A 72,089-nucleotide genomic window follows, 5' to 3' on the forward strand; every position below is an offset into this window, starting at 1 on the left:
AAAAGAAGGAAATAAATGAAATTATTCACAAAACATAAATAGGTCCACAGACATAGAAAACAAATTTATGGTTACAAAAGGGGAAAAGAAGGGAGGGATAAATTTGGAATTTAAGATTAAAAGATACATACTACTATATATAAAATAGATAAATAACAGGGACCTACCATATAGCACAGGGAACTGTGTTCAATATCTTGTAATAATCTATAATGGAAAAGAATCTGAAAAAGAATGCATATATATATATGTGTATAACTGAATCACTTTGCTGTACACCTGAAACATTGTAAATCAACTATACTTTAATAAAAATTAAGAAAAAAGAAGTTTGATGTCTAGCAGGTAACTGGATCTTTTATTTAGCAAAGAAGGCTACACACATAGCAGGGTACTGGGAAATACTACTTCTAGTACTGCTGCTGCAGCTATGAATATAATCTGCTTCACACTCAAGAGCACTGTAAGAATTAATGAGTGCGAAGTGCTATTGTGAAGGAGTGAAACCTCCAGAGCCTGGTCTATGCCTGTGAAATGGGCTGACACTAAATAATCCAAAGGTCCCCTAAGCAGGGTGCCATAAGTATTAACATATGTATTACAGTGCATTAACAGTAGGGGCAATTAAAGTAACTCTGACCTAAACATAACAATGGCTAAATCATCCCTACTAGGCAGAGCAGAAAATTGTACACAGCTTTTGGGTATGGGGCAGTGAATAAGATCACAGCACCTCAGTGATAGTGAGGCAGGGGCAGCACTAAACGAAAGCTGTGGGATTCACAAGATACCCTGGCTCATTTCCAGGGAACACTTCCCCTGCAATTAAACATCGAGAGGACATTCATGCACCCTGCGCTAACTCAGTGCTGTGGTGTTTATTTATCCCTTTGAAGACACATATAGGAAAAAAGAACACTATTATCACACGTGGACATAGGGGCAACATCTCAGCTGAATAATAAACTCTATCTTTTCCTTTACATTGCACGTCTCCAGCTTTGAGGGTCTCCCTGCTGCTCGCATAAGAGAGCGCAGAGAGATGTCACCACCGGTGCTGTCTCGAGCATCATTCATGGGGATTACAGCATGACTTTACGGGGTAGCAGCACAAGTGGTTATATCGGGCATTCATTAGAGGAAAGAAAACTTCTGTGAGAACCGACAGAGCACATTGTAGTCTTAAGAGCTCCTTATTCAATGGCCTGTACTAATCATTGCTGGGGAAAAATAATCTTTTTATTTTTTGCTCAAATAATAAGAACTCCTGAGCCACTCTTCGGTTATCAAAGGCTTACTATGTGGTCTTTGTTCTCTTTGGCCACTGTGTCTGCTCCCAAAGACGCCTGTGATTTTGAAGTTACCCTCACCTTCTCCTACTTGAGCTTTCTCTTTCCCCGTCTCTCCTCTGTTAAACAGGAGCTTTGTGTGAGCAAGTTGCTATGGATGTTGCTGCTGCTTCAATGAAAAGTGTTATGAATAAAGCCACATTTTCCTAAAGGCTTCAAAAAACAAAACAGCTGGTTGGTTTAACAACCATCCTTTCCAAGAGTTTTCTGCGTGATTAGGAATATAAGAATGCTGCTTATAATCTGAGAACTCCCCTCTTTCCTTCAGAAAATAGAACAAAACAAAACAAAACTTTTTTGCTGCTTCCTGAAAAATAGCTACTTGATAAGAAATAAGTACAAATTGTGAGACTATTTCTCAAAGCCTGGCTCTGTTTGGGGTTCTGAGGCCATAGTACCAGGCTATATCTTCACTCATGGATTTCAACTTTCCATGTGTTGCAGTGGGAATCTGGCCTATAGGACACAGTTACACATGCTTATAAATTACAGTCCTCTGTTCTGTTCTCACACTGGTAGAGGACAGATTCTTAAAGGTACAGAGGTTAAGCAGTGGAGTCATTAACATCAAGATGGTTAATTCTCAGAATTACCTTCTGCATTATGAAAATTTATAAATACTCTGTTTTACAATGTGACTTATAATGTGACTTTTTCTGTTACTGTTTTAGTTTTGGTTTCGTTTGGCTTTGATTTTTAACAGTAATTTGCTGGGGATTCTGTCTGGTTAGGAAATAATCTTTGGGAAAAACGATGTATGAAACCCTTCTATTTCAAAACATAAGTTATAAATAAGATTTATTTGTGTTGAAAAACATCAGAATTACTTAACAAATAATCCTTTTACTTGCACATTTCCTCCTTTTTCTATCCAGATTCCATCAACCCAGGCCTGGCTTATGTGACCTATGTGACCCTGTTAAAATGCTTAAATGTTAAAAAATGATTAAAGAGGATAGTCAAGGTGATAAAAACAAATTTTACCTAACATTTCATGAAGCAGTCAGTCTCTATTCCCAAGGGTCCAGAGAATTGCAAAATGGGGCGGAAGGCAGGAAGCTTTTATAGGATAAAGAATAAGGAACAAAGAAGAGAGAAATAGAAAATGAATAAGGAACAGGAAATATGTAACGGAGCCCATATGCAATGGCTTATTCTTCTCCTGCTCCTGAGTTGACTCTGTACCACTTATTTCCTATCTCAAAGACCTCATCTTTCCAGTTGCTCAAGGAGACACATAAGAATGTTCATCCTCTTCCCTTTCCCTCCTGCATCACATCTAGTGGCTCCTGGATTTCTCTTTTCACAGTTCGTGACTGATTTCAGAATAAAATAAATTCTCTGTAATATGGCGTGAAAGATCTTCCTGATCTGACCCCTAATTATTTTCCAAATTCATTCTCTGTTGTCTTTACTGTTTCCCACCCCCCAAATCACTTTTAAACTACTTACAGTTCCTCAAATGAAATGTCCTCTTTCTCATTTTCATAGTTCCCCACATTCTACTCTTCTTCCGTAACACAAACACATTGTATTTGCCTTCCTAGTAACATTTATCACAAAGCATTGCTGTTGTTTATTTATGTGGTTTTTCCAATAGGTTTTGAACTTCTTGAAGGCAGACACCATGTTTCAGTTTTTTGTATCCCCTATAACTAGCAGAGAATTTAGTATAAGATATATATTAAATATAATACATGGATATAAGCACGTGCCCCATATTTTAAAAGTTCCAGTGACCTCGCATTGTTTTCAGTATAAAGTACACACTCTTCAGCAACTCTCCTGTATCATCTTTTCCCACTTTTCTATTTATGTTTCAACAATAAGGAAGTACTTCTGGCTAGTCATTGTCTCATACTGATTTACGTCTCTTTGCTTCTGTATACGATGTTACTCATGCCCAGAACAGCTTCCCCTCCCCATTTTCTGCCCAGTGAACTTCTACTCATTCTCAAAAATTTAACTCAAGCATCAGCTTTCTTTGGAAGTCGCTGTGCTCTCTCTCCTTTCCCTTTCCTACAGTTTAGGCTCCCTCTCCTTTAGCATCTTAGAGCTTCTTTCTCCATTATTGTACTTTTCATATTATATTATACCTTTTGCTTTTATTGTCTTGCTCTTCAGAGAAAGGAAACAGATCCTTTTTACGTCCTCAGTATGTAACAAGACACATGGTGGGGGGCTCAATAAATATTGAAAAAGGGGAAACATTATATATCTAGAACTAAGTCCTAGATATCTGTCCTGCTTTTCTGAATAATTTACATTGCATCATGACACTTTCCATGAAAAGAGTTCCCTCCGAGATAGATCACACAGTATTTCAATGATGCAATCATTGCGTAACACATTATTAGTTCTGTATTAGATAGGAAACAGATTAAGAGGCTGTAAGAAAGACACTAAAATATAAAGTAAAGTTAAAGCTTCTGGCTCTCTCTTGTAACATTCTAGAGATACTTGGCTTTAGGCTGCTGTTATTTCCCCACACGCCCCCCACCACCAACAACAACCAGTTCTCCAATTATCTGACACCAACCTGGTGTCCTACAATTCAATTCAGTTCTGACTCTGACTAACCAGAATTAGTGTCAGACTCCACAGATTAAGGGCTTAATCCCACAAGACTGTCCTCACTTCAGATGCCAATCTCAAGTAATAGGTCTGCAGGTTACCCACACTTCTGTTTGACATGGTTTTAAATTTGGGGGTTCCCATAAGCTCTTCTCCATGCTTGATAATTTGCTGGAACTACTCACAGAACTCTGAAAAATGCTATACACTCTGTTATAGTTTATTACAAAGGCTATAAATGAACAGCCAGATGAAGAGTGAAAGAACAACCTAACTAACCAATAAGTGTACTCTATATATTAAACAACTCAAGAAATAAATATTTTTATATCCTATGTTCAATTTTCATAAATGTCTGCCTTTATCCTCGCTTTGAGATTCTCAATTATTACTTTTTATACTATCAGTGTATCTTCCTCTAGAAGGCTTCTCTTTCTAATTTACGGATTATAGTATCTGTAAGTTTTTCCACCAGGTAATTGAACTTACTAAGGCTGTGTGTGAAATAGAATTAAATAGGCTCTCGGAGATAACCTAAGGGACATTTTTATGATGTAAAGTAAGCATACATTTTAGTGCCTTGTCCTTGCAAATCTTTTTTTATTATTCAAGTATATTTTTGTTTATTTCCTATGTTTATAGATAGCTTCAGCAAATAAGTATCTCTGGAGAAGTTAGTTAGGAAGTTTCATTTACTCATACACATAGAGATAATTACCAAAAACTTAATAAAGTTTTGAAATGTGAAGTATAAAGGGAATTTTTAAAAACAGTAAGTATCACAACATGTTGAATTGAATGAAAAGTTATTTTACTCTCTGAAAAACACAAAGAAAACAGAAACCTCATTAGAGTTTATTGGTAAAAGTATGCATGATAAGGTCATCCTCTGGTTTATAGACTGCAGGAAATTAGAGGATTCCCAAGTAACTATGTGGCATGTACTAAGAGACACCTTTTTGAAGTCACTTCCTCTGATGCTGTCTGAGTAAGAAGAATCTCTCTCCTTCTATATCTTTTTTTAAATCCCCTGGTCTGTATTCTGGCCAGAGCTAAGCCATTTTTTATCCTTAGTCTGCTTTATTGCAATTGGGAAGCAAAACAGTGATAGTGACACTATTAGGGAAGACAGGAAATTTTGGAAGCAGCTAAAATTGAAGTGCAGTAGGATGTGTGTGTGTGTGTGTGTGTGTGTGTGTGTGTGTGTGTGTGTGTGGTTTGATGTTGCATTTATAGCTGTTGCCTGCCCAGCCCCCAACATCTCCCAGACATCCAAGAAGCCAGAGATCCTGGTTATTGAACATGAACAATTGTATGACAATTGGGTAATGAAAGTATCAGTTGGCTTAATTGCTGCTTTTTCTAACTTGCTGAGATAACCATAAATAAAGGCAGTGGCCCTGATTGGATAAGATAAAACCACATCTTTCTTCAGAATTTTTTGGTGGAAGTCAGTATATCTGAGTATGAAGGTGCTAAGCTTCTTAGGATGGAAAAAATGATGGAACAGCCTGTCACCTCTGTGTCATTCATTTCACCCCATTTCCCCAAACAAATACCTCCAGTCATGAACAGCAGCAACTCTTTAGATGGTGATTGAATTCTAAACACTCATCACACAAGGAATAGTCTACAGATTTAAGGATATCAAATTCCTAATTTGATTTCTATGTGTGGCTGAATAATCTTAGCAAAGGGCTAGTGGAACCTTTTTTCTTTTTTTTTAATCATTTTGTAAAATCTTGAAAATGGATGATTAACAACATAATGATTATTAAAAATATTCAGAGATCCTAATACCCATAGTCTTCTTTTTTATCTGCCAGGAGAGCACGAAGTGTTGTCCCTTGGCCCCCTTCAAAGATTTTCTTCCTTGTTTTTTACACAACGTAAAGTCCCCTTCCTTCTCTCACTACAGCTGTTATATAATAGAGAAATGACACAGAGGTGTTAGTCTGTGAGGTTAAAACTAGAGCCAGGAGACAAAATAAAGCATATAATGCAGAAAACAAAAAGGTTAGTCCATTGTGCCTCAGCAATATCTGTCGTCTATGGATAAAGAACTGGAATTCTCTACATCTACCATAAGTGACCAGAGCAAGAGCAAGTTTTGTGTTGTACTTCCTATTACATACCACATACTGTGTTTGTTTATTATGAATGCTAATGAACCAACCAAAACTATAAAAAGAGGCCAAAGGAATAAGGAAAAAATAAGATTTGAGTCATAAAAATGCAGTATTTTTTTTCCTTTTCATAGAATCTTAGGCAAAGGCATTTCTTAGTAGACCTAGCGTCTTGAAATAAAAAGAAATACTAATGAAATGCAAAAAAACCCCAGAAAAAATCAAACTTAATTTTATGTTCTGTATTCACACTTTATTTAACAAACTTTCTTATGGAGTAATTTATTATTGTATGTATCATTGAAATGTTAAAAAAAGATAAATCAAGCTCTCTCTTTTTCTCTCTAAACATCTACCTCTGTATCTGTATATCTCTATCTATATCTCCAGCCATAGCCAATGTGAACTTTTTTTTGCGTGCTGAATACACCTTCTGGCTCTTAGAGTTCCACACCCCAGAGTATGCAGTGCAGTCATTTTTGTTTATTCTACTCTAAGCTCTTCTGCCATTTATTTTGTGTTCTCATGAATAATTTTGGACTCATATAAGCATGTTAGTGGTGGTAATGTACCTCCCAAAAGAAACAAAGGGAAAGTACCATGCAAGCTCAAGACTTGAAGCAACTTCAAGGAGAGGGTCAAGGAAGCAGAGTGTGAATGCGAGTGTGAAGGTAGGGAATGACATTGTAAAGGATGTCATAACAACCTCTGTGGCAAGGAAGGACTGACCCACAATCACATGAGCTGGAGCTGGAAGACACTAAGGCCTGAGGCAAATCACATCTTTAAGGAATATGAGAACCACAATCATCACCACTCTAAAATTCAATAATGCAAATCCTTAAAATTTTTGCACTAAGAAATTTGTATTTGTGCTCGTCCAACTCAATATGTTCCTGTATTAGTCTACCTGGGCTGCCATAACAAAATACCATAAACTAGGTGACTTAAACAACAGAAATTTATTTGCTCACAGTTCTGGAGGCCAGAAGTCCTACATCAGTGTTCTAGCATGGCTGGGTTCTGGTGAGGGCTATCTTTCTGACTCACAAACATCCTCCTTACCGTGTCCTTACATCATGGAGATAGAGTGAGGTCTCTGGTTTCTCTTCTTAGGGCACAAATCCTGTCAGGGCCCCATCCTTATGACCTTTTCAAATCTTAATTACTTCCTTACACCAAGTACTGTCACACTGAAAGCTAGAGCTTCAAAATATGAATTTTGGGGGGACAAGTTTCCGTCCACAGCAATGACATTTCTAGAAATTTTTCTTGCACTCTCCAACAATGTGTGCATATGCAACTGTACTGGCATATTCTTTAATAGCCAGACTGCCAAGAGTACAATAAGCAGAAACAAAATCCAAGCAGGACTTCCTTATCTAAACATAATTGGCAATGTTCAACTCTTTTTCACATTTCATCACTCTGGAATAACTTTTCTCCTTCTACCTTCCATCTCTTAAAATCCTTTGTGATTATGTTGGACCCACTAAGATAATTGGGGGAAATCTCCCAATTTAAAGTCATCTGATAAGAAGCATTAATTTCATCTGCAACCTTAACTTCCCTATCCATGTAACATAACACTGTCACAGGTTCCAGGGATTAGAATGTAGACATCTTCGGAGGACCATTCTTCTTTTTGTTCCTGCCTACCACCATAGTCATATAATTATATTAGAACACGTAATTTCTTGTACCTGTAATCTGACAAGGTAAAGGACAAGTAAATTAAATAATTAAGTTTGGAACCGGGATTTCACCTAAATACTATGATTCTCCTGGGCATTTTAATTTCTGGCTTCCTAAAAACGGGCCTTTTAACATTGGATAATACTCAAATCAGATTATGGATATAAATTAAAGTGCATTTAATCAACGGTACACAATTCAATTGTCCTCCAGTCCTCTTTAGCATTCAGTCAGCTGACACTCGCAAATTTTCAAACAGTTTAATAAAGAGAAACACATAAACTTTGCTATAGGGAATACACTGAATTTGAAATTAAGATTTAACGTATGCCAATTTCAAACTATAAAAGATTTTAGAAAGTATGAACAAAGAATTGCCCACATTTACAATGGATTTGGAAATATAAAATTGTTTTATTACTGTCAACGCACAATATCAGTTTTACAAACAATTAGTATTTCAACTATGTTTCATACAGGGAGAACATTAAAAAAATAACATAATGTTAATTTGATGATCTTGGAAAATGCTCAAATGTCAGTTACTTGAAACAATAATGCACTCTTTCCAAGTAGTATGGAAAGTAATATGAAAGATATTAAAGTAATATCTTTAATTAAGATATTTACTAAGTGCTTATTTTATACAAAATTTGGAAGAATACAGACTCCTACAATTTACATATCTGGTAGAGGAGAGAATAAAAATAAAATTATATAAAATATTACCTTTATATCACCTTATGTTTTACTTTAATACAAATAATATAAAATATAACTTTTTTTTATTTTTGTAAACCAATGCAATTTGGTCAATTGGACTAGCGTCTTCTTGAGAGAACAGGACAGGTAGTGAAAAAACTCTATTTTTGTTTCAGTTATTTTAGTTGAATCAACATAGCTGATTGTTCGCTTTGAGTTCTGTACACAAACTTACAGTGATCAAAAGTCAGAGTAAAAAATTAAAGCACCGAAAGAGTCAGCACATGCTCGCTACACACACACACACACACACACACACACACACACACACAACTTGTTCTTTTTATGCATCATGTTAAAAGAACCAAGATAATAAAGCCATGTTGTGCATATATTTCATATTTCTCCTGCCATATACAAATACCAAATAAATACTTGCCAAATGAATGAGCGAACAGTTGTCCTCAATGAATTTATTCAACATATTAAAGTCTTTAAGGTTGCAAAGAAGAGACAGACTCATTCAAAATTGAAATTTATTGAAAAAGAAAATGGGAATTTAGGAATAGAAAATTTCATCTTTTAACTATATGGCCACTCTGGGTCCTAGGATTTCTCACCCTGGATATAGCAGAGCTTCCATGGAGTACTAGAGCATTATTTCAGTACCTTGTAAGCTATGTCCTGATTTTCTTAACTGAAGATTTTTCTTTATTTCTTTAATACTTATCATGGAAAATTTTAATACACAAAACTAGTTCAGTGGCCCCATATATTCATCACACAGCTGCAACAGTCATCATTTCATTGCCACTCTTCTTTAATTTCTGTTACCTCTACTTGCCCTTACCTCACTGCATTATTTTGAAGCAACTCCCAGACATCATGTCATTTCATCTATACATATTTATAGATGTGCCACATTTTTAAGTTGACAGGTTGGATGTGATGTTTTGAAAGTGCCACATTAAATCAGTATATTGCCAATTTCTTTCTACTGGGTTCTCTTTTATAATGGAATTACAGGAATACATTATACGCTGTATGTATGAGTCCTTTGTTTTTATGTGTTTGTGTCTATATTTAAACAATATGTTCTCCCACTCTGTGTCTTTTGAGTTACTTCATGGTGTATTTGGAGAAGTAGAATTTCTCATTTTTATTGTAGGCTGTTTAACATCTTTATTGGAGTATAATTGCTTTACAATCCTGTGTTAGTTTCTGCTGTATAACAAAGTGAATCAGCTGTACGTATACATATATCCCCAAATACCCTTGCTCTTATACCGTCTCCCTCCCATCCTCCCTATCCCACCCCTCTAGGTGGTCACAAAGGACAGAGCTGATCTCCCTGTGCTATGCAGCTGCTTCCCACTAGCTATCTGTTTTACATTTGGTAGTGTTTATATGTCCATGCCACTCTCTTACTTTGTCCCAGCTTACCCTTCCCCGTCCCCGTGTCCTCAAGTCCGTTCTCTACGTCTGCGTCTTTATTCCTGTCCTGCCCCTAGGATCTTGAGAACTTTTTTTTTGTTTGTTTTTTTAGATTCCACATATATGTGTTAGCATACGGTATTTGTTTTTCTCTTTCTGACTACACTCTGTATGACAGACTCTACGTCCATCCACCTCACTACAAATAACTCAATTTCATTTCTTTTTATGGCTGAGGAATATTCCATTGTATATATGTGCCACATCTTCTTTATCCATTCCTCTGTCGTTGGACACTTAGGTTGCTTCCATGCCCTGGCTATTGTAAATAGAGCTTGCAATGAACATTGTGGTACATGACTCTTTTTGAATTATGGTTTTCTCAGGGTATATGCCCAGTAGTGGGATTGCTGGGTTGTATGGTAGTTCTATTTTTAGTTTTTTAAGGAACCTCCAAAGTGTTCTCCATAGTGGCTGTATCAGTTTACATTCCCACCAACAGGGCAAACAGTGACAGCTTTACTTCTTTTCTGATTTGGATTCCTTTTAATTCTTTTTCTTGTCTGATGCTGTGGCTCAAACTTCCAAAACTATGTTGAATAATAGTGGTGAGAGTGGACAACCTTGTCTTGCTCCTGATCTTAGAGGAAATAGTTTCAGTTTTTCCCTATTGAGAATGATATTGGCTGTGGGTTTGTCATACATGGCCTTTAATATGTTGAAGTAAGTTCCCTCTATGCCTACTTTCTGGACAATTTTTATCATAAATGGATGTTGAATTTCGTTGAAAGCTTTTCCTGCATCTATTGAGATGATAATATGGTTTTTCTCCTTCAGTTTGGTAATATGGGATATCACATTGATTGATTTGCCTATATTGAAGAATCCTTGCATTCCTGGGATAAACCCCTCTTGATCATGGTGTATGATCCTTTTAATGTGCTGTTGGATTCTGTTTGCTAGTATTTTGTTGAGGATTTTTGCATCTATGTTCATCAGTGATTTTGGCCTGTAGTTTTCTTTCTTTGTGACATCTTTTTCTGGTTTTTCTATGAGGGTGATGATGGGCTCCTAGAGTGAGTTTGGGAGTGTTCCTCCCTCTGCTATATTTTGGAAGAGTTTGAGAAGGATAGGTGGTAGCTCTTTCTAAATGTTTGATAGAATTTGCCTGTGAAGCCATCTGGTCATGGGCTTTTGTTTGTTGGAAGATTTTAAATCACAGTCTCAATTTCAGTGCTTGTGATTGGTCTGTTCATATTTTCTAATTCTTCCTGGTTCAGTCTCAGAAGGTTGTGCTTTTCTAAGAATTTGTCCGTTTCTTCCAGGTTTCTATTTTATTGGCCTAAAGTTGCTTGTAATAATCTCTCATGATCCTTTGTATTTCTGCAGTGTCAATTGTTACTTCTCCTTTTTCATTTCTAATTCTGTTGATTTGTCTTCTCCCACTTTTTCTTGATGAGTCTGGCTAATGGTTTATCAATTTTGTTTGTCTTCTCAGAGAACCAGCTTTTAGTTTTATTGCTCTTTGCTATTGTTTCCTTCATTTCTTTTTCGTTTATTTCTCATCTGATCTTTATGATTTCTTTCCTTCTGCTAATTTTGGGATTTTCATTTTCTTCTTTATCTAATTGCTTTAGGTGTAAGGTTAAGTTGTTTATTTGAGATGTTTCTTGTTTCTTGAGTTAGGGTTTTATTGCTATAAACTTCCCTCTTAGAACTACTTTTGCTGCATCCTATTAAGGTTTGGGTTGTTGTGTTTTCATTGTCATTTATTTCTAGGTATTTTTCGATTTCCTCTTTGATTTCTTCAGTGATCTCTTGGTTATTTAGTAGTGTATTGTTTAGCCTCCATGTCTTTGTATTTTTTACAGATTTTTTCCTGTAATTGATATCTAGGCTCATAGCATTGTGGTTGGAAAAGATACTTGATGCAATTTCAATTTTCTTAAATTTACCAAGGCTTGATTTGTGACCCAAGATATGATCTATCCTCAAGAATGTTCCATGAGTACTTGAGAAGAAAGTGTATTCTGTTGTTTTTTGTCTTATCAATTTTTGACCTTTATGTATTTAGTAATTTTTATGTCCAGTGGAAGAAAGTTTCACCTACACCAAGGTCATGGATATGTTACTGTATGTTGCTATGGTCTGAATGCTTGTGTCCCCCCAAAACTCATATGTTAAAATCCTGATGCTCCATATGATGGTATTAAAAGGTGGTGTTTCTGGGAGGTGCTTAGGTCATAAGCATTGAGGTCTCATGAATGGGATTAGTGCTCATGTAGAAGAGACCCCTCAGAGCTCCCTATCCCCTTCCACCACGTGAGGACACAGCAAGAAGTCAGCAGTCTGCAACCTTGGAAGAGGGCCACTGCCAGAACCTGAACATGCTGACACCCTGATATAGTTCTTCCAGCCTTTAGACCTGTGAGAAATAAATTTCTGTTCCTTATAAGCTACCCAGTCTGTGACATTATGTTATAGCAGCCCAAGCAGACTAAGACATACGTTGTTTTCTTTTTTAAAAAATTTTATTTATTTATTTGTTATTTTTGGCTGTGTTGGGTCTTCATTGCTGTGCACAGGCTTTCTCTAGTTGCGGCGAACGGGGCTACTCTTTGTTGTGGTACGTGGGCTTCTCTTGTTATGGAGCATGAGCTCTAGGTCTGTGGGCTTCAGCAGTTGTGGCACGCGGGCTTCAGTAGTTGTGGCTCGTGGGCTCTAGAGCACAGGCTCAGTAGTTGTGGCACACAGTCTTTGTTGTTCCGCGGCATGTGGGATCTTCCCGGATCAGGGCTCAAACGTGTGTCCCCTGCTTTGGCAGGCGGATTCTTAAGCACTGTGCCACCATTGAAGCCTGACATATATTTTTTTATAAAAACTTTAGTTTTTAACTTTCACATTTATCTTCAGTCTAACTGAAATTTAAATTTGTGTACTATGAAAGGCAGGGGCCAAGTTTCACTTTTTTAATGTGGGCATTTAATTGTTCCAGCACCATGTATTAACTACAGCATCCTCCTTCGCAATGCAATGGTACCGTTGTCTTTTATTAAGTGGACTATGTGTGTATGGGTCTTCATCAGCACTATGGTATTGTAAAATTGTAAGTTCTCTGGAAATTTTCTTCTAGTTCGTTTTGGCTTGGTCCTTTGCCTTTCCATATACATTTTAGAATATACTTGTCAAATTCCACTAGAAATTAAAAAGCAAAAGGCTGCTGGGACTTCCCTGGCAGTCCAGTGGTTGGGACTTTGCCTTCCAATGCAGGTGGTGGGGGTTCAATCCCTGGTCAGGGAGGTAGGATCCCACATGCCTCATGGCCAAAAAACCAAGGCATAAAACAGGAGCAATATTGTGACAAATTCATTGGAGACTTTAAAAATGTTCCACATCAAAAAATCTTTAAAGAAAAAAAGATATCTTTACAATAGTGAATCTTCTAATCCAAGAATATAGTATATCTCTCCATTTATTTAATTACTCTCAATAATGTTTTGTACTATTTTTATAGAGATTTCCTCTGAAGAAATTTAACATCATTCATTAGTTTACCCCCTCCTATTTTTTATTATTTTATTTCTTTGTAAATGGTATGAGTTTTAAATTTAATTTCCTATTTGCTGTTGGTAGATAGAAATGCAATTGATATTTGGTATTACATTTGTACCTTGTGACCTTGCTAAATTTATTTATTAATTCTAATATATGTGGACTCTTGAATTTTATATTTTACAAATGATAGTTCTATTTTTTTCTCCAAAGCCATGTATTTTTAATTTATTTTCCTTGCTTTACTGCATTGGTTAGAATGTCTAGTGTGGGGTTGAATAAAAGTAATACTAGCGTCTTAATCTTGTTCTCAATCTCAATAAGAAAGCTCTCCATATCCACTTCTAAGTTTGATGGTGTTTTTGGGTTTTTGTAGATGCTTTTTATCATAATAAAAAATTATTCTACCCCTAGTTTTATTATGAATGGATTATTGACATGATCAATGATGACTGTCCTTCTTTCTGTTAATGTGGTGAGTTGTATTGATTTTCTAATGTGGAACCAACTTAGCATTCTTGAAATAAGCCCAATTTGGTCAAGGTAGAACTATTTTTCGTAAAAAAGGATGTGGTTTCCTAGTTGTTTATTTAGAATCTTTGCATCTATGTTTATAATGCATACTGTCCAGTAATGATTTTTTCCTTACATTTTAGTGACTTTTTCAACTTTTGATATCAAGTTTATGCTGGCCTCATAAAATGAATTAGAAAGTCTGCCTTTTTTCTTAATTTCTTGGGTCATTTTGTATATTATTGGGATTTTTTTTCAGTAAAGTCTTTGGAAGAACATTAGGAAAATTATCTAAGCCTAAAGTTTTCTTTGTGGAAAGATCTATAAATTAAGGATCAAATTACTTTAATAGATATAAGATTATTTACATTTTCTATTTCTATTGGATTCAGTTTTGCTAAGTTGTATTTTCCCAGTTCACCTCCATTTTCAAATTTACTTGCACACATCTTGTTTATAATATCTATTTATTAATATTTTATTAAGTTTAAGATCTCTTGCTGTTGCCTTTTTCATTGCTGATACTAGAAATGTATTTCCACTTTTTTATTTATTATTGATCAATCTTAATAGAAATGTTTAATTTTTATTAGTTTTGTCAAAAGACCCAAATTTGCTGTTTTCTTTTTATATAAATAATATTTCTATTTAATTTTGTACCTGTTCTTTGTATTTTTATTATCTGTATTTTACTCTGGGTTTAGTTTGATGTTCCTTTGTTAATTCCTTGAGATGGAATTTTAGGTCATTAAATATCAGATTTTTTAGTTTTCTAATCTATGCATTTTGTATTATAGATTTCTCTTTAAGCATATCTTTCACTGTATCCCATATTTTTTTCATTATCACATTTATTTCAAATTAAATTCTAATTTCCTTTGTGATATCTACTCTTATTCATGTTTCATTTTAGAATAATATTGTTTAGCTTCCAACATTTGGGTGTTGTTTAGACTTTTCTTTATTTAAATTGATTTCTAGCATAATTCCTTTCTGGTCAAAAAAAATGCTTTGAAATAATTTAAAACTTTGAAAATTGGGGGGCCTTACTTTAGGGTTCAACATATCATCATATTGATAAATATTGCATATGCACTTGAAGAAAATGTCTTTTTAGGTCATTAGTGGGTTTAGTGTTCTTTATATGACAGGTTAATTTTATTAATTTAGTTTAGATCTTCTATCTTCCTGATGTTTTTGTTTGTATACACCATCAGCTATGAAGAAAGGTTTGTTTTAAAGTCTCATATGCAACGTGGATTTTCTGTTCCTTTTTTTAGTTCTGTCAATTTTTGCTTCATGTACTTTGAAGCTCTGATATGGGAACATGGATTGTACATTGTGATATCTTTCTTTTGGGTTGACCCTTTTATTATCATAAAATATATCTCTTTATTTCTTATAAGTCTTTTGCATTTAAAGTCAAATTTGTCTGTTTTTGGTATAGTTTCACCAATTTTATTTTGTTTACTGTGTATATGATATATCTTTCTGTACTTCTAATTCCAACCTTTCTTATATTTTTATTTCAGATGTGTTCTTATATTTAAGGTGGATCTCTGGTAAGCAGAATATACTTCAATTATTTTATGAAATTATTGATACGTTTAGGTTTATATTTACAGTCTCATGATTTGTTTTCTGTTTGCCTCATCTTTTTCATAGTCCCTTTTCTTCTTCATTTTGCCTGCTTTTGAATTAAACTACTTTTATTATGTGGCTTTTTCCTTTAAAGGGAAAGTTAAGTGACACTCCTTTACTCTTCTCAATAGTGTGTATTCTAAAGAATATAAAATGTATTTTTGAGGCAGAATAATAAAATCTAAGATAAATTATATATTTTTTAAGTGAATATAAAATATGAAGTCTAATATAAAATATTACTTTTCCCACTTTCATTGAAATGTTCAACTGTTAAGTTTCTATAGGTTGCTTCACACTTTTGTTGAAGCAAAACTCTTTGTTCACTTCACTATAGAGTTTCTTTTAAGCATTTTGCAGATTGCACTCTGTGTTGTCATTTAATATGTTCTGCTATCCCCTGTGTTACTTTTCAATTAGTAATTGAATCTAGAGGCTTGATCTACTACAGTCTTGATATTTCTTTATCAGGTACACTTCATAAATGGTGTTGTGTACTTCCATTAGATGGTATGTAGTGTATAATTACCTCTTTTTTAATGATATAAGTGGCCATTGGAGTAATTTCAAACATGATAATATGTAGAATACCTAAAAAAAATTAATGGGAAACTTACCTCAAATAATATGAGAATAAAAATATGATGTTATAAAAATCCCATATATAAAAATTGAGAGCTTTCACATATACATACAAATATAAATTCAGTGATATAATGGAAGAAAAGATTCCATTGCTATAGCAATAAATAAATGGATAGAAAAATAAGTAAATATAAAATACCTAGATGAAATTTAACAAAACACAGAATTGACTTGAATGAATGGAATGGCATATTGCTTCTTGAGTAAGGAATCTCGATATTATAAAGAAGTCAATATCCCTATGATAAAATATAAAATTAAAGCAATTGCAGTGTAAACCCCATCAGTTTCCCCCTTCTCCTTTGTCTCCCTAAATTTAATAAATTGATTGTAAAGTTTGGTTGGAAAACCAAACTAGAATGAATAGCCAGGAAAAAAAAAAACTGAAAAATAAAAGCAGTGGTTTGTGGGGATGAGGGAATTGAGGGGTGGATTGTCTCTGCAGATTTTAGAACATATTGTGAAACCTCTGCAAATAAAATAGAATTGTATTAGCTCATGAATAGAAAGATAAATTAATAGAGGAGGAAAAAAGCCCATTTGAATATGGACATTTAATATTTGATAAAGGTGACAAATTAGGGGGGAAAAGATGGAAGTTTTAATAAGTGATACTGTTCCAACTGAATAACTTTATGGAAAACAATAAAATTGAAACCTGATCTTAAATCACCTGTGTGTGTGTGTGTGTGTGTGTGTGTGTGTGTGTGTGTGTTTGTTTAGTGATTAGATCTGTTGGCCATCATCCAACATGTTCTACTATATGAACTGTCATGTCCAGCTCTCCCTGATGTAGCCAGCCAGTTTTTGTCCAATCTTATTGAGTCTGTCTAGCTCTGGTACTGATTCCTACCTGAGTCTATTAGAGCAGATGTATATATGTTTACATCCAGTTATCAATTTACATTTCACTGTAAAATATGTACAAAAAATATTTTAAGTCACTTTCTTTAAAAGGCATCTACATTTATTATAGCCACAATAGCTTCAACATTTTATTATAGTCAAGTACAGTGTAATGAAATTATACGATTATTAATGTATATTATACATAATGCACATATTCAAAAGCAGTAGTGTGACTGATTATTCAAAAAACTAAGTGTTCATTGTTTCAGACTTTCTATTTCTCAACTAAATGATTTCCTCTGAAGTCTTTTGCAACTGACTTTCCTTTGCATAGTTCATTTGGCTTGGAATGTGATGAAAGTATTCTGACTTCTTGGTAAGCTCTTGGAACAATTCTCTATTGCTATGGGAAGGTATCCAAAATTTATGGATCAGTAATCTAATCCAGACTGGCAACTCCTATGGAATGAACTGAATTTCCCTTTTACTGTGTTCACCCTCTCACGTGGAGCACCTGGTCACAAGCCCTATTCATCACCTCAGCCCAGTTCTCAAAATCACCTTCACAAGCCATGTTCCTTCCTTTTATGTAGCATCCAAGTTTCCATGCCTGTGCTAATAAATTGGATGACATGAATGATTGTGTAAATGCCATGTCTGACAGTTTGTAGTTCAATGTATTCCTTCTGTACCATAGATTTTAGGCTTTCTGAGTAGATAAGACTCAATATAGAATGTCATTTTATGCCACAGGAAGTGGTAAGTCCCATCCCTAATATGATCATGTATATATAGAGAGGAGTCTTGGTTGGGAACAAACAGTGTAATAAATTCCAAAAGAGGTGTAACATTGGGAAGAATAGCATAAATGTTCTTTCAGTCATTCAGGAAAATATATTGAGAAAAACGTAGAGGGTGTGATAGTACCAGATAAAAACTGAACTTTTGAGATCATAGGAAGATTTTCAGGGTAATGGAAAGAGTCACAATGGTACTTAGATTCTAGTCTCAGCTTTTTCAGTTTTGTGACTTTGAACAATACTTCAGTTTAAGATCCCTGTCTATATCATTGAAGGATTGGTGCAAGTAACCATTAATAGCCTTTCAAAGTTTGACTTTGGTGAATCTGAACCTTGATACCTTGATATCTATACTTTGAGACATAGATAGGACTGGATTTTCAAGTGACTAAACCTAACTACTTTGACTTGAGGTACATGGAGACTCCCTTTGAAGAAAACATCTACCTACTCTATGCTCTGGATCTGAAAATAAATGTATGGCACCTCTTTTTCATCATGAAAGCTTTTTAGTTATCAGGAGAAATGATTTCTTAGGGCTTACCAACCTATGAATCTTGACTTCTTAGAATAAATGTTATTCTCTATGAATAGAGTACAAGAAAGGGACACAGATGGAGGAGGAAAGTACTTTAAAAAGAAGAAAAAGAAACCTTACTTTGAAACCAACCTTCAGTCAACTTTTTTGATAAATAGCAGTTAACCTCCAGTGAATTTTGAATAGGCTTTGCCCTTTGGTTCCCACAGGTATGCTAAACAGAAGCCCAGGAAGGAAAAAATCCACTTGATTAAAAATTGTCTATGAGAGGAGATATGACAGAAACATCATCCTTTTTAGATTTCTGATCTTCAGAGATAATTGTATTATATAAAGCTCATAAGATGTTCAGATCAATACCAGACATTGATAGAAGATATACATGCTGTGGTGAAGGAATATATGTGTTAATATATACAAATATATCTTACAGAAGTATAAAACAAATGGATCAATGAACAGCCCATTGTGATGTAATATTTGTGTATCCATCTATCCTGACATTCCTACATAAGTATCAACAAAGTTATGCAAAAAAAAGCTGTAAAATGCTGAACACATACCCATTTATTACATGTAATGTAATAAATTCCAAAGGAGGCATAACTTTAAGAAAATAGTATACATGATCCTCCAATAATTCTAGAACATTTACTGATGAAGCGGCAGAGGTTGGGATTATATAACGTAAAAGCTTCAAAGTTCTGGGGTCCAAGGAAAATTCTCAGCATAGTAGAGAATGTTCTTAAAAACTGATCCCACAAGGAGCACATAGCATTTGACCTCTTGAAATTAGCGCCAGTCTCACAACAGATGTGAACTGAAAGTGGGGACAATAAATACGTAAATAAGGGCCCTAGCCAACTCCAACTGCAGGGGGATCATTTTTACAGGCAGAAAGTAATTATCCTGCTGGAAGTTAGCCAGAACACCAGAGAGAGTGAACATCCTTATCCCATCTCAAAATTCTGTGGGATTTTTAATGAACACAAATGGTCATGACCTTGAGTTTTATGCTCCATCCACAAAAAGAACTTCTTAACAGTAATGCCTGTGTGTTTCGTCCGTCAACTCAAGCTGCAGGGCACTGATTCAGAACCAAAGATTAAGTCTGTGAATGCTGGGAAGATAATGAGGACCCCTACAAAAATTACTCTGTTCAATTAAATGACTAATTTTACAAAATAGTAACAGTAATGTTTGGCTGCCAGTAGCAAACTGCAAAACTGCTTAACAAATTTCTATAGAGGAATTTAGTATTTTAATGACAAAGTGGAAATCACCTATAAGGGCTTAATGCTACTTCTGCTGCCATGTAGAACAGCTCTCGTATCCTCCCCAACACCAGTTTTACTTTTGTTCATTAGTCATGGTTTCCCGGTCTTGGACTAATTTTGCACACATGTATTTGATTTGCAGTGAATGGATGACAGATTAGCCAGATTGCAAATCATAATTGAGCAGAGATCCATGTAGTGTAAATCACATAGCCCAGCATCCACTTCTGTTTGCCAAGACAGCATTCTTGGAAGTTGCCAGATAAAATGACAGCCCTCAGGTTGAATACCAAGCATCATTTATGAGATGGTAGACTTTTTGAGAGCTTCTTAACATGAACCAAGCTCTGACTTTGTAGCTACAGCCCATGAATAACCACAAAGAGAAAGCCTCTAGGAGGATATTGGCATAATGGGATCACAAGTTAAAAATGGGAAAGTATCACTTTTGATCACTTACTATGTGCCAGACCTTGTACTAGGAATTTTACACATAGTACTTCATTAAATTTTCTCAATATGGAATGGGTACTATTAATGGCATTTAACACATAAGGCGGCGAGATATTATTTCTGTAGAGGAATGTAAGCAACTAACACCTCTCTCTTTACCTCCCTGAGCTTCTTTGCAAATAAAAATAATTTAGTCCTTTAAAAATGCAAAACACACACACACACAAACGCAGGCTAGAAGTTCATGTTATTTACATAGATCTGGGAAGAGAAACATTATGGCATGAATAGTCCATATAATCATATTGTGTCTATTGTAAAACCATGACAATTAAATTGTAGTTTATATGCCTAACACTAGAAGATGATGTTGTATTGTGCCAGGCATTTATTTTCCCATTTCCTCTTAAATGCATCCCCTCACACTTCATGTGTTGCAATCTATTGGAGGGAACCAGTCTTTCAAACCATTTCCTAGGTTCACTTGCTTCTGTGGGAGTACAGCTAATGGGAGGGAACTGGTATAACATTGCAGGACAGGAAAAATAAAAAGCCAAGGTACGTGTCCTCTTCTCTCTGCCTCAAGCAGTGAGCAGTGGCTTTGTTCTTCCCTGGCTTCAGCTCCTACCACACTTGTCCTTCCTCCCTGGTCCCAGATGCTGTTATCAGTTACATTATTTTCTTAATTTCGTTTTCAAGTTGTTTACTGTTGCTTTACAGAAATAAAATGGATTTTTCTATTGATCTGGTATCCTGCAACCCTGATGAACTCTTTTACTATTTATAATAATTGTTATTTGTGGTTTCCTTAAGATTTCTGTTTACAAGATCATATCTTCTGCAAACAGAAGTGGTTTCTTTCTTCCTTTCCAATCTGGTTGCCTTTTATTTCTTTTCCTTGCCTAATTACCCAGGCTAGAACTACAGTACAATGTTGAATAGATGTAGTGAGAGCAAAGATCATTGTTCTGTCACTAATTTTAAGGTGCAAACATTGCCTTTGTCATTACATATGAGGTTAGCTGTGTGTTTTTTGTAGGTGCACTTTATGAGGTTAAGGAATTCTTTTCTATTTCTAATCTGTTCGTTTTTATGTAAAAGGGTGTTGGATATGTTCAGTTGCTTTTTCTGTGCTTTTTGAGATAATCATGTGTTTTTAGTCCTTTAATCTTTAATATGATGTATTACATTAAATGAATTTTGGATGTTAAACAAATGTTGTGTTCCTGGCTAAATTCCACTTGGCCAGGGGGTATAATCCTTTCCATATTTTGTGGATTCAGTTTGCTAGTATTTCGTTAAGAATTTTTGCATCTATTGGGTGGGCCAAAATGTTCGTTTGTTTTTTTCTGTAAGATGGCTCTAGTAGCACTTATATGCCTTTAACTTCATTCGAAACAATTTTGTTAGATTGTGTGTGACATCTGTCATATCAGCGTGCATTTAAAAAGACTTATCAATTCTTTTTCATTTATTTCTGATCTGATCTTTATGATTTCTTTCCTTCTGCTAACTTTGGGGTTTTTTATCCTTCTTTCTCTAATTGCATTAGGTGTAAGGTTAGGTTATTTATTTGAGATGTTTCTTGTTTCTTGAGGTAGGATTCTATTGCTATAAAATGAAGGAAACAATATAAAAATCAATAAAACTAAAATCTGGTTCTTTGAGAAGATAAACAAAATTGATAAACCATTAGTCAGACTCATCAAGAAAAGAAGGTAGAAGACTCAAATCAATAGAAATGAAAAAGGAGAAGTAACAATTGACAATGCAGAAATACAAAGGATCATGAGAGATTACTACAAGCAACTTTATGCCAATAAAATAGAAACCTGGAAGAAATGGACAAATTCTTAGAAAAGCACAACCTTCTGAGACTGAACCAGGAAGAAATAGAAAATATAAACAGACCAATCACAAGCAATGAAATTGAGACTGTGATTAAAAATCTTCCAACAAACAAAAGCCCATGACCAGATGGCTTCACAGGCAAATTCTATCAAACATTTAGAAAAAGCTACCACCTATCCTTCTCAAACTCTTCCAAAATATAGCAGGAGGAGGAACACTCCCAAACTCATTCTACGAGGCCACCATCTCCCTGATACCAAAACCAGAAAAAGATGTCACAAAGAAAGAAAACTACAAGCCAAAATCACTGATGAACATAGATGCAAAAATCCTCAACAAAATACTAGCAAACAGAATCCAACAGCACATTAAAAGGATCATACACCATGATCAAGTGGGGTTTACCCCAGGAATGCAAGGATTCTTCAGTATACACAAATCAATCAATGTGATAAACCATATTAACAAAGTGAAGGAGAAAAACCATATGATCATCTCAATAGATGCAGAAAAAGCTTTCAATAAAATTCAACACCCATTTATGATAAAAACCCTCTAGAAAGTAGGCATAGAGGGAACTTGCCTCAACATAATAAAGGCCATACATAACAAATCCACAGCCAACATCGTTCTCAATGGTGAAACACTGAAACCATTTCCACTAGATCAGGAACAAGACAAGTTTGCCCACTCTCACCACTATTATTCAACATAGTTTTGGAAGTTTTAGCCACAGCAATCAGAAAAGGAAAAGAAATAAAAGGAATCCAAATCGGAAAAGAAGAAGTAAAGATGTCACTGTTTGCCAATGACATGATAGTATACATAGAGAATCCTAAAGATGCTACTAGAAAACTACTAGAGCTAATCAATGAATTTGGTAAAATAGCAGGATACAAAATTAATGCACAGAAGTCTCTTGCATTCCTATACATTAATGATTAAATATCTGAAAGAGAAATTAAGGGAACACTCCCACTTACCACTGCAACAAACAGAATCAAATAACTAGGAATAAAATTACCTAAGGAGACAAAAGACCTGTATGCAGAAAACTATAAGACACTGATGAAAGAAATTAAAGATGACACAAACAGATGGAGAGATATACCATGTTCTTGGATTGGAAGAATCAACATTGCAAAAATGACTATACTACCCAAAGCAATCTACAGATTCAATTCAGTCCCTATCAAACTACCAATGGCATTTTTCACAATTTTTATGGAAGCACAAAGGACACGGAATAGCCAAAGCAATCTTGAGAAAGAAAAACGGAGCTGGAGGAATCAGGCTCCTGGACTTCAGACTATACTACAAAGCTACAGTAATCAAGACAGTATGTTACTGGCACAAAAAGAGAAATATAGATCAATGGAACAGGATAGAAAGCTCAGAGATAAACCCATACACATATGGTCACCTTATTTTTGATAAAGGAGGCAAGAATATATAATAGAGAAAAGACAGCCTCTTCAATAAGTGGTGCTGGGAAAACTGGACAGCTACATGTAAAAGAATGAAATTAGAACACTCCCTAACACCATACGCAAAAATAAACTCAAAATGGATTAAAGACCTAAATGTAAGGCCAGACACTATCAAACTCATAGAGGAAAACGTAGTCAGAACACTCTATGACATACATCACAGCAAGATCCTTTTTGACCCACCTCCTAGAGAAATGGAAATAAAAACAAAAATAAACAAATGGGACCTATTGAAACTTAAAAGCTTTTGCACAGCAGAGGAAAACATAGTCAGAACACTCTATGACATACATCACAGCAAGATCCTTTTTGACCCACCTCCTAGAGAAATGGAAATAAAAACAAAAATAAACAAATGGGACCTATTGAAACTTAAAAGCTTTTGCACAGCAAAGGAAAACATTAACAAGACGAAAAGACAACCCTCAGATTGGGAGAAAATATTTGTAAATGAAGCAACTGACAAAGGATTAATCTCCAAAGTTTACAAGCAGCTCATGCTGTTCAATATCAGAAAAAGAAATAACCCAATCCAAAAATGGGAAGAAGACCTAAATAGACATTTCTCCAAAGAAGATATACAGATAGCCAACAAACACATGAGAGAATGCCCAACATCACTAATCATTAGAGAAATGCAAATCAAAACTACCTCACACCAGTCAGAATGGCCATCATCAAAATCTACAAACAATAAATGTTGGAGAGGGTGTGGAGAAAAGGGAACCCTCTTGGACTGTTTGGGGGAATGTAAATTGATACAGCCACTATGGAGAACAGTATGGAGGGTCCTTAAAATCTAAAAATAGAACTACCATATGACCCAGCAATCCCACTACTGGGCATATAACCTGAGAAAACCATAATTCAAAAAGAGTCATGTACCACAATGTTCACTGCAGCTCTATTTACAATAGTCAGGACATGGAAGCAACCTAAGTGTCCATCGACAGATGAATGGATAAAGAAGATGTGGCATACATATACAATGGAATATTACTCAGCCATAAAAAGAAGTGAAATTGAGTTATTTGTAGTGAGGTAGATGGACCTACAGTCTGTCATACAGAGTGAAGTAAGAGAAAAACAAATACCGTATGCTAACGCATATATGTGGAATCTAAAAAAAAAAAAAAATGGTTATGAAGAACCTAGGGGCAGGACAGGAATAAAGACGCAGATGTAGAGAATGGACTTGTACACGGTAGGGGGAAGGGTAAGCTGGGACGAAGTGAGAGAGTGGCATGGACTAATATATACTACCAAACGTAAAATAGATAGCTAGTGGGAAGCAGCTGCATAGCACAGGGAGATCAGCTCAGTGCTTTGTGACCACCTAGAGGGGTGGGATAGGGAGGGTGGGAGGGAGGGAGACGCATGAGGGAAGAGATATGGGAACATATGTATAACTGATTCACTTTGTTATAAAGCAGAAACTAACACACCATTATAAAGCAATTATACTCCAATAAAGATGTTTAAAAAAAAAAAAAGAAGAGGGAGGAGGTACAGGGATATAGGTATATGTATAGCTGATTCACTTTGTTATAAAGCAGAAACTAACATACCATTTTAAAGCAATTATACTCCAATAAAGATGTTTTAAAAAAAAAAGACATCAAAATTGGTGAATTTTTAATGTAGCCATTTTAATATTGAAGATGGAAGAAAAAAAGCAACATTTTTGTTATATTATGTTTTATTGTTTCAAGGAAGGTAAGAACGCAACTGAAACGCAAAAAAAAGATTTGTGGAGTGTATGGAGAAGGTGCTGTGACCGATCGAATATGTCAAAAGTGGTTTGCGAAGTTTCGTGCTGGAGATTTCTCGCTGGATGATGCCCCACAGTCGGGTAGACCAATTGAAGTTGATGGCGATCAAATCAAGACATTCATTGGGAATCAACATTATACCAAGTGTGAAAAAAACCTTCTTGATCATATTTCCACATGCTGTTCTCTACTGAAATGTAATGAAAATGTTCCGTTTTCAAAACAAATTGTGATGGGCAATGAAACATGGGTACCGTACAATAAGGTGGAATGGAAAAGATCATGGGGCAAGTGAAATGAACCGCCGCTAACCACACCAAAGGCCGGTCTTCATCCAAAGAAGATGATATTGTGTATATGGTAGGATTGGAAGGGAGTTCTCTATCATGAGCTCTTTCCGGAAAACCAAACGATTAATTCCAACAAGTACTGCTCCCAATTAGACCAAGAGCGGCACTAGACCAAAAGCGTCTGGAATTAGTCGACAGAAAACGCACAATCTTCCATCAGGATAACGCAAGACCGCATGTTTCTTTGATGACCAGGCAAAAACTGTTACAGCTTGTCTGGGAATTTCTGATTCATCCACCGTAATTCACTAGACATTGCACCTTCAAATTTCCATGTATTTCGGTCTTTACAAAATCCTCTTAATGGAAAAAATTTCAATTCCCTGGAAGACTGTAAAAGGCACCTGGAACAGTTCTTTGCTTTAAAAGATAAAAAGTTTTGGGAAGATAGAATTATGAAGTTGCCTGATAAATGGCAGAAGGTAGTGGAACAAAAGGGTGAATATGTTGTTCAGTAAAGTTCTTGGTGAAAATTAAAAATCTATCTTTTAGGGCTTCCCTGGTGGCGCAGTGGTTGAGTCCGCCTGCCGATGCAGGGGACATGGGTTCGGTTCGTGCCTCAGTCCGGGAAGGTCCCACATGCCGCGGTGCGGCTAGGCCCGTGAGCCATGGCTGCTGGGCCTGCGCGTCCGGAGCCTGTGCTCTGCAACGGGAGAGGCCACAACAGTGAGAGGCCCGCGTATCTTTTATAAATAAAAGTATCTTTTATTTTTGCTTAAAAAACTGAAGGCATTCTTTGGCCCACCCAATATATTCATAAGGGGTATTAGTGTGTAGTTTTCTTTCTTGTTTTATCTTTGTCTGGTTTTGTTATCAAGGTATTATTAGCCTCATAGAAAGAAATGAAAAGAGATTTTCCTCTTCATTGTTTTATAAGATTTTGTGAAAGATGTGCTCTAAATATTGGTAGAATCCAACAATGAAACCATCTTACCTGGAATTTCTTTGTGGCAAATTTTAAAATTACTAATTCTATCTCTTTATATGTTTTGAATATTCAGATTTTTTATTCCTTCTTGTATCAGTATCAATAATTTGTGTCTTTCTTGGATTTATTCATCTAGGTTTTCTAATTTTTTGGTGTACAATTACTTATAGTATTTTTTATAATAATTTTTATTCCTGTAAATTCAATAGTAATATTCTCTCTCTCATTCCTGATTTTGGTTATTGTGTCTTCTCTCTTTTTTTCTTGGTCATTCTAACTAAAGGTTTTTCAATTTTATTGATCTTTTCAAAGAACTAACTTTTGGTATCATTGATTTTTCTCTATTGCTTTTAAATTATCTATATCACCTATTTTTGCTCTAATCTTTATTATTTTTTCTTTTGTTTGATTTAGATATGCTTTGTTCTTTCATTTCTAGTTTCTTATGGTGGGATGTTAGATTTTTTCAGACATTTCTACTTTATAGGCTTTTATAGGTAAAAATATCCCTCTAAGGGCCGTTTTAGCTCATTCTACAAGTTTTGGTATGTTAAAATTATTTTTTTTTTCATCTTAAAGCATTTTCTAATTTTCCTTGTGATTTTTCTTTGACCCACTGGTTATTCAAGACAGTATTTTTTTAATTTTCACATATTTGTGAATTCCTAAATTTTCTTATTTCTAATACTATTCAATTTTGGTCAATAACATACTTTGTATGATCTTAATCCTTTTAAATTTATTGAGACTTGTTTTATGTTCTAATGTATAGTATGTCTTGGATAATGTCCTATATGCACTTGAGAAGAATGCATATTCTGCTGTTAATAGGTGAAGGAGTCTATAACTGTAGAGTTTATAGAATTATAGTTGTATATTAGATATAGATGTAGATATAGATATAGATGTAATTGGTTAATGATGTTACCCAAGTCTTCTATTCACTTGTTGCTTTTTTGCCTGGTTGTTCTATACATTATTGAAAGTTGGGTAGTGAAATCTACTATGTGAATTATATATTTCTCCCTTCAATACTGTCAGTTTTTGCTTCATCTTTTTGATATTATGTTATTAGATATATGTTTATAATTGTTATGCCTTGCTTGTGGAATGACCCTTACCATATAAATTGTCCTCCTTCGTAGGTATTAAAATTTTTGCTTTAAAATCATTTTGCCTGACATTAATCATGCCAGTCCAGACCTCTTTTGGTCACTGTTTGCATAGTATATCTCTTTTTTCATCCTTTTCTTTCAACATATTTGTTTCTTTTAATCTGAAGTATGTTTTTTATAGCTAGCATATGGTTGTATCATTTTTTAAACTATTCTGCCAATTGCTGCCCTTCGATTCTCAGATTAGTGTATTCATTTATATTTAATGCAATTACTGGTAAGGTAGGACTTACATCTGTCATTTTACTATTATTTTCTATATGTCTTATATCTTTGTTTCTCTCTTCCTCCATTACTGCTTTATTTTGTGTTAAATAGATCTTTCCTAGTGTACCATTTTAATCATCTTGTGTTTGTTTGCTATGTTTTTTAGTTATTTTTTTAATGGCAACCCTAGAGATTAAAATTATTATCTTAATTTAAAGCAACCTAGTTTGGATTTGGCTTAGTGCTAACTTTGTTTCAATAGTATATAGGAACTTTGTTCCATAATACATCCATTCCCTCCACCATCTTTTGTACATATGTATGTATGTATATAATATGTGTGTGTATGTATTTTCACTGTTTCCATCCTTTATTATTAGTTGGAAACCTAACAAACTGGAGGTGATGACATTCCACAATCCCAAGAGGTAAGGGAAATAGCTTTGCATTTTGTCCCTGTTTTAAAAAATTAAATACATCTTAGCAAAAGTAGATTAAAAAAGAAAAGGTGAAAGCCCCAGATGTCAGTAGGGAGAGAGAGGAGATCCAGGGGAGCAACAGGCCCCCTGTACCACAGTCTTCCTTGAATAAATGTTCCTCAAATTTTTGCAAGCAAGTGTTTGCTAATTTACAGAATTCCAAAAAAGCTGTGTTTTTGTTGCTTTTTCACATGAGAAGATATATGAGGGACCTCATTCTGCCCTTCCAGAAGTCCTACCCCTAGAGACATTTTAGGGAATATTTTAATGTAACCTCTTTTTGTATATGTATAAAGGCAGTTGTTAGGAACAGTTTAATGTCCAATACAGTATGAGTCACAAATACAGGCCACATATATTAATTTAAATATTTAGTGGCTATATTAACATAAGTAAAAAGAAACAAGTGAACTAAATTTTAATAAGCTATTTAACCCTATATATCCAAATTATCTGTTCAACATGCAGTCATTAGAAAACATTGAGATACTTCATATTCTTGTTTTCATACTAAGTCTTTGAAATCTGGTGTGTATTTTAACTTATATCATAATTTAATTCAGACTAGCCATATTTAAAGTACTCAAGAGCCACATAAATCTAGTGACTACCATGTTTTAGAGCACAGTTATGGAACATACTACTTGGGTTAATCACCATTCTGCCAGTTGCAAGCTGAATTACCTGTGCTGTTTACTTATTTGTGTCTCCTTTAAATTTTCTCAACTTGTAAAATATGAACTTAAAATTACTTTTACTTTACAGTTTGCTTGTCAAACTAGGGCTTGTTAGCCAAGCCTAATTCACTGTGTGTTTTCATAAAAACAATTTTATTGGAATTCATCCATATTCATTCATTTATGTGTTGCCTGTGGCTGCATTTGAGCTACAATGGCAGAACTCAATAGTTGAGAAAGAGGCTATATGGCTTGCAAAGCCTAGGATATTTATCATCCAGCCCTTTATATAAACAGCGTGCTGGATCTTGCTTTATACAGTTGTAAGGATTAAGTGATTTAACACATGTAAAATACTTACAATAGAGGCCAATATGTAAGTATTTCTCATATATTAGCTAAAATTATTATGAATAGACACAGCCTAAGAAGAAATGTATCTAATACGCTAATACTTTGCACCTGAAAATACTGACAATAACAGAAAAGAACAGTTTTTCCCAATTAACATAGTTAGCCAAAGTATGTTGTTCTTAACTTTTCATGAATTTTAAGATAATAACAGATACAATAGTTTTTATTTGGGGGCACAATAATCCTCATCGTGTAAAGCATATTAAGAAACTATATTATGCCAATACATTCCAAATTATGGTTCTTTTTACCTAAAACAATTTTTTGGCGTTTTCTTTACACCTGATTTTTTTCAATGATAAAATGAAAGGCTAGCTATAGGAGCATCTTACCAAATTTTCCATCCAAATCTTTGATCCATGAGATGCTACATATGGCTGACCCAATGGAATATTTTTGTGCTATCTCGATTGTTGGCAAATATGCCATCAGGTTGTTATCTAAGCTAATAGTTTTCTCACAGCAGCCTGTTCTTAAAGGGGGAAGAGGAGTCTAGAGGAAACTTGTCATGAGGGAATTTCCAGTCTTGATTCCATGCAGTACTTATTGTCATTAACTCCCAGTAGTTGTTAGTCACAGAAGGTAACTTGTTTAACTAAAACAAACATCATATGAAATACATGTTAGAACTACATTAACAAGTAGCTACTTCCTTCTCCCTTCTCATTAGGACAATTTATTTATTTTTTAAAATAAATTTATGCTTTATTTATTTATTTTTGGCTGAGTTGGGTCTTCGTTGCTGCATGCGGGCTTTCTCTAGTTGCGGCGGGGGGGGGGTAATCTTTGTTGCGGTGCGCGGGCTTCTCATTGAGGTGGCTTCTCTTGTTGTGCAGCACAGGCTCTAGGCACGTGGGCTTCAGTAGTTGTGGCATGCAAGCTCAGTAGTTGTGGCTCGCGGGCTGTAGAGTGCAGGCTCAATAGTTGTGGCGCATGGGCTTAGTTGCTTCGCGGCATACAGGATCTTCCCGGACCAGAGCTCGAGCCCATGTCCCCTGCATTGGCAGGTGGATTCTTAACCACTGTGCCACCAGGGAAGCCCAGGACAATTTATTTTTATGTAAGTTCCAAACTGATAGAAAACTTAATTGAAGTCCACTGGTTGTTTGTATTCTCTCCTATTTCTGTTATATACATCCAATGTTTAACCAACGTTAGAGAGTACGTACTCTGCCAGATGCTGTGGCACACACAAATTAACAACTGAGACTTTGTTCTCTAGGAGTTAACATTAAACAATGGAGTATAATACAAAGCAGTACCAGTATTCAGTACCAAGTTAAAGCAGTCATATTGTGCTGTGGGACAACAGAAGGAAAAGAGGCCAGTCTGATCGACAGGGCCTGAAAATTCTGCACAGACATGATGCCCTTTGATTTGAGCCTTGACTGATGACTTGGCATTTCCTGGCTTCAAAACAATCCCAGGTGAATTAAACCTTAAGAAAACTGTATCAATATATAATATACCCAGGAAAAGTCTGTAACTTTAGTATGAATGAGTGATGGAATAGCCAAATACAGGTAACAGTCAATGAGTTTAAAGAAATAAGATGGGGACTTCCTTGGTGGCACAGTGGATAAGACTCCATGCTGCCAATGCAGGGGGCCTCGGTTCGATCCCTGGCCAGGGAACTAGATCCCACATGCATGCTGCAACTAAGAGTTCACATGCTGCAACTAAGACCTGGTGCAGCAAAATAAATAAATAGATAAATATTAAAAAAAAAAGAGAGAGAGAGAAAGAAGATGGTACAAATGAACCTATTTACTAAACAGAAATAGAGTCACAGATGTAGAAAACAAACTTATGGTTACCAAGGGGAAAGTTGGGGGGAGGGATAAATTGGGAGACTGGGATTGACATATACACACTACTGTATATAAAATAGATAACTAATAAGAACCTACTGTATAGCACAGGGAACTCTACTCAGTACTCTGTAATGACCTATATGGGAACAGAATCTAAAAAAGAGTGGATATATGTATATGTATAACTGCTTCACTTTGCTGTACAGCAGAAACTAACACAACATTGTAAATCAACTATACTCCAATAAAAATTAGTTATAAAAAAAGAAATAAGAAAGGATTGTTTATGGAATATTTCTCATACTGTATTAAAGAGTTTTGATCATATACTATAGGGAAACATGAATCAAGAACAGGTTTTCAGCTAGGAATAAAATATATTTAAATCCTCAAAATTCTTTCCAATGGGTAATTTTTAAAAAAGGTACAAATTGATCTTTTGGGAGAGGTAAATTTCCCTTTACTTCATCTTTAGGTCTTAGTTAAAGGGATAGATATTTCTATATTTTTAGGAAAGAGGAAAAAAATTCTGAGTCTTCATAGGAGTAAACTCTCTCCCTTTATTGTCCTGTTTAATATTCTCTATAATGATTCTGTCTCTGATTGAGTCTTTGTCTCCCGAAGCTGGTACAATAAGACAGGCTGAGGTGACCTAGTAGAGGAAGCTTAAACCTCTTGCTGTGGGGCTTAGGGTAAAAACAGACCCCTCTTTTCTTGTCCTATTTGTTCTTGGACTTATTGGAGCAGTAGTATTTCAGTGTGAGCTTGGAAAAGAATTTCCCAAACTCACCATTATTGATATTTTGGCCAGATAATCCTTTGCTGTGGGGAGTCTGTCCTATGCATTATAGGATGTCTAGCAACTTCTATGACCTCTATCCACTAGATGCCAAAGCTCTCCCCAGTTGTGATAACTAAAATATCTTCAGGCATTGCCAAATATCCCCTGGGAAAGGAAAATTGTTCCCAGCTGAGAACCACTGGCTTAGAGACAAAGCAGGACAAGGAGGCTTTCAGTCTGTTGGGTTCTAAATAGGAGTCCTGTCTCTTAATGGTTCCTCATAATCCAATTAAGTACACAATGCATATACATTAATGAATGTGGTTTTAAAACTTATCATAAAGATTATAAATTTTCCTACAGCATCCTCTCTTCCAATTCCCATTAGAAACCTTACACTAAGTAGCCCTTCAAGAATTCAGATGTCGCTCTTTTATTTAGTGTAATTTGTTTTTTAGTGCAGTGTTTTTGAGATTCAAGGATTTTTTGAATGTTCCATTTACACACACATCTTCATGGACACTATTTTGATTCATTGAGCTGTATGTCTATCCTTAAGCCACTACCACACTGTTTTGATAACTATAGCTTTTTAGTAAGTCTTGAAATCAGGTAGTGTAGATCTTCCAATCTTGTTCTTCTTTTCCAGAGTTGTTTTAACTATTTTAGATTTCAGATTTTTCAATAGAAGGTTTCATCATTAACTTGTCAGTTTCTTCAAAAAGACTGTTAGGATTTTAACTGAGATTGCATTGAATCTATAGTACAATTTGGGGAGCATTGTCATTTTAATAATATTGAATCTTCTAATCTATTAACAAGGTATATATATCTCTATTATTTAATTTCTTTTTGCAGTGTTTTATAGTTTTCAGTGTACAGGTATTCTGTATCTTTGGTTAAATTTATTCATAAATATATATTTTTTTGATTTGTGTGTAAATGGAACATTGAAAAATTCATTTTCTAATTGTTTATTGCTGATATGGAAGGAAAAAAAAGAATTCAGGTGTTGAGAATGCTAAGGTCATAGGTTACTGCCAAATATAATAATCTTATTTCAATTCAATTTATAATTTTAACTGTTTATTTCAATAATACAACAGACTTATGGTTTAAAATAGTTTCTGGTTCCCTGTCACCAAAATAAATAAATAAATAAAATTGGAAACAATTTTCACTTACCAATAATTCAAGTTGGATTGAGAGAAAATGTAGATTTAACTTATGGCATAGAGTGACTGTTGTTCCTGAACAAGAGGACAATAAGAAACTTTAAAAACCTGGGGTATATGGCATCACAAGAAGTTGCTCTCTGAGGGGAACAAAGTAGTATTTTCATCCTCCTGATCCATCTAAAGCAATTTTCTTTCTTTTACCGAGAGAGAACTGTAGAAAATAACTAAGTAGAAAAAGGCTAATTCAGCGTAAAAATAATGCTCTTGGGGGATGAAGGAGGGTAGTGTGTAAATAAGAGCCCTAGTAATTGGGTATGGTAGAAATTATATTATTTAATGTACAAATATAAGCTAAAAGTGTATGTTTTCATAATTCAGCATATCAGAGAGCCAACCTTCGAAACAGAAGGAGATGTCATGTCATTATAGCAGACACATGTTAGTTTCTGGGAATTGAATGGGCTGCTGTACACAGCACCAACCTCCACTGGTAGATTTTAAAAGGAGATTTGGCCATGACAGACAAGAACAGAAAGCTAGGCCAGGATCAAGCTGTACACCCTGTACTTGTATGCTGACCTAATGAAATCTCACTTTACCAATATCAAGCAAGGGTCATAAAAAATTGAACAGAACAAAGGAAAGAAGAGAGCATCCACTAGAGCTGAATGCAGAATATGCTGCTGAAAATGATCTAATGCACAATTCATAACATTGAATGACTACTTCAATAGAATTCAGTGAGGTGAGGCCACTAAGAATTAATGCAGGAATCCATACGGAGAGACAAGACTAAGCTGAAAAGACAACAAAGTAAGAAGAAAACCAGGTGTATTAGAAAGGATGATAACCTAGATAATAAAGAATACCACTGGGGGACTCCAGCTCCTGCTTACCATGTAGAAATCTGGAAAGAGCATCATTCCCACCCTAACAGCATGAAAAACCTGGATACTATACAAAATCACATTTTCTTTAAAGAATTGATGTCACAAAGTAACGAAATACCCTGAATCCTATGTAAAAACGGGTGTCTTCATGGAGAGACAGAACACCAGTGGTGGCTCACACCAGAAAAGTGAGTAAGAAGAACTCAACTGTTGTAAAATTTTTTAATTATTTCTGAAAAAACTGAGACTGGGCTACCATTGCGTGATTGGCACCCCTAGAAGCCACAGACATAAGGAGAGTTTGCACCTGTTCACAAACTGCTGCGCAGACCTCCACTAGGTAGTCACAAGGAAGATTGGGGTTGATGTGGAAGACTGGAGAAAGCTCCCCTCAGTGGTGCAGGCCTGGTAGAGGGGAGTGGCTGCTGCTATAGAAAAGGCAGAAATCACTACAGAGAGCATAGTCCCCAAAGAACAGCAAGCCCTGTCATCCCTGGGGGCACAGGAGAAAAACCTTTGTGCCTGGGGGAAGGGAAATGAAAAAAAACCTTTATCCTTAGATGAGTGGCAGGATTATGAAATTTACATAGAAAGATAAAGAAACTAGAATAGCCAGAACAGCTTTGAAAGAAGGACAACAAAGGAGCTTTCAATCTACTTGATATCAAAGTTTACTGTAAAGCAGCATTACTCAAGATAGTGTGGTATTGGCAAAGGATTGGAATAGATTAGAATATTGGGATAGAATAGGAAGTTCAGAAATAGGCCCACACTGAATAGGGTTAATTTTCAACAAAGGTTCAAAATAAACTCAGTGGAGAAAGGATAATCTTTAAACTGTTACTGCTACTACCACTGCCAGTATTGTCTAACATTTATTGATTTATGATTTGCACTACGGTAAATCATTTACCTGAGTTATTTGACTTAATCTTAAAGCTTGTTTTCTTTATTTAATAGATAAGAAAACTAAAGTTTAGAAAGGCCATATTATATGATAAAATCATAAAAATAGTAATTGGCAGAGTTAGAAAATATATGGACATATATTCTTACCAAGTAAGAATTGAAAGAAAAAGAAGAGCTTTAAGAAACATGGTCATGGTGCAAATAGATGGGTGATTAGTACTAAAATCAGTAATATTATAACAAATTTCAACCCCAAACTAGTTTTAAATTTAAAAATAAATTTTATAATAGAAAATATCTAATGTAAAATGTACTAACACTAAATGTAAATAGACTAAGCATTCAAATGAAAGGAAAATGACAGTAGAAAATAAATAACCACTCCAAATTAAAACCTCACTTTCTCTAGGTTAGATTATGACCTTGTAATATATATTTAATATATACTTCAAGTGGAGTTATTGGAGTTAATTTCCTTTTTAGTATTCTTCCATTTCACATTTTTCTTAGCTATTTCCTCATGTATTTTTTCAGTATACTGTTTCAAAAATTTAACAATTTCCAGAACAAAAGATCATTGAGATTTTTATTAGAAGCATATTTAATTTATCATTCAATTTGGAAAGAATTGGCCTTATTTTTTGGTGTTTCCACTTAAAACAAGTTTTGATTTCTCTTTAGTGTGTGTTGCATAGTTCTAGTTACTGATATTTCTTGTGTTTTCTCTTGTTTTAGGTTATTATTGTTATTGAAAAAAATTTATATCCTAATTTCTATGCTGTTACAGAACTATTGTTGTTTTAAAGACCTCTAGAAAATGGTTCCATTATTAAAATATTTTAGTGTTATACTTCAATAGCACATTGGTTTCATTTTACCATAAAGTCTACAACCAAGAGCCAGCACATACTGATGACATTCGAACCTACATCAGCTACTGACTGAATTCTCTGATGCTACCTTTGACTAGTATTTAACTCCATTTTCAGTGAGAGCGTATTTTAAATTCTTAAAGAAAGATAATGAGTATGTTTTAAATTCTGAGAAATCTCTTCCTACACTCCTTACACAGTACTTGAGAATATACAGGAAACAACTTTTGAAAACATTTTCCAAGTGTGTGCCTTTTATATTTTTTCAGATGGATTTCTTAGGTTGGCTTTTGTGTGGCATTTGAAAACTGAGCAACATGTTCTTTACATTTTCCTTTACATAGAGCAGTGGAGTTTTCTCTCAACAGCATTAAGTCAGCAAGAGAGAAAACTACAGTCCATGGAGGTACTTATAAGACTGCAAGGGAAGTTCAGTCAAATGAAATGTGACCCTTGAAAAGCTTGAATATTCTGAGCTTTCATCTAAAAAACAAAGTAGATGAAATTCACAGTGACACAGCAAGTTGAATCCCAGGGAAAGAGAATAATTCAGAGTTCCCTATTCCTGCCAAAGGCATTCTTAAAGAGCTGTTTCCCATCTTTTAATATTTTGTTGTTTTCAGGGACATCGATCTTTACCCCAAAATGAGGTCACTTAATGACTATTTATTTAGTCACCCAGATTCAAATACAGGTTTCTTTGAAAGAAGATATGTTTTGCCTCATTGTGCTGTTTAGGATGGCAGCAGCCAGACTTTGAAAATCTCCAGCTCTGAGCCACTTTCACAAGGCTACCAACTGCTCATCCAGAATGGGGTTCCTGCTTCTTCCAAAGAGTGGGGTTAGGGAACTGAGCAGGAATCACTAAAGATAATTACCATAGTTCTACTACAAAGACCCAATTGTGTAGGTGTAGAGTGTGTGTGTGTGTGTGTGTGGGTGTGTGTGTGAGAGAGAGAGAGAGAGAGAGAGGGAGAGAGAGAATAAGATAGTGATTGGATTCAACTGTAGTTAGGAATTACAAGCCTTGCACCATAAAGTCAATTTTTGCCTTCTAGAGTGAAACTGATTATTTTATTTAGCTATCCAAACAGGAAATATTTTTCTTCAGTGTGTTTAATCATGCTTCAAGAATAGTTGACAAAAAGATACTATGTACGATCAATGAGGTCCATGAATAAAGAAAGGGTATTCACTTTATTTTAATTACTCAACCAATATTTTGAACATCTGTGAAATACAAAACATGATGCTAGCTGTTGTCCATACAGGTGTGAACATGACAGGAGGTCAGACACTAAACAAATAATTCAAAAGTGAATTATGCATTTGCAATTTTGGTAAGAGTCAGAGGGAGGAGAAAGACAACAAGGGGACCTGTTACAGGAGGCATCTTTTATTCCCTCTTAATAACTCGTGTGTGTGTGTGTGTGTGTGTGTGTGTGTGTGTGTGTAATCCCAGATGCCAGTCAATAACAAGCATCTTGTTTACCATGCCAGGGGTATGGCATCTGACATGTTGGAGGAAAGGGCAGAAAAAAACATCAGCTTGTCTCTTTTTCTGCACTTCTAGGATTATTGTGTTACTTCTTGTGCTATTTACTGTTGGATGATTAAGAACTGCTTTAAAGTTTGGAGTCTCTATCAGAATTCCTAATTATGCACTAATCTGGCAGTTAGTCAATGATTTCTCTAACTTGGGATGCAATTATTAAAAATAAATAGAAACTGTGGTAAATAGGGATTAAGAGGTATAAACTACTAGGTATAAAATAACTAAGTTACAAGGATATAATACAGCACAGGGAATATAGCCAATATTTTATAATAACAGAGTATAATCTATAAAAATATCAAATTACTGTGTTGTACACCTGAAACTGATGTAATATTGGAAGTCAACTATACCTCGATAAAAAAAATTAAAATGGAAAATAAATAGAAACTGTGAAACAACTAATCTGTGTCCTGGTTCTGGAGAATAACCGTGAAGTTTTGCTGGCACACTCTGTTCTCCCTTAGAATGACTGAAAGTAGAATGGCCTCTGTGGTCCGTCATCCCACAGAGCAGCTTATTATACTGTTCCCCGAATCATGGCGTTTAGAACAATGGGCAAAGTAATTTTGTATGTTAGATATAATTTGGGCATGATATTTTAGGATGTACATACCCATGTGGGTTGCTTAAAATGCTGAAGTAAGTCAATGTAGCGTTATTTCTCAGGACCTGAGAGATTATCTGGTAAATATGACCTTTTTTTCCTAGAAAAAAAAAGACGATAGCTGTGTCATTTACAAGGACAACTTGATTTTTTGGTTTGTATTTTGTTTTCGGACTAAATAAGCTCAGTCCTTTCCAACATTTCTCATTGGATTTTTTTCAATTCTCTTACTAACTCAGAAACATCCTTTGATAAGAATAAAATGCTAATGTATAAAATCAAAGTAAGTAAGGAGAAGCAAACATTCTGTTGGAAATAATCAATTTTGCTTGCTTTTTTTTTTCCCTCGCTGCTTCTTAGGGCTGCAGCCATCAAAATTTCCTCCTGGAAAAGTGAATTCTACAGCTTTCGGGCTCTGCTCATTTTCTGAGTGTTGCTGTTCTTGGTTTCATTAGGGAGCATTTGGGGAGAGAAGCATATCTGGCAGTGGCCATTAGGCTATCACTAGCAGAGTGGTTAGAGATGACAGATGAAATGTTCTTATTAGCATTACAGCAGCTGCACATCATACCATCTAAGCCTAAACTGGAAGTCTACAATTCATCCTTCCGGAAAACACACATTCACATGATTGCTGAAGTGACAGATACAATTAAATCTCCAACAGCAGGTGTCTGGTGGGAAGGGGCTGGAAAGTGAGAACATGGCTGTGGCCAATGATGCTGGGTTGGACGTTGTAGTTTAAAAAAAAGCAACTAATCTTTATCTGATTTTCTATGTCAACTCTTTTGTTCCTATGGTACCAGAGATGAAGGTTCAGTTTCTCTCACATTAGCTCTTACAGAATTTTATGTTTTCTTTGAAAGAGTCAAATGTCCTAGGAATGACCAAACTTGGGATGGACGTAACTGCCTTAAATTTGGAGTTTTTATACATCCTGTCATTGTCTAACCTACCGTGGCTGCAAAATATGATTTGGCCATGCAGTTACCTCATTTTATTTCTTTTTCAAGTCCACTGCCCTCTTCCTAATCCTGGTATATGAATTAAATATAAAGCTAAACATTCTCTGTAATAGATAGGTTCAAAACCTCCCATGAAAATTTGACATGTTTTTAGAAAACTCTTCCAGACTCTAAACCTACACTTTGACTTATTTTGAAATTTATTCACAGGTAACCATTGTTTTTTTTCTTACTCTGTTAATAATTCCCTTAGGAGATTATTTGGTTTGTTTAGAAATTTATTTATTTATTTAATTTATTTTTTTGGCTGCGTTGGGTCTTCGTTGCTGCGCGGGGGCTTTCTCTAGTTGTGGCGAGCAGGGGCTACTCTTCATTGCAGTGCGCAGGCTTCTCATGGTGGTGGCTTCTCTTGTTGTGGAGCATGGGCTCTAGGTGCGCAGGCTTCAGTAGTTGTGGTACGTGGGCTCAGTAGCTGTGGCTCACGGGCTCTAGAGTGCAGGCTCAGTAGTTGTGGTGCACGGGCTTAGTTGCTCCACGGCATGTGGGATCTTCCTGGACCAGGGCTCGAACCCGTTTCCCTTGCATTGGCAGGCGGATTCTTAACCACTGCGCCACCAGGGAAGTCCCAGGAGATTATTTTGATAATTAAAGAAATATCTAAAAGAGTTCCCAGCATGTAGTAGGTGTTTGATGATTGACAGCTGTTGCCTGGAAAATGTGGAAAGATCTGGATTTTACTTTAATGTAAACCTGGGTTGATAGTATATTTCCACGGCTTGTGAGCTATGCAGTTTTAGTGATACATCCTAGCCTCTTCAAGCATCAATTTCCTCTATGAGTAGGAAATAAAACCTAACTTGCCATGATAATTTGAGGATTGCTGGTAACATCTCCAGCAGAAATGGGGTGCTCTGTAAATCATAGTGATATCATCATCACCATCATCATTCTTAGCTGCTCACTTCAGGAGCCTGAAATCTTTGAATTGTCTGTTAAAATATGTTTTCTTAGTTTTCCACACAAGAAATTAGATGGTAAACTCAGAGCTTCATTTCGAGTTTGAAATAACTAAAATCAGTGGAAAACAACATGGTACAGGGATTATGGGCAGGACCCCTGGAGAGAGAAAACTTGGCATGAGTGTGAACTCTAGGCCCAGTGGTACAAACTTGAGCCGGAGGTATCAGGCTCTAAGTCTCTGCCCCTATTCTAAGAAAAAGAGAGTTTTTCTGTATTGATTCACCAAATATTTAAGACTACTACACATGGGCCTGTTCCATGGCCTGGGGATATATGACATAAATTTCCCCTGTCCTCATGGACTTTACTTGGGGAGAAATGGACAATAAGCCATCAAATGCATGGTTAGCTTATTTGTTTTTTAATTGAAACTATGAATGCTACGAAGGAAAAGTACAGAATGCCGTGACAGCATTTAATGAGCACCCAACCTAGCCTAGGAGAGCACTGTGGAATATAACAGTACTTTCTGCAATATAGTCATGAGGATTAACTGTTACAATGAGGGAGGATTAGTGAGGATTAGCTGTTACAAAGTGCTTAGCAAGATGACCTGGCACAGAATAAGGGCTCAGTAATTGTTTGCTATTAAAGCGATGCTTATTGAGGTCCTAATGGATAGTTTGCACAGGAATGAAAACTCTAAACAAAAAAGTGTGAGTTAGGTTGCAAAGCTTGTCCCCTATGGATTATACAATCCCACTGAAGACACAATAGGTCATATAAATATGGGACTAAATGCCCAAGCAATAACCCTCCAGCAATTCATATTAGGCAAATTATCAATGGGAGTGATTGAAAAATGATCCCAGAGGAGGTGGAACTTAATCTAGGTCTTAAAAAAAGAGTAGGTTTTGTAAAGTTGGAGAGTATAGAGAAGGGGTTAATATTAATGTGGGCCTTCACTCTTTATTCCCTATATAAGTGAGATCGATTTAGATATATCACTTGGTGGGTGATTCTGGATTGGTGCAGCAGTTCCGTGACGTCATCAAGGACCAAGGTTCTTTCCATACTTCTCCATCACTCTCAGAGTGTTTGGGATATCTCCCAAACAACAAAGCAACAGCACCTTCAAACACACACAAGTAGCTTCAAAGCCAAAGCCAGGGGGAAAAAAAAAGGCTTTTATCCCAGCAGCCATATTTTTTTTAAGTCAAAGAGGAAAATGTTTTCCATAAGTACCCCCAACAGATTTCTTCTCACACATCATTGGGCAGAAAGGATTGCATGATTGTCCCTAATCCAGCATTTGACAAAAAAAGAATGAGAGTACCATGAATGGATCAGATGGATCATGATTCATTCCTTTATAGGGCCTCTGGTGTTTAAGAACAACAGAAACAAAAAAGAGCTCTTCAATCCAAGGACCACAGGGAAAGTTGCCTCCTTGGGCAACTAACAGCCACCCTTCCTCTCCCTCATCCTTTATATGCAAATTCTCCTCTCATATTCGTCTCATTTAAGATCCCAAAGAAGAGCTCATTCGTAGTGTATTACACCCCTGCTCCCCACAAGCTGACTATATATGCTCCTCCAAGAAAGACGTGGGTTCTCCTCCTTCCTCTGTTACCCACAAGATACGATCAGCTAGAATTTCTTCTCAAAGAGCTTTCGGGTACATGATGTTACATAGGAGAAGTCTGAGAGATGGAACACATGGGTGGAGCCGAGGAAATCTTTTACAGAGGCATGTGATAAAGTCAAGGACAAGAGTGCCTGACTGTTGTAGACTTAGATCCAGAAATTCTCTTGGAGGAGTGATAATTAAATAGCCTGTGGCATCAGGAGGACTGGTGAGACAGTGAGCACAGACTAAAAATTAACATAGTGATGGGCTTCCCTGGTGGTGCAGTGGTTGAGAGTCCGCCTGCCGATGCAGGGGACGCAGGTTCGTGCCCCGGTCCGGGAAGATCCCACATGCCGCTGAGCGGCTGGGCCCGTGAGCCATGGCCGCTGAGCCTGTGCGTCCGGAGCCTGTGCTTCCGGAGCCTGTGCTCCGCAACGGAAGAGGCCACAACAGTGAGAGGCCCGCGTACCGCAAAAAAAAAAAAAAAAAAAATTAACATAGTGAGACACAAAGAAACAAAAATGTACACTTATTGTGTAAAAACATTGGTAATTAGCCAGGTGTGCACACCCCTTCCACTGATCACAGATTACCACTCAGTACAATATTTGATTGTGCATGTCATGAAATATGATTTTGATTATCTTCTTTGCAAGTCTCCTAGTCTTATCATAGGAAATTCCGCATACCTCTGTGTTTTGTCTTCGTGGTGAGCTGCCTACACAGCAAGTCCATCTGTTCACAGCATTAAACGTTTAGAAGGTATATTTGTAAAACAAGAACTGTTATTCCCCTGACCCTCTAAACTGAGGTTGTTCTAGCACAGCACAGCATATGGTACAGAAAGGCCCTGATTGATTGAATCCAGTAGGGGGCATGGAAGCTGGGAGTTCACAGGCAACATATAAGCATAACTATGATGCAAGAAGCAAAAAAACAGAAATGGGAAATTTCGAACATTTTACAGAGAAGAGAGAACTAAAAGTTGTTAGGAAGAAAGATTTAAGAAGTTAAAGACAGAAGAAGAAGGAAAAAAAGTTCAGGAATTTGTAGAAACTGAATGAATTCTGGCCTCGCCGAGTAGTTTCATTTCTGTAGCCGTCATGCTCTTCTGTGGCCGCCCCCTACCAACTAGAGAAAAGCTCCAGTTACTTCTCATTTTAATATTTTATATTTTTCATAAGTTGCCATATATTTAGCATCTAAAACAATGGCCAGTCTTTTGTGTCTGAATTTGTGCCAGAGGGCTAAAGAAAAGGAATGACAGAGTGAATCCCCAGTATCTGCAGTAGAAGGAGGGCTGGGGGGCATGTGAGTTTCATAAAGACAGTTGAGTCCCAACATCCTAGGCAAATTGGAATAGTCTTTGTTTTGGTCCTTCTTCTTTGAAGTATTTAATCTGCCCTTGTGCTGTCTTCTCCTCTTCATCAAATACACGCAAGAGTCAATTGCTCAGGACTATGATCTCTGCAGTACAATGTTTGGTTCCGCTGAGAGAAATTAGAGAATCAAAAGTAATGGGACAGGTATTTTATAAAGGGGAGCAGAAAGCAAACGAGGCCACTAGAAATCAAGAAGCGTCACGTCTTTCCCAGTGCTTTGTGGAGATTTGAAATTTTAATCCAGGGTGACTTGTTGCAAAACACTTGGGCACCCTGCATAGCCCAGGGATGGTGGTGGAGAAAGAGAAGGGCAGGATCTAGAGAATGGAGCAGTCCCCACTGCCCAGTGACGCCAGTCCCTCAGGGACAGAGGTCACCACCGCGCTGCCCTTATGAGCTGGACTTGCCACAGCGATGTAGCCTCACTTCCCTGAGACTGGGCACTGGGTACCTAGGGGTGAGACAATGAAGGTATGGGAGTAAGAGTGACTTCTCTGACTTCTGAAAGTGTGTTTGACCCTGCATGAGAAAAAGCAAATGGGTAGCATGTTTTAAACAAGAGTACAGAAATCACCTTCAGGCACTCAGGTAAGAAGGAATCAAGGAGGAAAACCAAAAAGGCAGAAACCTAACTATTGCAGGCTCTCTTCTGTCTGCCCAAACAGTGAGCACCTGTTGTTTATTTGAATGCCGATGTTTGAACTCGCTGATGTTTTTATAAAACTCATGCTAAGATTTGATGGCACATTTTAGTGTCAGAGTAAATTCTGGGAAGTAGACTTTGTTATGATTTGAGCTATACAGGTGTGGTTTGCTTTTCGAAGCATTCTGTCTAGCACCTCGCATGTTGGTACTTCATATTTACATGTTAAAAATCTGTTGCCATGTACCTGGTCTAAATTCAGACTGATGTCCATGAATGCACAAGGATGGATGGAATCGATTTTAAATCAGTGAGCCAAATTGCAAGAATGTAAACTAAATATGAGCTGTCATCCTGCAGAGTTGGCTCAAGAAAACCAGGTCCTTAAGAAACAGCGTGTGATTTCAGTGGGTCTTCTGGTGAATAAATAAGCTACTGCTGCTTAAATATGCCTTTACAATACACCTGACAGTAAAGGGGAAAGAGACAACTGATGCTCTTACAAATAAAAACAGCTACTATCAGAAAAGGTGAGATATCCTGGCAAGTCAGTGTCCGTTCTGCATCCTCACATAGAGCATATATAGCAGTAGTTTGCTAATAATAATAGTTAGTGTGTATTGAGCAATTACTTTGTGCCAAGAAGTTTACATTGATTATCTGGTAGAATCCTCAAAACATACCTGTGATATTAGTACTATTAGTGTCATCATTTTACATATAAGATAACTTATAAGGGTGTCCAAGGTCACAGAGTCCTTCAATGATAGAGCTGGAATTTGAATGCAGATATGTCTAACCTGGAGCCAACAGTCTCAACCACTAGGGTAGGTGAAATATCTAGAACATCTCCTGGCTTTTGCTGAATAGTAATAAATGTATAATCTGTAGTGCCTTTGTTTCTTCTGTACATATCACCTGCACTTATCCATACCAGAGTCCTGACAGATGGGTGAAAAGATTTATTGACTGTAGTCATTTAGTGAGTGTCACCAAAGCAGATTTCTAGGTCCTCTTGACTCTGTATCCATGGTCATGCCTATATTTCACTCTGTATCTTAGTCTGTTCAGGCTGCTATAACAAGATACCACAGACTGGGCAGCTTATAAACAACAGAATTTTTTTCTCATAGTGCTGGAGGCTGGATAGTCCAAGATCAAGATACCAACATGGCTGGGTGAGAGCCCTCTCCTTGGTTCATAGCCAACAACTTCTCACTGTGTCTTCACTTGGTGAAAAGAGCTGTAGAACTCTCTGGAGCCTCTTTTATTAGACACTAACCTCATTCATGAAAGTTCCACCTCATAACGTGAGCGCCTCCCAAAGCCGCCATCTGCTAAATCCCATCACCTTACAGATTAGGATTTGAACATAAGAATTTTGGCGAGACACAAACATTCAGACCACAGCACTCCTTAACAGACCTAACCAATGTTTGTAACAATTCTGGCAATTTAGAATAATATTTAATATGATCTTCTACCCTTTCTTACTAATATAAAGCAAGGTATATTCTCTTTGGTCTGGAACATTCACACTGCTTGCTGACTTTTCAGAATTTCAGAATCAAACACCTCTACTCTATCCTTTCTAACGGAAGCAAGTTAAAAGTATTCAATTTAAGTAGTTTAAGGATAATACTGATTTTCAGATGGATTGCCAAGCTCTTTGAGGGCCAGGAAAATGTCAGAGAAATCCTTTGTGCCCTAGTCCCCTTCCCCAAGTTTGATTAGATAAAAGCAGAGGCAACTGCCCTTTCAGTTACTATTCCCACCGTAGCCGCTTGAGATATTCTTCAAATGCTCTGTTGTTATATCTAAAATAGCTACCATGCCTGCTAACCAATAATTCATTTTAACGACGTGGACTAAATACTAAACGACTGTCTTGAGGGTCTGAGAGCAAACTACTAGATCAGGCTCAACCAATTCTAATTTATTTTTCCAAAGGTCACAAGATTTTTCAACCAATAATAAAAGTAAAGCTGCCAATGTGGTTCTATGGCAGTAACAAAGAGCATGGTGATTTAGGAAAATAAGTAAAATAAGTATTTCCGAATGGCCAAGGTATGGCCAGGTATGGAGGGAGAGGAAAGAAAGGGGTAGATCATGAAGGGCCTTATGTGCCAAGATTTTGGATTTTAATATTCAAAATAAATTTACAGAGAGGTCAAAACATAAAAAGATTTTTTTAATTCAAGAAAAAAATAAATAAATTTTCAGAGTGCCAGTTCTGCTCCAGGGTACCATTTGAAGCATGGAATACACACCAGTTACCATGAGAGGAATGATTCCTGCCCTCATGGAGATTAGTGTCTCACAGACAAGCTATACAATAATCCCCAAAGGGGAGGCATTGGCAGAGTTTCACATAGGTAAGTCATGGTATCAGTTTTACTCTAATTTTTCAAAAATCAGCTCTCTAAGCCTAATTTTTTTTCTTGAATGGAGAAGTGAAGATGCATGAAAAGCTTCTAACAAAACTTCTGGATGTTAGCATAATCAAAAATCATCTTTCCCTGTACTTGTGACACACAAACAAGAGGTGGCTGGTGGCAGTGACCCTGTGGGTGGTGTTTGCACGCCATACGCCAAGCTCTTCCAGGCTCAGTTGGGTCAGCCTCCTAGGGGGAGCCATGAAGTCCTTGGGCTTTTTGTTTAGAAACAAATGCAACAGAATCTACAGAATATTTGCCTATATAAAACAGTGGCTTTCAGAGGTTTTAACCTTTTTCTAAATGCTGACATTGGGGGATGCTTTGGAACTACTTTTAAAACCAGTTTTGAAATACAAAATAAAATCTGGACAATTATTTTAAGATTGTATATTATTTCAGTGATTCTCAAAATGCAGTCCCTAGACTAGCAACATCAATATCACTTGGAAACTTGTTAGAAATGCCAGTTTTTAGGTCCTTCCCCAGACCGACTGAATCAGAAGCTCTGAGGGTGAGGCCACCTACCCTCTAGGTGATTCTGATGCTACTTATCTTGGAATCACACTCTGAGAATCACTACTATTTGACCAAATCAATATTATTCAGTTTAATCATGTTTTCATCGTATCCTCTAACGATCCTTAAATGACTGGATAGCTTCTAGAAAGCCACCCTCAGAAGATGAAATGCCCTCATCATTGAGGTTTTCCAAGGAAATATGCTGAAGGACGTTAAGGTAACTATAAAAACAAAACCATAACAAAAAAGTGCAAGAACAACACAAGATTCTATAACAAGGTTGTTGAGAAGGAGATAACACTTCTTTGAATAAATATATACTCAATCTGTCTGACAATATGCTTAGGGAGAAATCTGTTACCTTATAATTCAAACTTAACAGAATTGAAGTCATATTTCTCTCTTCTGACTTATTTTCTGTCATCTCTCCATGATGTGTGTACTAATCAAGCCATCAACTGGAGCATGTAAGCAGCAGGAATGTTCCATTTTGCACTTCATCATTGGGCCTAAGAACACTCTTTCACCCCCATTATCTTATCAGTTTACCTCCTTAATAACGTTGCTAATCACAGAACCTGATAGGCACACATTCCTTAAATGCTTCACCAGCTGGTGGGTGACATTTCTATCTTCCACAGCACAGGGGGCCTCCAGTGGGGAGTACTACAGGTTTGCATGGCTGTAACTCGAAGAGAGGAGTGCCGGCTCTTGTAGGCTTTAATTTGCCAATTCTGTTAAAATGCTCTTTTACTAGTGAAGAAACTCATAAGCATTTTTCTTTTTTACTACCTAATATACATGTATATTTTCTCTGTAGAAAGGTGAAATTGTTTTTTTAAAAAAATTTTATTGAAATTTAGTTGATTTACAATGTTGGGTTAGTTTCAAATGTACAGCAAAGTGATTCAATTATACATGTAAATCTATATATTCTTTTTTTACATTCTCTTCCATTATAGGTTATGACAAGACACTGAGTATAGTTCTCTGTGCTATACAGTAGGTCCTCGCTGGTTATCTATTTTATATGTAGTAGTGAGTATATTTTAATCCCACACTCTTAATTTATCCCTCCCCCACCCCTTTGGTAACCATAAGTTTGTTTTCTAGGTCTGTGAGTCTGTTTCTGTTTTGTAAATAAATTCATTTGTATTATTTGTTTAGATCCTACATATAAGCAATATCCTATGATATTTGGCTTTCTCTGTCTGGCTTACTTCACTTAGTATGATAACCTCTAGGTTCATCCACGTTGCTGCAAATCTGAGTAGTACTCCACTGTGTATATGTACCACATCTTCTTTATCCATTCATCTATCAGTGGACACTTAGGTTGCTTCTATATCTTGGCTATTGTAAATAGTGCTGCTATGAACATGGGGGTGCATGTATCTTTTCAAATTATGTTTTTCTCCAGAAACTCATAGGCATTTGTAGAATGATAATTTTTTTTTAAAGAAACGACTGACTTATTTTGAAATCCATTTTTAGGTACATTGCTCCTTTTTTCAGACACACAAATTCAGGATAATACAAAGGAAGACAGTTGTGGTTTTACTAAATGAGTGAATTCATGGCAACATTACATAGTCAAAGGGGTTTCTGTCTTAACACAAGTGGTTAGAATTCTAAATAGCTCTAAAGCTCTCTTTCTGTTGATTTATATTCAGACCAAAAAACCCAAAAAACCAAGAAAACAAAACAAAGAAACCCTACTCTATAAACCAGGGAAGAACAGCATGTAGACAGATTATACAGGTATCTTAGCGGCTGTGTCAGCAGTTTTCCATACTCAGATTAACAGACAAAGAGACTCTCTCCTGACATCTGTGTTTATGCGCAGCAAGACAGACAGACAAAGACAATCCCACTAACTAGCATGAGTTGTATGTACATTTCTTGTCACTTATTACCAAATGGATTATTGCCACCCTCAGAGAAATGCAAAAGCTTTTTTCTTTAATGGAACAAAAGTCTGGACACACTTAATAAACTCCTTTTGAAATGAAGAAGTGATGTATTTTATAGCATGTCTTTTAGACTTTATTTCAATTATTTCTTTTTAAATGCCCTACTCTCTGGTGTCTTGGTGCCAGGGGAGACATTTACCATGACCTCTCACTTACCCTTCGTTAAATTCTAGTAGATTGTAGAAGAGTGTGCAAGACACAGAGCTTTAATTGGTAAAAGAGAATCAGACCTCTGTTCTCCTCCTTCCAACAATCAAAGTGTTTTCTCATTAGGAAATCAGAAGGGTAGGCCTCTCACATCAGACATGCTTTATTGCTGGTAAAATCCACGGTACCTGTTCTACTTTCTCTCACCCTACAAATGAAAAAAAAGAAATTGCCAAAGAGAATAGGATGACAGCTACAAAGCAGTCAGGAAAAGTCTGTCTGCTGTCAGGGCTGAGTCAGATTTCTAGGGCACTGCATTGTTCCTTCCCATCCTAGGAAAATGTAGAAGGCCACAGTTATTCCACAGGGAAACACTAAGTTACCAGCTTGAATAACCTGGGTTTCATGCCAAGCCTGCCCCCCATTTGGATATTGATAACATATATATTTAAAAGAGCTCTTTGGCTACAGTAACCAGACGACTTGGAGGAATCTGGTTGTCTTTAGATATAGCCTAGCAAGAAACCCACTAGGGTTAATTTTACTTTCAAACTTCAGTCAGGAAGTATTGAGTATCTGGGTCCCTGTGTTAAGAAAGAGCCTGAGCTTCATTAAGCTAGGAGGAATGAAGGACATTTTGATTGAGATGTCTGTCCTGGATGGGAGAAGGGGAGGGTGGTCTTGGACCAGAGGTTCCCATTCCTTACGGGAAGAGAGGATTGTATCCAAGTGCCACGCAGGTGTCCAATGAGCATCTCAAACTCATCTTTCCTATTGCTGAAGTTCTCATCCTCTCCCCACCCCCTCTGCCTCACACACTTTTCCCTATACCAGCTGAAGACAGCCTCATCCTTCCGGCTGCTCAGGCCAAAGACCTTAGAGGCATCTCTGGCCCCTCTCTTCCTTCCACCCCTTTCATCCAGTCTCTCAGGGTATCCAGTTGACTCAACCTTCAAAATAAACTCAGGGTCCACTGATATCATTCTGGTAGTAGCTACCACCATCTCTTCTAGGAAACCTAGACACTCCACCCATCCCACGCACACATGCAGTCTATTTGCAACATAAAAATCAAAGTGAATCTTTTAAAAACTTAAGTCAGATTATGTCATATGCTTTGTCCTTCTGCCTATGGCAGCCTTTGCATGGGCTGTTCCCTCATCTGCTCCAGGAATATGCAAGGAAATACCCTTTGCTCCTTCAAGTCTTTTTCAAATTTTACTCTCGCAATCAGGCTTACTCTGGCCTCATGACAATTGTCCTCAGTACTCCTAAATCCTCTTTAACCTGATCTATTCTTCAATGGTATTTATATATTAACACACCGTGTCTTTTACTTATCCATTACAGTTTTTTGTTTGTTGCCTTTCTTCTTTCACTAGAATATATACTTCACAGTGACTGGGATTTGGGGCTGTTGTGTTTACTAATGGATCCCAAGTGCCTGGAATAGTGCCTAGCATATATTAAGCTTTTAATAAGTATCATTGAATGAGTGAATAAATTATGTTCACATGTGAATGTGGAGGACTATATTCAAGTGTTACTATGGATATTAAAACTCTGAAAACAAAACATCAAATACACACACATACAGAAATCTAGATTTTCATGATAATTATTTTTTAGGTGTTTCTCCCTACTCAGTTTAGCATGGAGAAATGAAACCTTAATAGGCTTATATGGAATGATCTATGTAAGTACCTAAAATGGAAAAAAAAAAAGAGATTACATTAAACCCTTGAATTTCTACAGCTGTCTAAGATGAATTCTTCTCCTTGTTAGGAGTTTATTAAATAATGAGTCAATTTCCTTTTTTTCTATAAAGCTTTCTCTCAAATTTTTGTTGTAGCATATGTTTTTAATCCACAGTTACAATAATATAGTTATTAAATTAAATGAGTGCATTTAGCATAATTATCTTAAGTCGATGAAAACTGTATTTTCAGCCACTTGGTTCCAAACTGCATTCTTTATTCAATTTCATGTTGATGATCAAATTCCTCTTTGCTGTGAGCAAAGGCTCTTGACCTATCCATCTTCCAGCTCTACAGAACTTGCTGGCAGACTCTAGGAAAAAGCTACTAAAAAAGAAAGAGTCTCATTTAAAAGTAGCTAAACTGTATTGTTAGATGATTATGGTGATTTTTAGTACCCACCCTGGAAACAGCCTTTCTAAAGCCATGTTATTTTCGTGGAATGTGCCAGTGATGCAATTAAGCATAACGAGCAGAGAACTGAACTGTCGGAAGACCTTTATAACACACTGGAAAAGTTGTAGCGAGGTTAAACTCCCAAATCCAGCCATCACTCTAGACCAAGCAACACATTTCAAACGAAGTAAGACACTTTCCCCAGGGAAAAAGAAAGGTGCAGCCTCCTTTGTCTTTAGCGAGCGCCCCCTTGTGGTCATGCTGTGAATAACCACTTGGACCGTGGTTCTGGTGGACTAGAACTTGCTCAAGGTCCAATAGCAATACCTGAACCTAATTGGTCATGAGCTCCTCCACGCAGGGTAACCTGAGTGCGAGGAAATCTTAATTTACATAATCAGTAAATTTTAATCACAATTTTTAACAATAATGTGTGCCCATCCCACAGCTAATTGGAATAGCTTTTAAGAGACCAGCGTCTAGAGGCAGGCTTCTCCCGCAGCCTACCAGTCATTTGAAGTGAGGATAAGAATCACACCTGTCTCAGAGAATGATGTGAGGATTAAATGTGAAGCACCCAGCACAGTGCAGGATGTATCAATGCTTAACAAATGTTCACTGTTAATATTACCTCATTCCTACATCCAGCTTGTAAGAAAAGTGCCTTCTTAGAAAACCCTCTGGACTGGCACCTACTCATCAAAAAACAGAAAGTTTCAAACTAACTGAAATTCGTGGAAAACAGGCTTCTGATACAGAAACAAGAAAAATGTATTTACTTTGGGGTAAAATCTATTAAAATTTTCTGCAAATGAAATCTTATCTGGATCAGGTAAAGTTGCTGGAACCCCGAAGACAGTAAAAGTCTGTAACATTAGCTGGTGCTATCAAAAATTTATGCATCAGATCATGGGGAGGTATATTGCTCTTTTATCTCACTTAAATTTATTAGGCACAAATCATAACTAAATATCCAGGCCTACTTAGCAATTTCATTTGCTTTATTTTAAGATTATACTGATTTAAATACAAGTCAAGTCTGCTGCATTGTTTGATGAACTAATAAAAATCTATCTGGACTCCAGGCATGATAAGAAAATAAAGGATACATATCAATGTTGGAATGAGCACCTAGGTACCAGAAGATTAATATCTTCCAATTCCTGACATATGAAATTGTTCACAACTCTGTTGCCTTTTTTTATAATTCCTTAAAGCCTTAAACATGTTTAATAGTTGAGAATAATACATGTGATGTATTGAAATAATTCAAATGTGCATCTCTCACTTTATAGCCAACAGTCCTGCTATGTTCAATTCACCAAACTTTTACGACAGAATACTATGCACTAAGCTCTATGCTTAAGGGACAACTGGGAACACAGAGATGAATAGGAGACGGTCCCTGCCTTCAAGGAGGTGAGAGAAACATGCAAAGATATCATTAAATTTGCAAGTGGCATATGCAGTCAGAGAAATATTTGCAAGGTGCATAAGCTGTAAAATGGTTGGGTGAGAAGGAACACACATTTGGGCAGAAGAAAGGTGGTTCATGGTAAGAATAAAACAATTTTAGAACGATAAAGGGAAAAGAGCTTTCTAGGAAATGAGACTAACACGTGGGGAAGTGCAGGTACATTCAGAAATCCTGCATGTTCCGTTCAGTTATGACATAGCTTGGTGTTTTTGCCATTATCATACCTTTGGATGTTGGCCTAACTGAAATCATTCTTTTTATTCTTAGTTCTGGCATTTCTCCAGAATATTGCTTCATTGAGTCCTGTTACTTTATACCCAAAATAAAGCATAAAGAGATTCTACTGTTCAACCCCAAACAGTCCAAAAACAAATAAACACATGACTATTGCACAATATTGCCCAGGTCCTTTAAATTTGAATAGTCATTTGTTCTTTTTTTCTCTGATAAATACTATGAAATTTGGACTTTTTAATAAGCTTTTTTTCTATATCGCCCATTCTACATCTACATAGAATTCTACATTGAATTCATCCCACTGAATACTGAATGAGTCCAGTGGTTGTCGGCAAAGGAATAGGATATTCTGGATGGGGAAAGCAGTTTGCCATGGGGTTCTTTTCTCTATAAATAAATCCTCTTATCTTCAGGGCAACTCCATAGGACCTGAACTTCACTTTTATAGAAAGAGAAGAAAAAAATAAAGGAAAGGAGGGAGGGAGGGCGGGAAGGAAGAAGGAGAGTAGGATAGGCTAATATGAAGGTTGGGCCCCAAAAAGAGCTCTTTTACAAGGAGAATTGTGAAATAGGGGAACGTTAGCACTTCAGATACCCTAAATGCCAAGGTGGAAAAAAAGAACTCTCCCCACGAGTCCTCAGAACTCGGTTTGACCCTGGGGCTGACAAAAACTAGAGTAAATGTAGTATACTTGTATACCCCACAAGGCTTTACAGCTTTGGAAGAACAAGGAATTAATACCTGACTGAAAAGATCAACAGTCCCAAGGATTTCAAAAGCTGCAAGGATGATAAATATTCCTGAAATGCCTCATGGGCAACAGATAAATATAGGCTGGAAGCAACAAAGATGTCCTTCTCAAGGTGAATGGATAAGCTGTGGTCCCTCCAGACTATGGAATTTTATTGTGTTAAAAAGAAATGGGCTATCAAGCCATGAAAAGGCATGTAGAAACCTTAAATGCATGTAAACAAGTGAAAGAAGACAACCTGAAAGGCTACACACTGTATAATTCCAACTATATGACATTCTGGAAAAGACAAAACTATATAGAGAGTAGAAAGATCACTGATTTTGGGGGAGTAGGGGTGGAGATGAATAGGCAAAGCACACAGAATATTTAAGGTAGTGATAATATTCTGTGTGATATTACAGTGATGGATGGATGTCATTATACATTTGTCCAAACCCATGGAATGTACAGCACCAAGAGTGAATCCTGATGTAAACTATGGACTTTGGTTGGTTATGATGCTTTAATGCAGGTTCATCCTTGGTAAAAATTGTACCACTCTGACATATAAACAATGGAATATTACTCAGCAATAAAAAGGAACCAGATTGTGCCATTTGCAGAGATGCGGAAGGACCTAGAGACTGTCATACAGAGTGAAGTTAAGTCAGAAAGACAAAAACAAATATGGTGTATTAATGCATATATGTGGAATCTAGAAAAATGGTATAGATGAACTTATTTGCAAAGCAGAAATAGAGACACCGACGTAGAGAACAAATGTATGGATACCAAGGAAGGAAGGGAGGGGGTGGGATGGATTGGGAAATTGGGATTGACATATATACTCTACTATGTATAAAACAGATAACCAATGAGAACCAACTGTATAGCACAGGGAACTCTACTCAGTGCACTGTGGTGACCTAAGTGTGAAGGAAACCCAAAAAAGAGGGGATTATATGTATATATATGGCTGATTCACTTTGCGGTACAGCAGAAACTAACACACATTGTAAAGCAACTGTACTCCAATTAAAAAAAAAAGTACCACTCTGATGAGTGATGTTGATAATTGGGAAGGTTATGTATGTGTGTGGGCAATGGGTAAATGGGAAATCTCTGTTCCTCCCTTTCAATTTATTGTAAACCTAAAACTGCTTTAAAAATATCAAATCCTAAAAAGTAGGCTGGAGAGGGAAAATATAAGGGAACAATTTTCAAGAACATGTGAGTACTTTGCTCCTGGTCATACAGATAGTAAATAGCAGAGCTAAGTTGGAAACTAGTCTATTTTACCTCAAAGCCTCTCCTTATTTTCATAAGATAAGGAAGCTCAGTTGTTACTTAGTTTACACTTTAAAGTAGAGTCCAAAGAAGTGAGGCCTCCATTCCCCAAAACAATAGGGAAGAGAATATTCTCAATTCTTCTCAAGGCCCCCAAATTAAGTTTGCCAGATTTAGCAAATGAAAATACAGATGCCCAGTTAAATTTGAATTTCATATAAGGAGCAAATATTTTTTAGTTTAAATAGGTACCAAATATTTTACACTAAATATTTGTTGTTCATCTGAAATGCAAATTTAACTCAGTCCTGTATTTTATCTAGCCAACCATATTCAGTACACTGCACTGTGGCACTCTCAGCATTAGTTTGTATTAAACAAGTTAAAAATGAAGAAAACTCAAGAGTCAGTATTCTAGTGCATATGATTATTTCCTCAAAGCATTAGAGAGAAGCTATGTGCTCTATGCTGTTTTCACTGAAGCAGCCAGCAGATATGCTCAGAATTTTCTCTGAATTGTTGAGTAGATCTGCAAAACAACAAATACTGACAAAAAGCCTTCAGGGAAGCTTTAGTTATCCTGTGTACCTCATTGTAAGCGATTCCGGGGATTCTCTAGCATGTGATTCACTCTGGAAACAAGAACAAGAGAAATAAATTGTGTTTACTGAGACTAGTGTCTGTCAACTCATAGCTAGCTACCATTGTCACTTTATTCCCACACGGAAACCCAGTTCCTTTTAAACATACTGGACAAAAGATGAAATCATCTAACTGACACTATAGCCACAGGGAAACTTTATGCTTTTGGAATGTAAAATTACTAACTTTGACATGTAATTAAGAAACTGGGGCTCACATTGACTTCCTAAAATTTAAGAATGTCTAATGTACGCAGAACCCTAATTCAGATCCCATGCAGTCAGCCTCTTTATTTGCCTGCAGTTTTGGGGTCTGAACACACTTAAGGAAGAGTTGAGTCATTCCAGAACCACGACAACATCTGCCACGAGTGTGAGTTCCCTGGGTATGTGATTGTAAGCTGCATTCCCTACTTGAGTTTGCTTTATGATCATGTGCAAGTTCTGTGGCCTCTCTGTACCAGACTGTCTGGTATGAAGCCTGACTACGCCATGCCATGTTTGTGTGACCAAAGCAAATTTTGGTTCTACCTCACCAGGATTGTTGGGAGGCTTCAAACAACACACAGAAGAGTGCTAGGCACTTAGTAATTCTCAACACATGCTATTTATTTCATTCTTTTAGCAAAAGTAGTCCTATTACATACACTATTGTACAAAGATAAATGCCAGTCATTGGCATAGCAGCATATGAAACAAGTCTGGATCTCAGTGTCCTTAAAGATGAGATGAGGAAATCTGAGAAACCATCGTTAAATAGTGATATGTAAAATAATATACGATAATTACTTACAAGTGGTACTGATCACAGTTACAAGGCACCTTTGGCAGGTGTTTCAGATGGCCAAAAACAATTCAGCGGTCCCGTTTGGGTAGTAAAGTCAAATTTTCCCATTCACTGACTATGCTTCTGTCCAAGTCCTCCAGTATCTAATCATTCTCCATTATATTATCATTGGTGAGAGCCCAAATTGGTGTAGAAGGAGTTATACGGGAAAATCCCTAAACTTGAAAGAAAAGGAAAACTCCAAGAGGCATAGTCCCTTGCTCACGTTCAGTCAGCAAGTTGGTGGCTGTGATAAGCACCACCCCAAATGGCCCTTATTGATCCCTGCCTCCTGGTATTCATACCCTTACATGAGCCCTGCTTGTGGTGTGGGCTGGACTTAGTGATTTGCCTCTATGAATTTAGTAAGCAGGAGTGATGGTGTGTGACTCTGAGATGTAGGTCATAACAGGCCGCATTTCCGCTCTCACTCTCTCTCTCTCTCTCTCTCCCTCTCTGTCTCTCTCTGGTCTCTGTCTCTCCCCACAATCACTCTGTTGGAAGCCAGCTTCCAAGTCACGAGCTGCCAAATAGAGAGGCTCACTTGGCAAGGAAGTGAAGTCTTCTGCCAACAGCCATGTGAGTGAGTTTGAGGGTAGAATCTCCATCCACAGTCAAGTCTTTGTATGAATGGTGCCCTGAGCAACAGCTTGACCGCAGCCTCATGAGTGACTGAGTCAGAACCATCCAGCTAAGCTTCCAGGACCTGGCCCTTAGAAACGGGCTGAGATAATAATTTGTTGTTTTAAGCTGCTAATATTTGAGCAAACATGTTCTGCATCAACAGATAAATAATAGAGACAGAGATATTACCAGAGCATAATGTTCTTGCCGAGCAGATAGCAATTTTATCTGAGTAAAGTGTGGAATAAGCATCATTTGTTCCTAAATTTTCACAACAGACCTCAGCAATCATATAAAGGGAGTTGAAATGATTAGTTTAAGCAATGCTATTATTAGTTCAAAGTTGAAATTATGTTTCAAATGGGCTCATTATTCAGCTATAAAGAATTGAAAGTATTATAGCATTCTTTTTTTTTTTTTTCTGTACACGGGCCTCTCACTGTTGTGGCCTCTCCCGTTGCGGAGCACAGGCTCCGGACACACAGGCTCAGCGGCCACGGCTCACGGGCCCAGCCACTCTGCCGCATGTGGGATCTTCCCGGACCAGGGCACAAACTTGTGTCCCCTGCATCGGCAGGCGGGCTCTCAACCACTGAGCCACCAGGGAAGCCCTATAACATTCTTTATTTACCAATCATCTTTGGCCTCAGTTAGCATTTCTGGCTTTTTACTCTGGCTCAACCTAACCAGGGCAGACCTCAAATCCACCTCTCCTGTTTAAGGTGGATAAACATTTCTTACAATTCCTGCAGGTGATGACAACTCTTGCAAACACAGTGAGCACAGGTGGATTGGATTTTTTATATTGCAACAACAAAACCAAGAACCGAGGACTTAAAATAGATTATATTTTTCAGACACAACACTATTTACATAGCAATCATTTCAAGTAGTTTAATCCTGGCTTTACTCCGTGAGGAAAACATACTAAACAGTCGATCCCAGGTCATTAAAAATGTATCAGGCTTAGGTAAGCATAAAAGTGGAGGTAAAGCTGAATCCATGCCAACTCCAAGAGGCATTATGTCATAACTGTCAGTTATCTCTAGTTGCTTTTAAGGTTCTCTTTTTATCCTTAACTTTCACCATTTTAATGATAATGTGTCTTGGTGTGTTTGTCTGAATTCATCTTATTTGGAACTTTTCTGGGCTTCCTGGAGCTGGATGTCTGTTTCCTTCCCCAGATTAGGGAATTTTTCAGCCATTAGTTATTCAAATAATTTTTCTGGCCCTTTTTCTCTTCTCCTTCTGGGACCCCTATAATGTGAACGTTATTCTGCTTGGTGTTTTCCCAGAGATCCTTTAGAGTATCCTCACTTTTTAAAGTTCTTTTTTCATTGTGCTGCTCTGTCCAGTCTGGGTACTTTCATTGCTTTGTTTTTCAGCTCACTGATTCATGCTTCTCTTTCACCCATTCTGCTGTTGAACCCCTCTCTTGTATTTCTGAGTCCAGTTATAATTTCTGTTTGGTACTTTCTTGTATTTTCTGTCTCTTTGTTGAGGTTTTCACTGTGTTCATCTATTCTTCTCCTGAGATCAGTGAGCATTCTTATGACCATTACTTTTAACTCTATCAGATAGCTTCTTTCTCTCTGTTTCATTAAGGTCTCTTTGTGGCATTTGCCTTGGTTTGGAACATATTCGTCTATCTGCTCATCTTGCCTGTCTCTCTGTGTTTGTCTATATGTATTGGACAAAATCGCTACCTCCCTCCGTGTTGAAAGAGCAGGCATGTGCAGGAGCTGATCCCTGTGGCCCACAAGCACAATCCCCCCTGGCCACCAGCGACAGGCTTTCCATGCACACCCCTTGTTCACTGTGTGTGCCCACTGGCTGGTGTAGGGCCCAGGCTGCTGTTAAGGGGAGAGGGGTTTGAATGCATTGCTAGTCCCAGTTGTGGCTTGGTTTCTGTGCAGAGTGGGCAAAGTTCAGAGAGCTGACTTGGCCTGGTTATGGGTCGGCTGCTACGCAGGGATGGCTGGGCTCAAAGTGCTTGCCCAGCCTGGTGGTGGCTCAGGAGCCGTGAGGGGTGGGTGGGACTCAGGGCACCCACAAATGTCTATTATGACTCAGCTGCTGTGAGGCTAGGGTGGGGCTTAGGGGACTCACCCGTCTCAGCCCTGTGTGGGGAGCGCAGGGCTCAGGGCACTTGCCCAGTCCAGCCGTGGTTCAGTTTCTTCATAAGGTGGGTGGGGCTTGTGGTGCTCACCCAGCCTGGTGTGGCACGAATGCTGTGTGGGGTGGGTGGGATGCAAGGTGCTCACCCAGCCCAATTATGGCACAAGGTAAGCAGAGCATGCCCTTTGGTGCTAGAAGGCTTGGGGCGGGGACACCGAAAATGGTGCCCATCAGTGCCATCACCAGCAAGTTAAGATGAGGTTGCAAAAATGGTATGCATCAGTGTTTCCATCCCTGGATAAAGTTCCTGCAGATTCCTGCCTCTCTAGCAGCTGCTTTAAAATTAGTAAATGGGTCTCCTTCACTTATGGTCTAGGTGCATTTCAATCGGTTGCTTTTGCACTGGATCTCAGGGCCAGTGTGTTTGCACTCGAGCACATTAAGGGCAGGAGTTCCATTTCCTACATTTCTATGATTTGCCTGGTCTTAAACTCCATTGATTTTCAAAGCCACGTGTCTTGGGGACTTGTCTTTCCAGTCCAGCACCCAGGGGAGAGTTCTGTATTTTGGAATTTCTCATGACTGTGGGGTCACTACATCTGGAATGGGGTCCCAGGCAGGGCTATGTCTCTGCCTCTCCTACTCTTCTGGATGTGTTATTTTTTGTCCTTTGTTGTGGAGGCACTGTTCATCTAGTTCTTGGGTCCTTTTCCAAGGAAAATTATTCTCTGTGTAGCTGTAAATGTATGTCCATGGGAGGAGGTGAATTCAGAGTTTTCCTACTCCACCATCTTGAACCCTTCCAAATCTCAAGATTCTTAACCTAATCACATCTGCAAAGTTCCTTTTACCATGTAAGATAACATGTTCACAGGTTCTAGGGATTAGGACATTAACATCTTCGGGGGTCATTATTCGGCCTACCACATGCATGTATAGGAGCCATAAATTTATACCTCGTAACAAATTCTTTCTCTTCCATTTTCTTCTCTTTTCCAGGGTAAAAATTTTCTTGTCCTCTTATCTTTGCTTTAAATACTTGGACTTTTTTAGAAATTTCACGAAGTTCAAAGTTGTCATATTTGGATTTTTCTTACATAGAAAGAGATTTGTTAAGCTGGCCCCTGGTGAGAGTATTCAACAGCATTCGTTCAATAAGCAACTTTTGATTACATTTTGTATAGCAGGCAAAGTGCTCAGCCTTAGAGATACAGAACGTAAATGCTAGGATTCTCCATCTCCTGGAGCCTTATCAGGCTCAGAGCACCAAGGAGAACATCTGAGAGAACAAGAAGAATGATTAGACGAAGATGATGATCACAAATGTAATAACAATAAAAGTACACACTTATATGGCATCTTCTATGTGTCGGGCACTATTCTATGTGCTTATGTGTTAGTTTATTTAATAGAAAAGATGATAATCCTGAGATTGTGAATTTAATTCTCTGAAGCTACCCATCTGGACATCTTGTAGACTTTATTGCAGACTGTCTTTGCGTAATATCTCTACCTCATGACGTGGATAGCCTGGAATTTTCTAGGTCTTTAAAAGTAAGTTGTGCAATTTTAGTAATAGACCTGATTCCTAAACATCTTGAGTTTTTAAAACTACACTCATTCCTCTCTATTTACAGGCAGTGCTAGCAAGTTCAAGGAAAGGATAATCCTTAGATAACAAATTAGAGGACCACTCCTACTTCATAAGGAAAACTAATATTGTTTTTCCCCAATGGGACGTCTAAAAAAAAGTTTTCCCTTTATTTCACCTAAAAATTCTTAAAAGTCGTTACCTTAAAAAGCCAGTTTGAATGATCCCTGATCTGTGCAACTAGAACCTTGGGATTTAGCTCTCTTTTACTAACTAGCTATTGTGATCTTGGATGAGTAACCACTGTGGGTTTGACTCTCTTCGTTGGAAATATCCAAATGGTCTCTTTTAGCTCTAAATCAGTCATTGGCCTATTTCTTGCTACTGCCTATATAGTCTGGCTGAGAATTTCAAGTTAAAGCTTGTTCTTAACCACTATACCTGATTTAACTTCTAGCTCAGTGATTTTCTGACGGTTTTCACTGGTATAGAAAAAAAGAATAATTCTGAGTTATGAAATGCCATGAGAATCATCTATATCAAATCAATGAGTACACAACTGTATGGCTCCTACTGATGAGACAACATTTCAAACTCGCCATGATTGCTCTTGTTTAATGTGGCTTCCCTGTATCACTGCTTTCTGAATATAATAACATCATCATCATTAATTATAATTATACCTAATCTGCCAGCTGGTGATTATTTTTCATTCTTGACTTTTTATATTTTGGATTTTTTTCTTTTTAAATTAACCTTCCCATCTGCAGTATATTTAAAACTTATAATTGCCTTCTTATTGCAAAAAGTCTCTACAGACGCCACTTTCAAAGAGACACATATGTAAGACGAAAGAAAATCAAAATCTCATGTTTTTACTACTTGAATCTCATTGTAGCACTTCCACTTCTGTTCAAGCCAACCAGTCCTTAAAGCATTTCTATCTCTCTCATCCCAATAAAGCCATACAAAAGGAATCCCCTCTTTAGTCATCTGGCTGTGCTTCATAAACTTTTTACAAAACATCACTCTCTAATCTGCTATCACTAAGGTAACTACATAACATTACTGTGGATGAGAATCTGGCCAATTACACAATTTCACAGTCCTGCTATTAAGTTTCAAGTAATTGCTCAACTCTTGCATAACATGAGCTATTAACATAGCTTATCATGTAGCATGCCAGTATTGAATTTCCATCTGAGGGGTTATTTAATAATGGCATTGAAATAAAAAATGAAATCTGTAGACTGAGCAACCTCACTGCTTTTACATGATCTGCAGTCTGTAATAGGCTATTAGATAAAAGACAGTAATGTATTCTGGAAGAGCAGGCCCATTGACAATGAATAAAGGGCATGATTTTATTCTTGCTTCACAAAGAATGATGTCTGTACCTTTCTTAAAAGAATTATAGTGTTCAAAATCTCCCAGACTTATATTCTTCTGCAGCTGGTATATAGCTCTTGTTCTATACAATATGTTAAGAAGGAAAGCCAGGAATGTTTTAGAATATATAGAAAGATATCTAAGAACATAGATGTTTTGAAATGTTAAAGTCACTGAAAATTTTAATATCAACATCTACATATCTAATGAAGAATAAGGAAAGTATTTCTTTAATAACATTTGTAAGAGTTAGTATATATAATTTTAAAAATATATTTTCCACTAATAAAACAAATATTTACAATGTGGATGTTTTAAATTCTTAGGCTTATATACGTGTATATTTCTTAGTTTCTCAAATATTTAACACTGGGACAATGTCTACATAAATATTGATAAATTTTACTGTTTTAAATGCTTAAAAAAATACATGAATAATTCTCAAAGGAGTTGATGATCTCTGTGATCAGCCAAGCACTCCAGGGCAATGCAAATGGAATTTTCAAAACCTCCAAGAGCCAGAGCCATCAGAACTCAAGCCGAGCATACTCCAGTTCTGTGGCTGTTTTTACCCTACAGCAACTCTGTATAAGGGGGAATTGGAAAAAGACACAACTTTTGTTTAAAAATAGTAATGTAACCTTAAGTTACTCTAGTGATACTCTGGTGACTTGTAAGGATTTCAAAGTATCGTGAGCTCCCTTCTTATGCTGTTTATACTGATCCTTTAAAATTCCTATCTGATGAAGGGAAAATCATTGAACACAGTTGAAAAATTTGGCAAGTATTTGAAATATTGAGCAAAATGGAAAAAAAAAAAGTGAAGAAACTTTCCATGCCCTTTACAGGTCAGGAAACAGTTCTGAGTGTGATATTCCCCTTTGATTTGCAAAAAAACATTTAGAATTCTAAATATTGAATTACACTACAGCTTAGTGATGTTTTTCAGTTTATGCTATTATAGGGCAAACTGCCTTTGACAGTTTGAAGCAGCAAGCATTGGCAAGTCAATATTTTTAACTGGATCTAAAGAAGAAACATATGTATTGAAAGGAAAAAGAACTATCTTGCTTATTTGAAGAGAGATCATTGGGGCCATCAGAACACAGTCCACTAGTTTGAGAACTAAACCTCATTAAAAAACAAAGAAAGGCATTATTACAGCAACTGTTTTAAAACAAAAGAAAGGTCTCTTTTATTAAGGCATCATACAGACTACAAAATAAGAAAACCCACTGACCGAAAAAAAGAGGATCTGTCTGAATCTTAAAAGGAAAATTAAGCACAGGATCATGGTTTGCCCATCTATTATAGCAAAAATGTTATTTTAGCACTGTAATGGAGACAATGACCTTGTTTCCATGCAAAACCTGGAGTGAGTTACTTTGTAAATTCAGTCAGCTCCATTAACTGCAGCAACTACAAAAAGTTTGAAAATGTATTCAACAAACTTCTTGAAGTTGACTCATCCATCTTATACATAAACAGTGTATTTGGCTTGGAAAATATATGTATTATGGATGCAAGGACAGAGCAAAAGCAATTTTTAAAAAGTTGGAAATTAAGATCTATTCATTCTTTTGCAGTTTTAGCCTATAGCGGGGATATCCTAAAGCTCTTGATTTATAGAATTTGTTCCAAGAGACTGTATGGAAGGTAAGGAGCTATCAATTTCCTTTTGCTTTTTTTTCCTTTTGGATCCGCATAAAGGGCATTATCATTGCAACCAGCAAACTCGCTGTGAAGGCTCATTTCAGATATAAAGAACCAATTTAAAAAAATGTAAATTTATATATATATTTATTTATTTATGTATCACTCATCACATGATGTGCCCCATGTGTTCATAATAGAATACTTCATTATTATTATTCAGAAAGGAGTATTTTTATTTTATAATGAGACAGTTGTTAGAAATGACAATTGGCACAGACCTAATTCTGGGCACTAATCCCAGCACTGGTACCAGCTTGTTTCATTATATGGGAGAAAGTCATTCTACCTCTCTAGGGTTTAATTTCTTCATCTGTAAAAAACAAATTTAGCAGGGTGTTTTATCTTAGAAGAAACCAAATTTAGAATTTTGTATTTTTTTGTTTATGGAACAAGAGGCCAATAACCCCTGTGGACATCTACTATATAAGTGGTTATGGCTGGGGGCTTTGTGTTTGGTGGTTTCACTAAAGGGAGAAAGAGCTGTTGATTTTTTATTATGTTTTATTTGATCCCACCCCACACGGGCATCTGACAGCTGAGTTTTCACTTGCCCTTCACCCTCACCATCTTCCCCTAGTCTGCCCTACCAGGCTTGAGTGACTGATTTGGAACTCCTTCGAGTTCCAAAAGAGAAAAGGAAAGATCAGCAGCTAAACCCGATATGTCCTAAAATGCTAGGTACACCTGCCATAGGACATACCATGGGAAAGTTCTCCTTTGATGAGAGGGAGACTTCGCCACCTTACTGCCAGCACCGCACTGTGAGCTCCATGCTCACAAGCCCACTCACACCTTCCCCCACAGACCTCAGTGCAACAGGAGTGAGCAGGACAAGAGCAGTCACGTCAGATGGGAGCGCATTGCCTGGAAAACGCCCGAAGAAAGATACCCTGATGAGGAACAATGAAGAACATGAGTGTCCCGCAATGTGTGTCTATGGGAATGTTCCAAGTAACTGAAGCATGTGTTGAGGAAGGAGAGAGGGTAGACTAAGGTCTTGCATCAGGAGCTAGGGGTCAAATAACCAATCTTAATGATCAGTTTAATGAGACCTCCTTTGTATCTCAGAGAGCAATGGGATACAGTACAGATTATAAAATTATGCTCAATTGGCCATGCAAAAGCTCATGACTTACCAACACAATGCCCCTAAAGGTGTCAGAACAGAGGGATACTAGTTTCAGAGCATGTCACAGAGTGCAGGACAATGTCCTGCTCTGATAATGTTAGTTATCTAGTGCTTGTGGAGAGAAGGAGTCCTGGATGACGTGGAGACCTGAGCTGTGGCTTTGAGTCTGTCATTGGGTGAGATCAGAACTGTCCCTTCCTCCCTGTGGGCCTCCTCCCACACTGCCTCAAGACCTTAGCTTCCTTCTGTGTTAAATGAGCAGCCAAATAAAGGTAAAATATAGATCCTTTCATTGCTATAATTTTATTACTTCACTGAATACATAAGACCTCATAGAATAGAAGAGAATGTTTTTTATAGACAGAAAATAGCAAGCAGCAATGCAAAGCTGCATATGATGAATGTTAAATTGTGTGCTGAAGACTAAGAGTGTTTATAAGAATTCAAATCAGTTTACCGGGTTAGGAGCTCTTTGAAGGCAGGAACTATGTCGAAGTTATCTTTCTATCACTACTACCTGACCCTGGTACCCGGCACGTAGCATCTACTTAATTAAATTATTTTAAGAACACAAGTGGATCAATGAGATTAATGTGTTCTCATAATTATTTTTAACAAAGTAAATTTAAAAATTAAATCCAATAAAAACACACTAACATATACTAAGTACTTACCGTGTTCCAGGCACTGTGCTAATTTTTTTTTTTTTTTTTTTTTTTTTTGCGGTACACTGGCCTCTCACTGTTGTGGCCTCTCCCGTTGCGGAGCACAGGCTCCGGACGCGCAGGCTCAGCGGCCTTGGCTCACGGGTCCAGCCGCTCCGCGGCATGTGGGATCTTCCCGGACCGGGGCACGAACCCGGGTCCCCTGCATCGGCAGGCGGACTCTCAACCACTGCGCCACCAGGGAAGCCCTGTGCTAAATATTTTTACGTAAGTTGAAGCTTCACAGCTTCCTTAAAAGTTAGGTACTATTGTTAGTATCTTTATTAGGTTCTCCAGAGAAACAGAATCAACAGAATATATATATATATATATATATATATAAGGAGATTTATTTTAGGAACTAGCTCACGAACTTACAGAGGCCAAGTCCTACAATCTGTTGTTTGCAAGCTGGAGAACCAGGAAAGCCAGTGGTGCAATTGCAGTTCGAGTCCAAAGGCCTGAGAATGAAGGTAGCTGATGGTGTGACTCCCAGTCCAAAGCCAAAGGCCTGAGAACCAGGAGTTCCAATGTCCAAATGTTATCGAATGAATTGGGTCCCGTTGCTCACGACTTAAAAAATCAATTACATACTTACAAATGTCAGTAGAAAGGAAAGGTGACTTTAATCAGAATGCTGGCAATCTGGGGAGATGGTGGACTCAGCATCCCCCCAAAACCGCCTTCAAAGATTATGCTCGGGTCTTCGCTGGTGGCGCAGTGGTTGAGAGTCCGCCTGCCGAGGCAGGGGACACGGGTTCGTGCCCCGGTCCGGGATGATCCCACATGCCGCGGAGCGGCTGGGCCCGTGAGCCATGGCCGCTGAACCTGCGCGTCCGGAGCCTGTGCTCCGCAACGGGAGAGGCCACAATAGTGAGAGGCCCGCGTACCGCAAAAAAAAAAAAAAAAAAAAGATTCTGCTCCGCCAAGAAAGCTTTTAAAGAGAAACAGAGAAGTAATCTCAGTTAATGACTGAGATAAGGGATCAGAGTCATCACCATCCCCGACTTCATCCAGGCTTGTTGACTCCTAGTGGTCTACCTCTAGCTGGTGTCTTGTTCACGCAATTTAGTCACATGGTTTGTTCAGGAGATTAGTGAAGGGGAAGTTAGGGAAGAGATCTGGTCATCTGTTAATTACTTATTCTTCATTTCTACTTCTTTGATCTACGGAAAGAACTGACAAGTTAGGCAAGGTATTGTGTGATTAAAAGATTTGAAAGGTGTGCTTTGGCCCGAGATGAGTAGAACGTGGGGAGTGCCTGGTTTACCGTATGCTAACACATATATATGGAATCTAAGAAGAAAAAAAAAAGAAAAAAAAAGGTCATGAAGAACCTAGGGGTAAGATGGGAATAAAAACACAGACCTACTAGAGAATGGACGTGAGGATATGGGGAGGGGGAAGGGTAAGCTGAGACGAAGTGAGAGAGTGGCATGGACATATATACACTACCAAACGTAAAATAGCTAGCTAGTGGGAAGCAGCCGCATAGCACAGGGAGATCAGCTCCGGGCTTTGTGGCCACCTAGAGGGGTGGGATGGGGGGTGGGAGGGAGACACAAGAGGGAGGAGATATGGGAACATATGTATATGTATAACTGATACACTTTGTTATAAAGCAGAAACTAACACACCAGTGTAAAGCAATTATACTCCAATAAAGATGTTAAAAAATTAAAAATTAAAAAAATAAAAAGTTAGTTACAAGATAGCTCTACTAAAGTGATAAGAAAAGGGGCTTCCTGCAGAGGGCGGTATCCTGCAGAGAGCTGCTTACAAATCCCCACTTGTCAGAATTCATTCCATTTCTATGGGATTAGGGGGCGAAGGTCTATCTTCTGTAACTTCTTCTTGTTGACATAAGGCACTGTGGAAGATGTCAACGTGGGTCTGTAGAATATCTTTGCTAACAATTTTAGTTGTCTGCTTATACATACAGCCAGAACAAGCCGCGATAATTTTGATGCCCACAAAGATATAGATTACCATTATCCCATTCTCTTGAGGCCAGTTCTTGGAATTGTGCTAGCCATAGATGTGTAGTACTGCTTAAGTTGGAGCAGCTTATGTCATGGCTGCAGTCTGTCATCATGCAGTTAGCTTTTTTCCTCTGGTGGCAGTTATAGGATCTGTAAAACAACTCAGGAATGTGCATCAGACACTGAGTCTGTGACTCTATTGTCCTAATCATTAGCTGCTCAGTTTTGTACTTGGTGGGGGTAGGCCTGTAGGGTTCTGTCCATTTCCAAAATCTTTATTCACATGTAGTCCTATCCTTTGAACCTGAGCTTGACAAGAAAGTACAATTAAAGAAGAAAAATAAACAGTGTTCATTCATTTTCATGTTTCAGCATTTACATTGCTGTAGCAACTGAAAAAGGAGATTGTTTTCTGTGTCACATCAATTAACTCCAATATCTGCTTATGGAATGCATCACCGGCTTACTGACAGGTATTAGCTCCTTCGCTGCAGTTGTAGGAGAATGTGCTTATAAGGGAAGAAATGGGGAAGACATTTGTTAGCTGTAATCAGCCAATGAGAAAAAAATGAATATGTTCACAGTATAATTATGCTTTTAAAATAGAGAACTTAGCTTTAAGATATGCCATGTCCTGTAAAGACTGCTACCCAAAAGCCATCTCCATTCCTACAGAAACAAAACTCGTTTAGAAATGGTCTTCAATAGGCAAAACTTTGGCAGCTTGGTGAACAAAAAATTATAAATTTTTTGAAATGATTTCAAAAAAAGAAATGGAAAGAAAGCCTACAGATATTTATCTTAATTTGATTTCATTTGCCCTCCTTTTCCTGAATTGTCCTCATATCTGTTAAAGTGGTTGACCAGAGGTAAAGCAACTTAAAATACACTAGGCAACAATAATCTTATATTAATCTCTAATTAATCTGGTCTCTTTATACTCATACAAAATGAAATGACTTGATTGGCTTATTAAAAAAATTATGATTAAAATATGTATGAACACCCTGACAAGGGTCTTGTATGGAAACATCTTTTTTACACAGCTAGGAATTCACTTATACTGTTACAGCATATATAGAGGGATGTAACCATTCTCAAAATTATATCCAATGCTTGAAGTATCTTTAAATTATTAATATTCTCAGAAGTATTCACAGATCATTTCTATTTTTAAAATATGTGGACTAAGGAAATAATCAGAGATTAGGTCAATCAATTATGTACACATGTATATCTTCAATGGGGATCATGCTTAAAGACACTTAGCTTCATAAATCCACTTACCTTTGCATCAATTTTGCTTAGATGTCTCACAGGTTTCTCAAATTTATTATGTTCAAAACTTGACTTTTGATATTTCCTTTACAAATTTCTCTTCCTTTAACATTTTTATCTTACTCCTAACGCATTGTTTTCTTACTTTCTTAAGATAGTAAACTGGAAAGTTTCCTTTCACTTCTCTCACCCTCACTCTCTACATCTGACACAAGTACTGTTGTTTCTGTCTTAAAATAAGGTTGGCTCTGTCTGTTTCTTTCCATCTCCACTGCCACTACTCTAGTGTAAGCTGATGTCATTTTTCTACCTATGACCTGACTTCTATTGCCCTCCTCAAAGTTATTTTCCACTTAGAAGCCAGAGCAGACTTTCACAGTTTGCAGAGTACCTTCTTATATAAGTCTCTTTACATTTAATAAAATATGCAAAATCTTAAAAAGAAAAAAAAGCTTAAGAAGTCCTGTAGGAACTGCTATCTGCTGACCTTTCTGAGCTTATCTGATGCCAGTCCCCACTACCAACTCCTGCAGCATGTCAACCACATGTCTTCTTTTGGTTACAGAAATGTTTTTTCCTGCCCCAGGGCCATTGTACTTGCTGTTTTCTCTCCCTGAGATTCCTTTTCCTTCCTTTTTTCCTGTTAATTTTTTTAAATCCCTTTTAGAATATTTTCATTTATATATATTTATTTGTTGAAATTAATAAAATTAAAATTTTATATTAAAAATTTAAATTAAAAAATATCTTGTTATTTTAGATTCACTAATTTTTTTCAGCTTTGTTGAAGTATGATTGAAATACAATAAACCACACATATTTAAAGATACATGCACCCCAATGTTCATTGCAGCATTATTTATAATAGCCAAGACATAAAAGCAACCTAAATGTCCATGGACAGATGAATGGATAAAGAAGATGTGGTATACATATATATATACACACTCAATGGAATATTACTCAGCCATAAAAGAATGAAATAATGCTATTTGCAGCAACATGGATGGACCTAAAGATTATCACAGTAAGTGAAGTAAGCCAGACAAAGACAAATGTCATATGATATCACTTATATGCAGAATCTAAAAAAAAAAAAAATGATACAAATGAACTTATATACAAAACAGAAATAGACCCACAAATATAAAAAACAAACTTTATGGTCACCAGAGGGGAAAGGAGGGGGGGATAAATTAGGAGTTGGGGATTAACATATACACACTACCATATATAAAATAAACCAGTGAGGAACTATTGTATAACACAAGGAACTCTACTCAATAATTTGTAATAAGCTATAAGGGAAAAGAATCTGAAAAAACCCCATATATTTATACGTATGTAAAACTGAATCACTTTGCTGTACACCTGAAACTAACACAACATTGTAAATCAACTACACTTCAGTAAAAAAGAAGATATGCAAACAAACAAATAAATAAATAAATAAAATGTCCAAAAAATAAAGTGAACATCATGATGAGTTTTGACATGTGTATTCACTCATGAAACCATCAGCATCACTGCATAATGCACATATCCATTACTTCCAGAAGTCTCCTTGTGGCCGTCTGTAATCCCTCCCTTTCTCTTCTCTTTGCCCTTATCACTCTCGTCCTCAGGCAACCCATGTTCTGCTTTCTGTAGTTACAGATTCATTTGCAGTTTTTAGAATTTTATATACATGAAATCTTACAGTATATACATTTGGTAACAGGGGTGGGAGGGTTCAGGCTTCTCTCCCTCAGTGTAACTTACATCCATGTTTTTGCATATAAGAAAAGTTCATTCCTTTTTATTGCTGAGTGCCATCCCATTGTATGGATGCACCAGAATTTGTTTATTCATTTATGTGTCGATAGATATGTGAACTGTTTCCTGGTTTTGGCTATTAAAAATAAAGTTGCAAAAAAAAGTTACCGCGAACATTTATTTACAAGTCTTTTTTTCCAGCTGTATTGAGATAAAATTGGTATACACATAATCTGCACAAAATTAATTTATATATTTGATGATTTTGCACATATATACACTCATGTTACCATCACCGCAATCAAGGTAATAAACATAGACATTACCTCCAGAAGTTTCCTTTTGCCCTTTGCTGTTTGTGAGTATGTGTACGTGTGTGTGTGTACTTTTTTGTGGTGAGAAAACTTAACATAAGATTTACTCTTTTAACAAATTTTTAAGTACACAGTACCTTATCATTAACTACAAACCGTGTGTTGTACTGCAGGTCTTTGGAATTTACTAGGCTTGTATAACTGTACCTTTATACCCATTGAACAACTATCTTCCTCATATCTTCCTCATCCCATCCCCACGTAATCATCGTTCTATTGTTTGCTTCTATACATTTGACTATTTTAGGTCTTCGTAGAAGAAGAATCATGTAGTATTTGTCCTTGTGACCGACTTATTTCTTTTTTTTTGTGCGGGGGAGGCAGGTTCAGCATTGACAGTATATGATTTATTGTGGTTTAAAGAGCATCATTCAATGAATCAGTGAGTGGTTGCAAGCTTTTTAATTTAAACAAATTCTGATACTGGTTGTCCTTCCTTCTTCTGTCTCTTTCAAGATTATATGTAGCTCCTCCAATGATATTGGTGTCCAGATTTGTCAATTTATTTAAGCAATTTAACCAGACTAGTGTAGGCTTTTCCACTGAGTCAGACAACAGACCTCATTTGTGCCTTGGACATAAATCCTGATAAAAGGGGTTTCAGAGCAAAAGCAAATTTGATATCTAATATTTAAGTAGTCTGGGAAGACTTTTACTTAGAAATCAAAATTTTAATGAACTATTTCAATTCACTATTGCATTTCTGAAGATGAACTAGCCTGATGTAATTCTCTTCTTTCAAAGTTCTTTACTGAACTTTCTGTAATTGCTTTTCATGCAAGATTTCAAACATTTGGCCAGATATACATACTGACACAGAAACTAGCATTTTGAAATTGATATGCATATACATAGTGGACAACCTCCCTGATTAACATTTAGGATATAGAATTCTCCCAAAATAGAGCTGAAAATACCATAGTGTTTTTTGTTTTTGTTTTTGTTTTCAAATACTCCACTTGTGGCCCTTCACTTCCTCATTTATTCCCTTTCTTTCTTCTGCCAACCAGATGTGAGTACTGGCTAGGAATCTGTCTTGGCCTCCTGTATTTTTTTCTTCTTGTTTTTCACTTCCAAGAGCTTTCTCCTTATATAGGTTCAGTTCTCACCTTTATGTGTGTAACATCTCAATCTATGGTGACTGACTTATTTCACTTCACTTCTTCCTTCCAGATGCTTAATGTCTTCCAGGACCATCCATGTTGTCACAAATGGTAGGATTTCCTTCCTTATTAAGTATTTCATTGCATGTATATACACCGCTTTTTCTTAATCCATTCATCTGTTGATGGGCATTTGGGTTGTTTCCATATCTTGGCT

Source organism: Delphinapterus leucas, chromosome 4 (assembly GCF_059928025.1).
Source record: "Delphinapterus leucas isolate spDelLeu-1000000601 "Yukka" chromosome 4, BTC_Dleu_Yukka2, whole genome shotgun sequence".
Lineage (NCBI taxonomy): Eukaryota > Metazoa > Chordata > Mammalia > Artiodactyla > Monodontidae > Delphinapterus > Delphinapterus leucas.